The sequence below is a fragment of the Monodelphis domestica genome, chromosome 4 (assembly GCF_027887165.1).
Source record: "Monodelphis domestica isolate mMonDom1 chromosome 4, mMonDom1.pri, whole genome shotgun sequence".
NCBI lineage: Eukaryota > Metazoa > Chordata > Mammalia > Didelphimorphia > Didelphidae > Monodelphis > Monodelphis domestica.
Genome location: NC_077230.1, coordinates 447,961,483 through 448,033,571, shown reverse-complemented (window position 1 = coordinate 448,033,571; position 72,089 = coordinate 447,961,483). Strand labels below are relative to the sequence as shown.

Below are 72,089 nucleotides of genomic sequence, written 5' to 3'. Positions count from 1 at the left end.
ACATCCCTAGTGTCTTAGCATCTATTCTGAAAGGCAATTTTTTATACATAAGTTTGAAGAACATGATTACTTGATTCCAAACCATGCCTTTTAGGATTTATACAAATTAGGCTCTTCATGACTTTTAGCTTATAATCTTATGATTTTTGAAGTCTTCATGATGTCAGTTCTATTTTTGTTGTTTAAAGAGCTTTATCTCTATCTTTCTGGAGTTTGAAAATTATATACAGATTTTGTGCAGATGATTTTGTCTTTTTCCTGTTTTAAGTGTTACTTCTAATTCTTCTTAGCTATGAAGGATATTCTTCAATATAATCTTCAAGTTGAATTCTTCACAAATCGCCATTTTGGGTAGGTTGGAGAACACAATTCATTCTCAACAACAGATTTCCCTCTGCCTTTGTATAAATCCTAGTATACCTCATCAGGTTTTTGCCCCTCTTCGGCACCTGGCACCTCCTCCTTACCCTGGTCATCTTTGTATACATCATCCTAGACATCATCAGGCTTAGAAAGTAGGAATCAGTTTCCCCTGCTCCTCGCCTTGCCTAATAAGTGACTTCTACCAACAAGATTATTCAACCAATCCACATCCCTCTATTTTTATCACTGTCTTAGATTATTTCACAAGTTGTGATATTCTTGAGTTATAAAAGAAGTCTTCTCACAAGTGGGGTCCTTTAGTCTTGACCAGAAGTCCGGCTTTATTATAAGAATGGCCCTGCTGTGTAAACCTTAAAATTTCTTACACATATAAATGTTGGAAATTTCACCATTGGGAAATTTCATACTTGAAAAATTTCCTATTGAGAGTGGGAACTCTATTGGAATGTGAACCCCATTGGCATGGGAGGTTCCTCCTCCTCCCTTCATAAGATTACTTTAGGACAGAAACCTTTTGCTGAACAATGGAAAGGGCTTTGACCTATGCTTAAGCATAGAACAGGAAGTTCTTTGAGTCATGATTGATTTTAGAATGGATACAATGGAGATACTTGGAATGACAGAACAAGGTCTTGGGAATTGTAATCTCCACCCTACTCAGTCCTAACAGGATTTAGGAAGGGCTGTACCAAAAGATAAAGAATTAATTATTTGAGAATATGACCTTCAACAGACATGTGCAAAGCCACAGACCTCTGGGCGGTACTGGGTTAAGCTAGAGCCTCCATTGGCACAGGGAAAATGATGGACAGTAATTGGTAAATGTGAGAACTGAGGGGAGGGAACTTGGATGGTTTCCTTAAAGATAGAGGGGTCTGAGGACTGAGGGGTTTGTTGGAGAATTTTGGCTCTGAGTGGTTGGAGAAGTGCTCTGAGAAGCTTGCTCTGAAGGAAGCTGGAGGTGGAGGCCCTTGAGACTGTTTCTCCATTTTGGACACGTGAGTAATAGGGACTAATCTCCTTTCTTTGCCCCAGCTCTCTAAGGGCTTGGGCCTTTTGGCCCAGCCTAAACAGAAGGGGTATTTAAGCTCTATTCCCTTCTCTCCCCTTTCTCTCTCTCTCTCTCTCTCTCTCTCTAATTCCTTTCTTCCTCCTGTTTTAATTAAACTCTATAAAAGTTTGACGGCTGACTTGAGTTTTCATTTAGGAATTACATAGCTGAATTCCTTGGCGACCTTAAATGAATATATATATATATATATCAGTCTTTTAAAGTTATTTCCTTGTCACAGGAGCAATAAACCTATTTCTTTTTGGCTTGGAGACTTGGTTTCCCTTACTTGCATTCCTACAGTTTGAAATTATACAACACCTTACTGAATGAATGTGGGGAAAATTTTACACACAAATCACCTTTTTCTCACCATCAGAGAATTCATACTTAAGTTTTATCTTGACTATGAATTCTCTGATGATGAGAAAAAGATGACCTGGTGTGAAGTTTTCCCCACATTCACTCATTACATTCATAAGGTTTCTCTTCAGTATGAATTTTCTGATGTTGAGAGGATAAACTGTCACTGAAAGATTTTCCACAATCAATAAACTTATAAGACTTTGGCCCAAAACGAATTCTCTGATGTTTCATAAGGGAAGAGCTGCTACTAAAAGCTTTGCCACATCTACTACATTCATAGGGTTTCTCACCAGTATGAACTCTCAGGTGTAGAACCAGTAATGCATTCTGCCTGACGTTGTAACCACAATCATTACACTTAAAGGGTTTTTTTCCCCAGGATGAATTCTCTGATGATGAGAAAGAGAAGAACTATCACTAAAAGATTTTCCACAAGTACATTTATAAGATTTCTCTCCAGTGTGAATTCTCTGGTGTCGAGTAAAAGATGAACTGTCACTGAAAGATGTTCTACAATCATTGCATTTATTGGGCTTCTCTCCTGTATGAATACTCTGATGCTTAGTAAAAGAAGAGCTATCACCAAAGGCTTTGCCACGCCCACTCCATTCATAGGGTTTCTCACAAGTGTGCATCCTCTGATGTAGTATCAGAAGTGCATTCTGCCTGAACGCTTTGCCACATTCATTACACTTTTTCTCCAGTATGAATTCTCTGGTGGGGAGAAAGGGGTGACTGTGTGTGAATGCTGCACGACATTCAGAACATTTGTAGGGCTTCTCTGCAGTATGAATTCTCTGATGTTGAGCGAGAGACGAACTGTCAATGAAGAATGTTCCACACTCACTACATTTATAAGGTTTCTCTCCTGTATGGATTCTCTGATGTTTAGTAAGAGAAGAGCCATCATTGAAAGCTTTACCACATTCATTACATTCATAAGGTTTCTCTCCAGTATCAACTCTTTGATGTAGTTTAAGAAATGAAATTTACTTAAAACTTTCCCACACTCCTTGCATTTATAGTGTTTCCCTCCAGTACACATTCCCTGATGTTGAGTTAAGAACTTACTGTGTAGAAATGCTTCCTCAAATTTATTATGTTTGTAGGATTTCTCTCCAGTAGCTATTTTATTACATAGAGCTGAAGAGTAATTAAATTCTTTCTTACAAATATTTTTGTTACAACGTCTCTTTCTTGAGATTCTATGTTTTTAATTGCTTCTGAATACTGTTTAAAGTTATTCCCACATATATCATATTTATGAATACTCTTTCCTAGAGAAATGTCTCTTTCTATAACAATGCTTAACTTATGAAGGAAATTCTTCCCAAATATATCACATTCACAAATTCTTATTTTATAAGGTATGTTCTTGTGGCTGATTGTTATTTGCCTCAAATTCCTTTCATGGGTCTCCTGTGGCCTCGGGAATCTGCCATCACATTCCCAGTATGGTCCCAAATTGGAGTCCCATAAGTCATATTCTGCAAGTCTTCCCTGGGATAAGTCTTTCAAGGAAGTACCTTGCTTTGCAACTGAGTTCTTGGTCTCAAGTCTAGCCTCCCAATTTATGGGGAAACAAATCATTGGAGTAAAAGCCCATGTTCATATTGGAGATATTTTCTCCTCACTCAGATTAAAAATAACATTTCCTCACAAACATCTGGTGAAATATTTAGACTGAGTAACATCCACATTTACAGATATAGAAAAGCCAGGGTAGACAGGGATTATTAGAAGGAGAAAGACTAAGTAATAGAAGTTCAAGGAAGGGAGGAATAAAAATAATCTGTAATAGCAAAAAAAAAAATGGGGGGGGGGTGGACATAAGGAAGGTGAGGCTCCAATTGACTAGTAGAAGATGTAGAAGATGTAGAGTATGTGCATTACTAGAGAATGATCAGGACAGTTGAGGCAGGAGGCATACTCCTGTTTGTCAGTATATGAAAGAGGTTAGCTTAGATGAGAAAGAGAGTGTCCTTTCAGTAATAAAAAGTTTAAAGTAGGCAAAAGATAAAATACCATTACTAGAGAACTGCAAGGTTGTTTTATCACAAGTCTGAAAAAAAAAAAAGACAAATGGGTGGTCTGACCATATTCAAGAAAACCAAGGGCTCCAAGTCCTACCTTCAACACATAATGGTTGAGGGAATGGCAGGAAAGAAAATATGAGAAAGTCAGGCAGGTGATTTGATGACAATAGGTCTATGGGAACAAACTAATGTCTGAAAGTCTGAGGCCCCCTCTCCAGGACTAGTAGACTGAGTAAAACTACACACCTAATACTCCAAAGACTGAGGAACAGAGCTATTGACTACAATGAGTACCATCCACTTGTCTTCTCCCTTGCTTACTTGGCTATGTGTTTCTTGGTTCTTCTTTCTCTGCTGTCCATGATACTTCTTGTTCCAACAGGGAAATCACTTCTGCTTTGGACACCAGAAGCCTTGTTCATGAGTTTTTTAAAAAAGAAATGAAACAGAGTTGGAGAAAAGTATCAGTCTCACAATTTAATCCTAGCTAATCTTCATTAGGAGAAAGAAGGCATGATAGGAAAGCTCCAAGAGTGACAGAATTTCAAAATTTATTCTTATATTTCATTTTACAAAAAATTGGTAATTTACCAATAAGAAATTTCCAAATTATTCAAAGTTACAACATTCAAATTTTCTTCTTCCCTCCCCTTTCACAGAGCTGGCAGGCAAGCAAGCAATTCAATCTGGGTTATACACATATCATCACGTTTTCCTTTCCCAACTTAGGAAACACTCATGACCCTCTATTGGGGTTTTTGTAGATTGTTTAACTCTGGGAAGACCAAAGAAAAACCTGATCTTTGGTTTGGACTCTGAGTCTGTTAAGGTTCAGAGTCCTAACTTGATTCCTGTTGAGACTTAACCAGTAGACTTTGCTATTTTATAATTTGAAGGTGAAGTTGAGAAGTATAAGGATAATAGCAGTAGTTTTTGTTTAGATAATATAAATTTGGGTTAGTCAGATCAGGGAGGAGTAGTGTAGCCTGCAAAACACAGGAGAACTGGTTCCTCCTGGAATCTGGGAGTTTATTTGGGTGGATTTAGAATCTCTTAGAATTAGAAGTCCTTTATTTATCCTTATATAGTTCAATAAATATTTTATGTTTATAATAAGAGTCTCTTTAGCATCCTTGCACCTGGGCCTGATGGGAAGTTCACATTTGAGCTTCACTTCATCACTGAGGATACTTTTGATTAAATCTATCAAAAGCATTGGAACAGTTTTAAAAAGTTTTGAACCTATATAGAAACAGTTTTTCCAGCTAAATATTTTCTTTATTTTTAAACTGGCTTTCAAGTGGAAGTCTAACACCATTAAGGGAAACATTCCTTCCTTCTAGAGGGTCTAGATTCTCCTCTAATTAAACTCCTAAACAGAAAACAGACTCATATGCATATAAACCCTTGTGGCACATGCATACCCAAAGGCATAGAATTCTAGTCCATGGATTCTAAACCACAGAGGATCCCAGAATCAGAGGTGGAAGGGTTGTTCCCTTTAATTCTGACTCTTTACAACATCCCCAAAGGGGGGTAATTCACATTCCAGATGCTAACCTTCCCCAACAACTCCTTTTGGGCAGCTCTCATATTCAGGATGGTTTCTTTCCATGTCAGAAAGATCTTCCCTTCTCTCTTTTCTTGCCAAGGCACATTCCCATGAACCTTCTACTTTCCTGAGTTAGAGGGACAGCAAAGAGACTGAAAAAAATTTTTCAGAAATTTTCATTAATTAATTTAGAATATTTTTCCATGGTTACATGATTCACACTCTTTCCCTCCTTCCCTTCTACCTCCCTCCCATAGCCAACAAGCAATTCCACTGGGTTTTATATATAATGTGAAGAGTGAAATATTGAGGGAACTCATTTACTCATGAAGGGAAATCCAAAATCAGAGAACTTATGAGAGTATGTAGAAAATGACTCCTCAAAGGGGAGCAAGTTATCTGAGTTCAACCAAGAGACAGGCCTTCAGTATCATCCAGATGTATTAAAAATAGATGATCTGTGGAGCCTATTTCTAGTTGCGGTAAATGATATGCTCTGCTTCTGACGAGAGAGATACTGGGGAAAACTCAGGAAGCCCAGTTGTAATGGAGATAGAGGTACTTCTGAGAGATAGACAGATACTATTAGAGAGAGATATTCTAGGGTTGCCTATTGATCACTACTGATGTCTAATTGATTATTTTTCCTAAGCTCCTCCTCCTTCAATCCCTCCCTTCACCACCCTTTTCTGAAGCCTTTGGCTTCGCACCACCCCCCTGAGTGGACTATAGGATTTATGAGGAAAAACTCTTTTCTCTTCCTTTTTCAAGTAAGGGGGTTTATTGGGAACAACAGGATGGAGAACTGAGGTAAGATGAGGTGAGAGGGATAAGGTGTTCCCTAATCTCTAAGGAAGGTTACGAGGATTTTGGGAAATGTCAGTTCTGTCACAGCTGTGACACAAGTCTGTCAAGGAGATATGAAGGACAATTGACTTTCTTCTGTCTTCTTCTAATCAGCCCAGTATATAACAATCAATGACCAACATCAGCCACACCAAAGCCTCAGGCTAGGTCAGAAGCCAAGGCAGTCTCTCAGTTCATCCCCTGGCCATGCTCCACCTGACATTCCTGGAAACATTCTATTTAAAATGTTCTTTCTTGATTGACATCTGAGGTCCTTTACTCTCTGTCTTCCATGCATGGAATTATCTCTTCCTTCATGCCTCTTCCACATTGGGGAAAACTCCCAGAAATCTTTAGGGAAGCAAATGGAAAATGGGGATAGACTAAGAATCCATCTTCCCCTACCTGTCTTTAAGAGATCTCTCTTTCTCCTTCCTGCAGTCAGTTTCAAAGAGTCTATCACCATGAGTGCTTGTCTCCAAGAATGAATGAAAAACACTTCTTATCTGCAAAAGTCTTCTACTGATTCTGACTCTCAGGTGGGCACAACATTGGCTTTTCAACACCAATTAGTAGAGCCACATGAAGACAACCATAAGGACTCATGATAAGAAGGGCCCTCTGCCTCCAGAAAAGGAACTGATGGAGTCTGTATGCAGACTTACTTTTTTCCTTGCTCAGATTCCCTTCCACTCAGTGATGAGTATGGGGAACAGTTTGACAGTATTGCTTCTGTACACTCCATATCAGATTGCTTGCCCACTGTTACAGGGAAATTAGCAGGAATAAGAGATCCTGCAAGGCAGAAGAGCAAGGTTCCAGAACTCTGGAGAGTGACAGGCAGTTCCTTCTGAGAGGGACAGTTGAGCAGCCAGGAGTTGAGTTTCTGTCTAGTTCTTCTGGGAAGGATGTAGAGAGCTAGATATTCTCTCTCCTGTGGCTTTCCTGGTGATCCAGTCTGTTCTTGTGGGTCCCTGCTGCTGCTGAGACTGATTTCCAACAGAGATGCTCAAGACTCCAGAGGACAACTGTCAGTGAGACCTTCCTTTGAATCCTGTTCCTGCTACCTTCAATTCCTTCCCACGTTTATATATTAACTAAGGGGGTTTCATTTCACTAGATGAAGCAAGTAGATTTGTAGGTAGTGAAGTATTAAATGGTGGAGGTAACCACTTGACTTGGGTTTTAGATAGATCATCCCAAATCCCTTCCTTCCCTTATCTGAAAATGAACTATTGTCTTAGTTAGATTTATATACATTATTTCAGTAGAGTTATTTCACCACTCAGAGAAGGGAAGGGGAAGAAGGGAGAGATGCTGTGATTCTTCCACACTCTGCCCTTCTCAGAAGGCATACTGGCTGCACTTTCCTGTCCTTTTCCTGGTCTCTCTCTTTCTCGTTGCTAGTCTCCCTAGCAGGCTAACTCTCACTCTCCAAGGCTACAAAGCCCTCAGATCCAATCACACATGGCAGCTGAAGTAGCCAGAAACAGACATGCTCTAATCAGATTCTCCTCGAGCAGCAGGGATCCCCCACCAGCTCATCCACACCACTCACAAGACCCTGGTTCCACAAAGATCTGCTTCTCCTGTGTTTCACAGGCCACACTAATCCTCCCTGATATGACTAATCCAAATTTATACTATCTAAATAAAAACTACCACTATTATCCTGATAAATCTTAACTTTGCCTTCAAATTATAAAAAGGCAAAGGATAGCTGGTTGAGTCTCAACAAGAACCAAGTCAGGACTCTGAGCCTTAGCAGACTCAGAGTCCAAACCAAAGACCACATCTTTCTTTGGTCTTCTCAGAGTTAAACAATCTATAAAGACAGTAATTGATAGTCAATAGTACTGCACTCAGTCAAAGGACATCATTAAGTCCTGAGTCCCCCCTCACTCTGAAAAACAAAGAAGTCATTGTAATAACAAGACTGAAAGTTCCACACTTGCCTTTCTCCAAGTTACACAGAAGAGATTAGCAATCACAGTTTCTCAGCTTGCTTACCTCTATAATAGCAACCCTGGTAATGTTCATATGTGGAGTCATTTTCATAAACATTATCCTGTGGCAGAGTAGCACATCCAGCCCCCAGGAATGTTGCTGTGCTTAGGATTTTTCTCTCTATAAAAGTCTTTCTTTTAGTCACAATAAAGGAAGTCATAGCCCCAGTCATGGTGCCATGATTCTTCCCCCTGGTCCTCCTCAAAAGGCATGCTGGCTTTACCTTTCTGGTCCTTCTCCTTATCTCACTCTTTCTCTCTAGCTGCTAGTTTTCCTAGCTGGCTCACTCTCACTCTCCATGGCTACAACAGCCCTCAGATCCAATCACTCATCACCAGTCTCCCACACATGACTCCTATACAGAGGGGAAAACAATTTGACTCAAAAAAATTTTTAAAGGAAGTTAAAAAAAATGTACCAGGCTGGGCCCCAAATCTGCTACTTAGATGAAGAAATCAAAACCTTCTCAAGGTCTATGCCATCTCCCGAGGGAAGTAAATAAGCCCTGAATTAAGGGGAAATTCCACCACCTGGAGGTGATCAAGATGGGGCAGGGCAGAGCTGAGGCCTGGAATAAAGGCAGAACTCCCAGAGCTTCAGAACCTTGGGAGGAAAGAGGCCAGATAAGGAAGTGAGAGGTACCAGGCCTACACTTTCTGATGGAGACTTCCTCAGGCAGCCCTCAGCCTGGATGAGTCTTTTTAGGTGGGAGCTCTTGTTCTGTCCCACTGAACTGAACCTGAGGTTACTCTATTGAGCTTCAGGGCCTTCTGGGGTCTGTTCCTGCTGTGGGTGAGTCTGCCCCATTTTCTCCTCCTCCTCCTCAAGTCCTCCTTGCTTCAGTCTCTCACCCCAAGCTCTCAGAGGGGTCTCCTCCTGACTTAATGAGGACCAATGACCTAGAACAAGGTAGCTGAGGGTCACCCCTGATTGCAGAGGAAAGGAGGCCCTGGATTCCTCAGGGGCCTTAGTTCCCCAATGAAACCCTTATCTATGAAATCTCTGGTAGGTGCTACTCCCAGTTCTAGGTGATGGGCAATCAAAGGCCAAAGGCAAATAGAACCTTTCCTTTAGGAGTTTCCCATTTACCCTAAGGCAAACAGATAAGAATGTAGGGAATGGGAAGGGACCTCAATACTAAGAAGGGCCTGGGGAACCAGGAGATATTCCCTTGGGTATCCTGTTAATCCTATGTATAGCTTCCTTGGTATGTTTTTGTTTGAATGTTGTCTCCTGTGAGCTTCCTCAGGGAGGAGCCATTTTTTACCTCTTTCTTGGATGTCCAGCACTTAGCATAATTCACAGCTCATAATAAGCTCTCAAGACATGTCCACTGATCTATTTTTCATGTTTAGAGTGTTATCAAATCGGTTACAACTTGACATAGAAAATTTAGAAACTTCAGAAGCCGATTTAGAGATAATAGATAAATTAATGAATAAATAAAATATCGACAGCAAGTCTATTCTATGCTGGGCTGTACTGAGCACTTTATAATACTACCATCTCTTAAGATCCTCACAACAATCCTAAGAGGTAGGTTGCCACTTTACCATTGAGGAAACTGAGTCAGCAGAGGTAAAGTGACTTGGCCAGGGTCACCCAGCTAGGAAGAGTTTAAAGCCCAGATTTGAACTCAAATCTTTCTGACTTTGGGCCCTTGTGAACTCTTCCCTTCACCATCACTTCACTGCCACTAGATTAGGAGGGATCTTATCTGCAATTGGCAGATGAGTGCTGGGGGCCATCAGTCCACGAGACAGAGTCACGCGTGGTAGCTGGGAGACCACAGAGTAGTCCTTGGCGAGACGTGATTACCCACCCAACCCCCTTTTACATGACCTCTTTCATCAAGGCCCCTCACCTATGAATTCACATGTTTATTATTCCCCCTAGTCTCAAAAGAAAGAATAAAAGAACAGAGCACACGTGCCCTAATTCTTCAAAACATCACCAAAAGAGCAGACCCTCAAACCCAATCCCAAAGAGACTGTCATGGGTTACCTTTTACTTAGGGACATAATTCCCAGCAAAACCTCATCTACAGGCCAAGCCCAAAATTTTCTCATGAAGTCGGCACACAAATCAGTCATAGAGGCCCAAAGATAAGTACATGAAGCTTCAGTGTGACTCAGGAACTCCCTAGAAGCCACCAGTCTAAATCTGAATTGTGTTCCCAGACCCCACAGCCTCCATGATATGATTGTTGAGTTTTCTTCTAAGAACTGCTGATTAATTATTCCATTTTATTAAAATCAATACGTAATTTTCCTTGATTGTTAGCTCAAAACTTCTCACAGGGTGAGAAAATTACTTGACTCTCCTGTCCCAATCAGACCATGCCATTCTCCTACTCAAGAAATGCCAGTGACTCCCATTTGCTCGAGAATTCATGGGTCCAACTATGTGACCCTGAGCAGGTCACCTAATCACCACTGTCTACTCTTTCCTGCTCTTTTCCTTTGGAACAGATACACAGTACTGATTCTGAGAGGAAAGGGAAGGGTTTAAAAAACAAAGAATTCATGAGTCTTCCTCTGTTCAGCATTGATAGGCCTCTCTACCTCATTCCAACTTCCTTTTACACAGTGTTTATTCATTACAATCATTCAGTTCTCCATTTGATATTTCCCCTCATCTTCCTTCATCCTTGAACTCTTTTGGTAGTTCTTATGGCTTGGATTTCCGAATCTCTGATCACTCCTCATTACCCACTTCCTTCAATTCCTTCCTAGCTCTGTGTTGCCCATGGATCATGGCCACTTTTCCCTCCTAGTTCTGTTGACCTTCTCTGCCTTTTCCCCATGAGTTCAGGCTATGATTGAGAGAATTCAAGGACATTCCTCTTAGGGCTATTGTCACTGTGGGGTATGTGCCTGGTTTTTCTCAGCTACAAGGGTCCCGTTCCCCTAGAAGAGGCCACAAAGGAAATTTGTGTATTTCATTTCATCTCTTTCAGACTGGGAGTCCAGGTCTCAGAGCATGAAGGAAACTCCAAAATAAGGCATTCCTGAGGAAGAAGGAAGCAAAAATATTGGTCTTGCATTCTGCTTTTGGAGAAGTAGAAATTGATGAAAACAAATTCTGTGGAGAAATCAGATAAACCAGGAGTCACATTTGGGGCATTTCATCTTTACTCATTTCAGAAAAGTACCAACATGTATGCTGGAGAGAAATTCTACAAGTGCCCCCAATGTAGGAAAGCTTTTAATAAAAGCTCAAAACTCATTTTACATCAGAGAATTCATGTTGGAGAAAACCCTTATGAATGCAATGTCTGTGGGAAAGGTTTCCATCATAGGTCAAAACTTAACATACATCAGAGGGCACATACTAGAAAAAATCTTTATCAATGCAATGACTGTGGGAAAATGTTTATTAATGACTCAAAACTTATTTTACATCAGAGGATTCATATTGGTGAGAAACCTTTTAAATGTAATGATTGTGGGAAAGTCTTCAGTCATAGGTCAAAATTTATTATACACCAGAGAATTCATACTGGTGAGAAGCCTTTTAAATGTCATGATTGTGGGAAGTCCTTTAATCAGAATTCCCACCTCCTTCAACACCAGAGAATTCATACTGGTGAGAAGCCATTTAAATGTGATGATTGTGGGAAGGCCTTTAATCAGAATTCCAACCTCCATCAACACCAGAGAATTCATACTGGTGAGAAGCCATTTAAATGTAATGATTGTGGGAAGGCCTTTAATCAGATTTCCCACCTCCTTCAACACCAGAGAATTCATACTGGTGAGAAGCCATTTCAATGTCATGATTGTGGGAAGGCCTTTAATCAGAATTCCAACCTCCATCAACACCAGAGAATTCATACTGGTGAGAAGCCTTTTAAATGTAATGATTGTGAGAAGGCATTTAATCGGAGTTCCACCCTCCTTAAACACCAGAGAATTCATACTGGTGAGAAGCCATTTCAATGTCATGATTGTGGGAAGGCCTTTAATCAGAATTCCCACCTCCTTCAGCACCAGAGAATTCATACTGGTGAGAAGCCATTTCAATGTCATGATTGTGGGAAGGCCTTTAATCAGAATTCCCACCTCCTTCAACATCAGAGAATTCATACTGGTGAGAAGCCATTTCAATGTCATGATTGTGGGAAGGCCTTTAATCAGAGTTCTCACCTCCTTCAACACCAAAGAATTCATACTAATGAGAGGCCATTTAAATGTAATGATTGTGGAAAGGCCTTTAATCAGAGTTTCCACCTCCTTCAACACCAGAGAATTCATACTGCTGAGAAGTCATTTCAATGTCATGATTGTGGGAAAGTCTTCAGTCATAGGTCAAAATTTATTATACACCAGAGAATTCATACTGGTGAGAAGCCTTTTAAATGTCATGATTGTGGGAAGGCCTTTAATCAGAATTCCCACCTCCTTCAACACCAGAGAATTCATACTGGTGAGAAGCCATTTAAATGTGATGATTGTGGGAAGGCCTTTAATCAGAATTCCAACCTCCATCAACACCAGAGAATTCATACTGGTGAGAAGCCATTTAAATGTAATGATTGTGGGAAGGCCTTTAATCAGATTTCCCACCTCCTTCAACACCAGAGAATTCATACTGGTGAGAAGCCATTTCAATGTCATGATTGTGGGAAGGCCTTTAATCAGAATTCCAACCTCCATCAACACCAGAGAATTCATACTGGTGAGAAGCCTTTTAAATGTAATGATTGTGAGAAGGCCTTTAATCGGAGTTCCACCCTCCTTAAACACCAGAGAATTCATACTGGTGAGAAGCCATTTCAATGTCATGATTGTGGGAAGGCCTTTAATCAGAATTCCCACCTCCTTCAGCACCAGAGAATTCATACTGGTGAGAAGCCATTTCAATGTCATGATTGTGGGAAGGCCTTTAATCAGAATTCCCACCTCCTTCAACATCAGAGAATTCATACTGGTGAGAAGCCATTTCAATGTCATGATTGTGGGAAGGCCTTTAATTAGAGTTCTCACCTCCTGCAACACCAAAGAATTCATACTAATGAGAGGCCATTTAAATGTAATGATTGTGGAAAGGCCTTTAATCAGAGTTTCCACCTCCTTCAACACCAGAGAATTCATACTGCTGAGAAGCCATTTCAATGTCATGATTGTGGGAAAGTCTTCAGTCATAGGTCAAAACTTATTATACATCAGAGAATTCATACTGGTGAGAAGCCATTTAAATGTCATGATTGTGGGAAGGCCTTTAATCGGATTTCCAACCTCCTTAAACACCAGAGAATTCATACTAGTGAGAAGCCATTTAAATGTAATGATTTTGGAAAGGCCTTTAATCAGAGTTCAAATTTAATTGTCCATCAGAGAATTCATAATGGAAACCTTATTAAAAAATCATGAATGTGGTAAAGATTTCAATAAGAGAACAAACTTCCTGGTACATCAGAGAATTCACATTGGTGAGGAACCTTATAAATGTGAAGGCTGTGAGAAAGTACTCAGTTTTCAGTCATATTTTCTTGACCATCAGAGGGCCCGTATTAGTGAGAAACTTTAGTTATGTGATGAATATGCCAAAGGGCCCTGTAAGCATCTAGTACTCATTGATCATCTGATCATGTTAGATATAAACCTTTTCCGTACGCTTCTTCTGAGAATGTTTTGGTACAAAATACAAAATTTTCTACATTAGAAAACTCATTCTGAAAAAACAAAACAAAACATTAGGTCCACAAGTTTCATTTGGCTGTATGTTTATCATGAAATGTGTTTCTGTGTAGTAGCGCAATAATGAATTCAATTTTTTATTTCATTCTTTACCTCATTTTTGACAATCAAATTCAAACCATTTATATTCATTATTTTTATAAATATATTTTCTCCTCTCAGTTATTCCTAGTTTTACATGGGATTGATATTTTTCTTTACATATTTCAAGCAAGGTAATGTTTTCTAGTTTGAATGTCACTTCATCTAGATGTTAATATTGCATTTTCTGTCTTATAATAAAATATAATTTTTACAATATTTGCTTATTTTTAAACTAGGGATTTTGTGTATTATTTATCTTCAATGATTTTTAAAAATCATAAGTTTTTTGTTGCATGAGACATTCTACATGTCTTATTTTAATAAGAAATTCAAACTATTTCTAAAATTTTAGGAATTTCAGTTTATTTTGGATAATTTTCTTTTCATGATTTTTGTTAATTCCATCATTCATCTACAGCAAAGCCCTTTAATGGGTAAGGTAAACGGACAAGTTCAGTAGACTTTTATTTGAGGGGAGTCTAGCCCCTCTAGAGGTCAAAGGTTGTTCTCTGATCCATGGTAGGTATTAAATTTATTTGTGGTTGAGATGGAAATATTAATTAGGTGGTCGCCAGGGATTTAAATTCTAAATCCCAAAAAGTATTACTCAAGTAAATAGAATTTATGGTAGTTTATTTATAATAGAGGGAATATATATATATATGTATATGTATATATATATATGTATATGTATATATATATGTATATGTATATGTATGTATACAGAGAGAGAGAGGGAGAGATCTGGCTTCTTCTGATATCAGAATTTCTAAGCCCCAGCCAGGAGAAAAAAGTCTCAAAACGATGGGACTCTCTCAGAAGTTTAGACCTCTGAGAAAGGCATGGTCACTAAGTCAGCCTTTCACTCACCAATGGTGACCATCTAAAAGGAAAAGCAGTCTGAGGTCTCTGGCCTGAGTTCCTTCAGGGGTCCAGTTCCTCGGGTCCAACACCAAGTTAGAGAATCCTACATCCAACTCGAATCTTGAATCAAAATATCTTCTTCTGGCCTCTGATCTTCTTAAAGATCTTTTTCTCTTGTGTCACCTCTCCTAAATTTCACACAAATCACAGCAGATGCTACTCTCCAGGACTGCCCACTCTTTAGTTCATACCTTCTTTGGTTTGAGTAAACCTTTTTTAGTTATTTAACACCTTTTTTGGTTAGATCACTTTTTGTAGCTACTTAACACCTTTTGTATTTAAAATGGGTAGATCTACTTAAAATACTGAGTTACCACCTTTTTGTAAATTAAAGTCTAAAACTACATTGTGTATTACAATTCAATCTTCCCAATAAAGGAAGAGCTAAGTACCTTCATTGTTACAATCAGAGGATGTAAGGGGTAAATGTAGGGGTTTTGACTAATATATTATCCTTATAGTCACCAGGGATTCATTCAAATCCCAATAAAAATATTCAAGTCAGTTTGGGAATTGTATGTTAGTTTAATTAATATAGAGGGAAGGAATGAAGAAGAACAGAGAGGGGAAAGGGTATAAGATTTCTGTGGCCTAGCCTGAGCCAAGGGGAGTTCAGAGACCTTCCAGCCACAAGGCCTCCTCTGAGATGAGGGGCCTCCTAGGAGGATGACGTTTTTAGGAAAGGTAAAGGAAAAAAAGGAATCAGCCTAAACTCCAAGAGAGTTCAGGGAACACGCCTCACCTGACCCACAATATTAAGCTTCTCCCAGTTACTGTATCAAGGACACTCATCACCAAACCGGGACAATAGCTGCAGCCATGCCAAGATGCCCAGCACACTGCCACAAGCCACCTCTCCACCAAAAGAGAGCTGGCAAGAGGAAGTGGCGTGAATATATAGACTTTTTTTAATATCACTTCCTGCATCTCACATGTATCAATGGTAGCTTAAGCATGACTTAGGACAGCACAGGGGGTCTGATAGTTGTTTCTAATTTGTCACTTGATAGAACATGTTGGTCATTGGGCATCCTTCTCAACATTTGATCCATAAATACGGGTGTAGACAACCTTGTTTTGTTAGGATTTTAAAGATTTAATCAGGATTGCCAAAATCTAAAATTCACAGGGATTACAATTTAATCTTCACAATAAAAGAAGAGCTAAGTATCTTGATTGTAACAATCAGGGGAGAGCTAAATCCAATCTTCACAGAGGATTTTCCTGTGTGTCCTCAGAGAAGGACCCCTTTCATTCTAGCCAATAAAGCCAGCCTGGAGTGATGGCCAGGTGATCCTTCCTGAGCCTGATGTCCCAGAAAGTGCCCTCCTATTCCAGGCAGTCACACACAGAACATAGTCCTCTTGGGAAAGGGAGAAAGGACTGCAGAGAAGCCTGATTCTTTCCTCTCTGTCTGTCTGGCAGAGAGGAACGAGCTAAACTCTGAGCAGAGAGGCTGAAGGAGATGCTCCATTTCCCTCCTGTACTCAGGGGATGAGTAATGTAATATTTATAGGGAAAATGGGTTGAATATAAAGAACAGGGGATACTGAAGGTTTTGTAACAAGGAATGGAGGAGTTGAGGGGAGAGAGGAAATATGGCTGCTGGTGAGGGAAAAGGAGTGCGATGCCCGTTACTGAGAGGCTATTTTTGAAAAATGGGGTTCCCAAGAAATGGGCCACTTATGATAGCCTGAGGAGACATCTTCTCTATTGGATTGATGTGGAAGATATCCCAGAATAGGTAAAAACAGATCCTCCTGAGGAAAAGCCTCCCCCCAGACTTAGTTGCCCAGAAGGGGTCCAATAAGGACCATTGATACTTGAATGACTATCTTGAGATTCAGCTCCCTCTATGTCCCCTGAAATGATAGTCCTCTTATCTGACTGCGGTTATTTAAATAAAGATAAATTTTAATGACAATGTTGGATTGGGGAAGGTATCAGGGAAGAAGGAAGAGGGATTTCCCTAGATGAGGTTTGAGTCTCTCTCAGCTTTTGAGCTGAGGCCAGGTCTCACAGAGGGATGGAGGGTTTCTTTTATTCCTGTCTATGCTATTTTGTGCTAGTTTTCTTAAATTCAAAGTCTTAGCAGTAGACAGCAAGAGGAAGAAAAGTTCTGATCTTCAGAGGTGGTTGGGCCTGTCTCTTCGGGCTGATACCCCTAAATACTGGCCTTACAATCCAAACTGTTTCCACTGAGTCCTTTTGTCCGATGAATATGATCACAGGGATCCAGGTAGATCACACAGTTGGGAAATTCATGAATAGAGGCACTTCTATCTAGAAACAGGAAGAGAGTGCTTCTCATAAGACCAACTTCCACTTCCAGTTGCCCCTCTCTCCACCAACTGTCATTCTTGTCAATATCTTGTCTCTAACATTCCAACTACTGTTTGTTCCACCTGACAGGCAGAAAGTCCAAAACTTGCTTTAGTTTTCCTTTCCACTGTAATGGCCAGAGGCTAGGCTATCCCAGGGCTTGAGAAGAGCAGCCAAGTGGATGAAGATGAGAAGGAAGGTAGCTACAGAGCTGGAGAGGTCAGGAATGGGATGTAGGATGTTGGCAGAGGTCAGGAACTTGGTGAAGGGGTTAGAGGGCAACAGGAAGCTAAGGAAAGAGATAGATAGGGAATGGAGAGGAGGAAAGACCAGGCAGGGGGTAGAGAGAAAAGGGAATATTAAGAAGGATAAAGCAGAGAGGGGAGAAGAGAGATTAATGAGAGTAGCTGGCATTGACATGGGACTTTAAGGCTGGCAAAAGGCTTAAGAGGAGCAGCCTCATTGGATACTCAAATGACCTCTTGCATTATTTATAATGAATTCAGAAAATAAAGAAACTGAGGCTCAGAAATGTCATGGCCTGACTAGAATCACACAGCTACTCTTCTGGACTTAGTGTTTCTGTGAAGAAGCATCCAGTCAGAAGAAGGGGACACAGGGACAGAATTATTTACAATGTAAGTCCAGAAGGTCATTGAGTTTCCAGAGTAAATATGTTTCTGTGGCATATCTGGCAGAGGAAGGACAGGGGCCAGGAGTATAGCCTGGACTCCAACATGCTGCTGCCAATGGCCCTAAGAATTCCTACCAGCATGCAGGAAGACCACATGGATAAACTTCAACAGAGACAACTCTGCTTTAAATAAAACATAGCCAGTTCCTTTGACACTGGTTTGATGTCCTGCTCTCTTCCTTCTTTTGGAATTTGGCAACCCAGCAATGTTGAGTGCCAGGATTCTTGGCTGTGCTTGATTAATTTGGTGTTAAATATACTTTAATAACAATTCCAATACAACTGCTTCCTTTGGACTACTATGATTCTGTTTTATACATTAAAAAAATTGTATCCCTGCAAAGTAAAACCCCTCTGAGGTACCACATATTATTTCAGGAAAGCCTCTGTCACCCTTCCCATCACTCCCTTCTCCCTCTTCATGGCCTGTGAAGGGTCCTTGCCAAGGCTCTGGCTGATTCTTGCATGGCCGTTTGCCCTGTCTCCCCCTCACACACAATTCTGTGAAAGGGAATTCTTTATTCCCAGTATCTATTTTGAGTTAACACTCTAGTTAACACTAAGCCCTACTTAGATTGTGAAGAAAGGATTAACTCTCCTTTGTCTACATTTGAATTGAATCAACAAGACTGAACACAGGTAAGAAGCTAACAAGGTACTTGGAGAACTCACAAGTCACTTACTGAGAGAGCTCCACCCTTTTAACTCAGTACCAAACTTGTGAATATGATGATCAGAGTTTAAACCCTCAGAAACTCAATCAGCCAGGAATCTGTGAACCTTTGTGATGAGTATTCACCCCCCCAGAAGATGAGAAATGGTTCCTATGAGCACTTCCCCCTGAGCAGTGCTGGACAATTTGGAAACTGTGACTGGCCCCTGTGAAGAGAGATAGGGACAAAAATTCACTATAAAAGCCATGAATTCTTCAGTTTGAGTCAGTCTTGTGCAGATAGACTCCTGACTGGAGAGTGTTTTCAAGGCAGCTTCACTGGAGACTGTGCATTGGATCGAGGGCTTAGAGCTTGGCTTCAACTTGGACCCTGACTCCTAGACTACTTTGCGAGGGGAGTGAAAGGTTGACTACTTTCCTAGTTTCTGGAGAGACTAGCTTCCATCTTGGAGGAAGCTGTATGGTTACTGACTACAGGTCTTCCTGGTTGAGAGCTAATTAACTTCTGCCTGGATTAAGATAGGATGGATAACCTCTCTAATCCCCTCACATTTCTCTTCTTTATTGTTTCTTCTCTATTTGTAAATAAAGTTCTGACTCAAAGTATAATAAATATTGGTGAGCACATAATTTCATAAAAGTATTGTCCAACCATTAAATTCAACCTTTATAGTTCCAGATATAGAACTGTAAAAGAACATAGGAGGAATGCACCACATAAAAGGGAGCTGAGTTGCCTTTCTTCCTGAGAGTCTCCTTCAGGCCTTGTTATTTGTTTTCAGTTGTTTCCCATGATTTACAGAACTTCACCACCCTGGGCCACAGAACTGCAGGCCTAACCCTCTACTGCTGCTCTTGCTATGGGCGTGTGGCAGCCCCTGCAAGGGTCCAGAACACCAGATCACTCCATCAGAACTTGGGTCCTCAGCTGAGACCAAGCTGAAAACTTCTGTGCATGTACCCTCATTAAAGGGAGTCTCTGAATCTACCAGTGAACTTTGATCCAATATCGATCCTGACCACCATGTTGCTGTACCCTGGCCAGGGTACAGATCTCCTGTATGACAGAGCAGTCCAAGCCTAGAACTCCATCATACCACAAAGTTGAAGATTGTAATATTCTTCTCTAAGACTACACACACACATGTATACACACATATATGTTCCCTTTTCTTTCTCATATAGTATGTGGAGTCCGCGGTACATCTTTGCCACCTATCTACCTGCCACCAAACTCTTACCTTTGGCAGCAGTCACACACACACCAGTAAACTAAGCCTCAAACATGTCTGAGTGTTAGGTATATGTCTCCCCAAAGAATGTGAAGACTTCCTCAGCTGAATGGGCAGATGAGAACAATTTCTTACAACAGTCATGAAGGCAGTGGTTGAGGCAGGGCTGGGTTTTAGGGCTCTTAGAGTTTGGTTAGACATTTTAAAAAGCCAGGGTCTTCCACTTTGCAACCGAAATATTCTAAGTCTGGGAGCAGGAGGGCAAACAGCTCTCATTCCTAGCCACTTTTTCTTTAAGAGAAATGGGCTGTCTTAAGATCACACTCAACCATCTGAGCCTTTCCCACTAAATCCTGGCTACAAAAAGGCTGTCACCAATAGTGAATATTGAGGAAATCTATTTACTCAACCAAACCCAAACCACAAAATAGATGAATTGCAAAAATTAGAGTATGGAAAACATGGCTCCCCAACTGGGATCAAGCGATTTAAGTTCAACCAACAGTCAGGTTTTCCATATCATCCTGGGGAAAAGTCTCAGAAGTCTTTAGAGAAGCCAATGGAAATCAGTGGATATACTGAGGAGCTAGCTATCTCTACATATCTGTAAGAGATCTCTCTTTCTCCTTTCTGGTGACTTTTCATAAGAAAGAACAAAGAGGGAACAGCCAGGTGATTTAGTGGATTGAGAGCCAGGTTCAAATCTGGCCTCAGACATTTCTAAGCTGTGTGACCCTGGGCATGTCCTGACCCATCCCAGTTGGGCCCCTGGGCACCTCCTGACCCAGGCAGGCTGTCTCTGGTGTTCACCCTCTGCAGGAACTTCCTAGTCTTCACTGCTCAGCCTGATATGGCCTTCAAGGCTTGGTTCAAGCCCTGCCTTTTCCCTGCCACCTTCCCCAACCAGCCAACCACACCTTCTGCAAGACTCCCTCTCAGATGATCCCAGACTCTCCTGCTCATAGCTCCTGGCTGCCTGTCATCTCACTTCTTTCTGATGGCTAGTAGCAATTTGTTTCCTTCTTTGAAAACTTCCAATTGCTTAGAGATAGTATCATTATAGATGTTGATCATAAGGTTGTTTTGGTTTTCTTCATGCACTGCTTTTCCTTCATATAGAAACAAATTAATCTTTTTTCACAGTTTCATGTTATGTCTCATTAAGACTTTTCCCCATCATATGTGTAAAAGATTTAATATCATCCTTTATATTTTCGATGAGGATTTTCTAAAACTCTTTATGAATCCATTTGGACATTATGGCTCTGCTATGACATGATCATCTGCTTCCTTTTCTCACCAAACGGCTTTCCAGTTTTCCAACAGTTTATTTTTAATCAAAACCTTCTCCCATGTTTTGTGAGTTTGGGTCTATCCAACACCAGAATAATACCCAATATGGCAAGTGTCATAGTTCTATGTCATCATTATCTAGTCAGATTTCAGATCTTTTTCTATACTTTGTCAATATTTGCCAATTTTGTCTTACTGTTCTCACTTCCTTACATGTTTACATACTATCTTCTTACCATTTTATCTAGTTTAATGAAGCTTAAGTGCTATTTTGATTGGATAAAACTCTCTAGATTGATCCATTTGAGTACCATCATCATCTTTATCATGTGTATGCAGTATTCTTATCTTTTACTGCACCTGTGATTTAATGTGTACTGAGCTCCCGGTAAGGAATTTTCTTTACAGTTGAGGCAACTTCTTTGCAATTTTTAGTCTTAGAGCTTTGGAGGGACTGAGTTATTAAGTGATTTACCCAGGATCATTCAAATTTGTCAGAAGGAGAACTTGAACTCAGATCTGTAGGACTAGAAGACCAACTTTTTACCAATTTTGACATGCTGCCTAATGGTATTATTGAATATATTTTACATATTTAAATTTTAAAAATATTTTATGTCCCCAATTTTATGTAACAGCAATATTCAATGTTTCCTCAAAATTATAAGGTCCAAGTTGTCTCCCTTCTTCCCTTCCCTCTCCCCTCCACAGAGGGTGAGCAATTTGATCTGGGTTATACATACATGTATTGTCATGCAAATCATACTTCCCATATTGGTCACTGTTGTAAGAGAATAGTCATATAAAACCACATCCCCAAAATAAAAACACAAAGAAAGTGAAAAATAGAATGCTTTGATCTGTATTCCAACTCCCACAGTTCTTTCTCTGGAGGTGGATAGCATTCTTTATCATAAATCCTTCAGAATTGTCCTGGGTTATTACATGGCTGGGAATAGCTAAATCTCTCACAGTTAATCACCATGAGTTATTCTTGTTACTGTGTACAATATTCTGCTGGTTCAATTTATTTCACTCTACATCAGTTCACTTTGGTATAATTCTTCCTGAAGTCATGCTGCTCATCATTTCTGATAGCACAATAGTATTCCATTAACATCATACCCCACTGTCTGTTCAGCCATTCCCCAATTCATGGATATCCCATCAATTTTCACTTCTTTTCTATCATAAAGAGTTGTAAATATTTTTGTAGAAGTAGGTCCTTTTTGCTGGGGGCCATCAGTCCATGACGCCTTGACAGAATCACTCATGGTAGCTGGGGAGGCCACAGAGTGTTCTTGGAGAGATGTGACTGCCCACTCTATCCCTCTTGCATGACTTCTTCCATCAATGCCACTTACCTATGAATTGACATGATTATTATTCCCCCAGTCTCAAAAGAAATAATGCAAGAGCAAAGCACCTGTACCCCCATTCTCTTAAACACCACCAAAAGATCAGACCCTCAAACCCAATCCCAAAAGACTATCATGAGTTAACTTTAACTTAGGTACATAATTCCCAGCAAAACCGCAGCTACAGGCCAAGCCAAAAACTCTCCCACATACAGAAGCCTCTTCTCATGAAGGCAGCACACAAATCAGTCATAGAGGCCCAAGCGATAAGTACAAGTACATGAAGCTTCAGTATGCCTCAGTGACTCGATCACACAAATCAGTAACTCCCTAGAAGCCACCAGTCTGAATTTGGATTGTGTTCCCAGACCCCTCAGCCTCCATGATATGATTGTTGAATTGTCTTCTATGAACTGCTGATTAATTATTCTGTTTTATTAAAAGCAATCCATAATTTTCCTTGATTGCTTGTAAGCTCAAAACTTCTCACAAGGTAATGAGAAAATTAAGCCACCTGTGACAGAAATCATTGATCTTGTGTGCAACCTTTATTCTGTCTGTAATCACAATACAAGATTATAGAATGTTAATCAAGTGATTTGTTAAAAGTTGATGTATCGCTTTTCCAATTATCTCTCTTTGATTTTGTGTGTCTGCATGCCGAGAATATGGATATAAAATAATCCCAAGCCTGGAAATGTCGGAGCAGCTGAGATGCAAAGCAGTCTCATGGCCATAATGATTAAGCTGCCTTCTGTTTGTTATTTATTTTATTTTATTTATTTTGACTGATCCTTTGCCACCTGTCAGGAACCCTGGAGTTGCAAGTGGGGCTGGACCACGACCGCGGCACCTTTTCTCTCCCCTTATTTTATATCACTGGAACAGACCTAGTAATGGTATTAAGGGATCAAAGACTGCACAGTTTTATAGTGCATTGGGCATGTAATTGGGAAAAGAGCAAAAACAGCAGCAGCAACTAGAAATACTTCCAAATTATATCTACCAATTGTTATTCTCTTAATGTTATTTTCTAATTCCTTTAGCTAACATATTGAGAAGTATGATAACAATGGGAAGCTTGAATTTCCTATTGTCCTTACTAGGAACTCCTCTTTTCTTTTCCCCATTATAAGCAGTTCTTTTTGCATTTCTATAATCAATGTCGATTTAGAGCATTTTTTTTCCACATGACTTTAGATAGTTGTGATTTCTTCTTCTGAAAAGTGCTTATTCATATCCTTTGGCCATTTTTCAATTGGGGAATGACTTACAGTCTTACAAATTTGGCTTATTTCTCTATGTATTTCAGAAATGAGGCTTTTATCAGAGAATTTTGCTGTAATATTTTTTAGTTATGATTACTATGTATTTCCCTCCATCCAATTTTCCCTATTTATCCTTCTCTCTCCTTTCACCCTATCCCTACTCAAAAATATTTTGCTTCTGAACACCTCTTCCCCTAGTTCACACTTCCTTTAGAACCTCCTTCTATTTTCTTCCCTTCCTACTTTCATGTAGAGCAAGATTAAGATTTCTAAATCCAGCTAAGTATGGATATTATTCCCTCTTTGGGCCAATTCTCTTGAGAGTAACGTTCGAGCATTGCCCACTAACCCCAATCTTCCTCTCTACTTTATATATAGTAATAAAATATGGCACTAGTGGTTCAGAGTCAGTTTTCCCTGGCAGACTTTCGCTCCGGAAGGGCTGTGGTTAAGCTGGCTGCCCAGCAAACTTCCATATCCTAGAGCCAGGGTCTCCATGGCTTTGGAAAGAAAGGGAAGGTATAAGGGTGGTCATGACACAAATGTCTAGAGTGCCCTTGGGTCTGTTAGTACAAATTTGCTGCCAGGAGCATGTAATGCAGCTGGAATCAGTAAGCATCTGTTCCTGGTTGTCCCTAACCTTTTGGATGTCCCAATTATAAAGCCAGCTGTCACTGCTTTATGTCTTATATAAAATACTTTTGAGAGATTAAAGGGGTTGTAGAGAAAGAAAAGATCTGTTTGTCACGTTGTTCATATGACCATCTTTGCTTCTCCATAAAAGGCTCTCTATACTTGTTCTCTGTCCATGGTAGTTTGATCAGTCCCATGAGTTCAATTACTTTAATGTAGAAACATTGCACATAAAGATGCTTTTCTCCATAGCCCATCTCTTCTTCCAAATTTGCTGTTTCTCTTGAGCAACATTATCCTTTACCTTGATTAGAATTTCTTTTATCAGTTAAAATCTTACCTTATGCCAGAGTTCTTCCCTAGTTCCAATCAAAACCAGTGCCTCCACTTGCCCTCTATATCTTGGATGAGCATCATTGGAATGTGAGCTCCTTCCGTGAGGTGACTGTTTTTGTCTATAGAAGCCTAGTCCTTCACCAGTTCTGGTCACACTTACTAGTAATCATTGATGTGCTGACCATCCTAATAATATATGAAAATATAGTGGTGTCCCTACGTCACTATGCCACAAGGAAGCGTGTTGGTATTTTCTACATGACCTTCACTATTTCTCCAATTACTTTAACTTCTGTTTAATGTTCTCTTTATTTAAGATAGACAGATAGACAGACAGATATATAGATAGATGGACAGACAGACATAGATAGATAGACTGACAGACAGACAGAGAGAGAGAGAGAGAGAGAGAGAGAGAGAGAGAGAGATCCAAATAACAAATCTAACAGACATTTATTAGGCATCCTATGCAAGGCACTCAATTAGATACAAAGAGAAAAACAAGTCTCCACCATCAAGGAGCTTCCATACAAAATTCTATTTCCTCACCTGAATCTATCTATGAAAAGTCACCTCTAAGAAAGGCTGCACATTTCTATATTCACACTTATTACTGCCAAGGAATGAGAAATGTGTGGTTGACCTCCTATCCAGGGAAAAGTGGCTTTGCTCTTTCAAATACATCTTGAAAGCTTGAGGGGGTAAAAGCTGGGACAATCACTAATCCTAGAGCAAATGAAACAGCAAGAGGCATTCTCCTTGGACTCTATGGCTTTAAGGATAAACTTTTTAATAGACCTCATTGTTCATGACCAAAGTTCCTGTGTCTAGATGAAGAGAATGAATGAAAGAGCATTTATTAAGCACTTAGATGCTATGTGCTGGCAACACAAATAAAAATGTGGAATGTCTCTGATCTCAGAAATTCACATTCTAATCAGGGAGACACCACATCAAAAGTTTAAGCTACAAGTCCCATGTTCCTCAGGGTACAACAGTAAAACAAGATGGTACGGCACATTCTCTAATGTGATTTCCATGGATGAAACCACATTCATTTCTAATGTTAAATCATTTGACCATGTCAAGGACTCTGGTGGTGAGAACCTGCTTTTCTGAATCCTCAGTCGTGGTTGTTATAGTTGCAAAAGCAGTTTGCCAGGTGGCATCTCCCCAAGGATTGCTATCTTGGTTAACAGGGAACAAGGGCTAAGCTAGAAGTGGTGGTCTGCGTGGCAGTGCTATTTCCAGAAATCTACGGCTGGGAATCCTGGGCAATCTGCACTCTCACAGGAGTGAGGATGGTGATCCAAGAGGTGGTGGCATGACTCCCATGACATGTGATCTCCTGTCTTCTCTTCAGGGTGCTTTGCCACTTCCGCTAAATTGGCTTTCTTGCCCCATAGGTACCAATTGGTGGAGGTCACTGGCCCCCTTTGATTAGTTCTGCTACACTGGATGACAGCTATGGGGCTGGGCTAGAAGCAGAGTCTGTGGAGGCCTCCTAGTGCAAGGCTCTAGCTGCCTGATACTGATAAATGGGGTTGTTCCTTCATTGGTGGGGACTAAAGAATTGAAAGAACTGGGTCTCTATGCAATCTATTTATTTCACCATAAGATGAATAAACAATTGGGAAGAACTTTCAGTAATTCACTCAACATTCTTTTTAATACCTACAATCTTGTAAGCCCTCTCCTCACTTTGCATTACTCTGTGTTGATTCTTTAATATGCCTGCATGTTCCTCATGCTTTTTGCTCTATGGCATGACAGTTTCCATGGAATTGAAATACTGGTTTGCGTAACCATTTCCCAATCTGGGGTCCTTACACTATTTCCAGATGTGGGCTTTTAAAAAATACTGTATATAAGAGTTCTGGAAACAACTTTGTATATAGTTTTCTTTTCCCCCAAGGACATATTTTAGTCAGAATTTCCTCTTCAGAGAAGAAAGCTCTTACAACTATTCTCTATTGTCATATTGTACAAATTCTATCAAGAGCAGAAACATTTTTCTCCCCACAGTCCTGCCAATATTTGATTGGATTGTTTTTAAGTAACTCCTTTCAGTTGTTTGTGATTTGGGAGTAAAGAGCTTGGAGATGTTTGCAGAAGACTCATAGAAAGTTTAGTTCTTGTAGATTCTGCTCTTGGGATATTTTGGAAGTTTCTACAATCAGACCTTCCTCTGACATCATGAATTCAAGTTCTCCCACCCTCAAAAGCCTTTACCTTCTGTCTTAGTAGTCATTCTAATAAATGAGCAACAAGAACTAGAGATCTAGGGTTGTGACATGCCCACAGTCACATAGTGAAGAAGTGCCTAAACCCAGATTTGTCCCCAGGTCCTCCTGACTCTAGACCATCCCTGGTGTCTTAGCTTCTATTCTGAAAGGCAATTTTTTATGTATAAGTTTGAAGAACATGATTACTAGATTCCAAACCATGCCTTTTAGGATTTATACAAATTGGGCTCTTCATGATTTTTAGCTTATAATCTTATGATTTTTGAAGTCTTCATGATGTCAGTTCTATTTTTGTTGTTTAAAGAGCTTTATCTCTATCCTTCTGGAGTTTGAAAATTTTATACAGATTTTGTGCATACGATTTTGCGTCTTTTTCCTGTTTCAAGTGTTACTGCTAATTCTTCTTAGCTATGAAGGATATTCTTCAACATAATCTTCAAGTTGAATTCCTCACAAATGGCCATTTTGGGTAGGTTGGAGAACCCAATTCATTCTCAACAACAGATTTCCCTCTGCCTTTGTATAAATTCTAGTATACCTCATCAGGTTTTTGCCCCTCTTCAGCACCTGGCACCTCCTCCTTACCCTGGTCATCTTTGTATATATCATCCTAGACATCATCAGGCTTAGAAAGTAGGGATCAGTTTCCCCTGCTCCTCGCCTTGCCTATCAAGTGACTTCTACCAACAAGATTATTCAATCAATCCACATCCCTCTATTTTTATCACTGTCATAGATTATTTCACAAGTTGTGATATTCTTGAGTTATAAAAGAAGTCTTCTCACAAGTGGGGTCCTTTAGTCTTGACCAGAAATCCGGCTTTATTATAAGACTGGCACTGGTGTGTAAATCTTAAAATTTCTTAGACTTATAAATGTTGGAAATTTCACCATTCGGGAATTTCATACTTGAAAAATTTCCTATTGAGAGTGGGAACTCTATTGGAATGTGAACCCCATTCGCATGGGAGGTACTTCCTCCTTCCTTCTTAAGATTACTTTAGGACAGAAACCTTTTGCTGAACAATGGAAAGGGCTTTGACCTATGCTTAAGCATACAACAGGAATTTCTTTGAGTCATGATTGATTTTAGAATTGATACAATGGAGATACTTGGAATGACAGAACCAGTCTTGGAAATTGCAATCTCCATCCTACTCAGTCCTAACAGGATTTAGGAAGGGCTGCAGCATAGATCAAAATTTAATTATTCCAATCTCTACCCTACTCAGGGTAACAGGATTTAGGAAGGGCCTTAGCAAAAGATCAAGATTTAATTATTTGAGAATATGACCTTCAACAGACATGTGCAAAGCCACAGACCTCTGGGTGGTCCTGGGTTAAGCTAGAACCACCATTGGCACAGGGAAAATGATGGACAGTAATTGGTAGATGTGAGAACTGAGGGGAGGGAACTTGGATGGTTTCCTTAAAGATAGAGGGGTCTGAGGACTGAGGGGTTGGTTGGAGAGTTTTGGCTCTGAGTGGTTGGAGAGGTGCTCTGAGAAGCTTGCTCTGAAGGAATCTGGCGGTGGAGGCCCTTGAGACTGTTTCTCCATTTTGGTCACGTGAGTAATAGGGACTGATCTCCTTTCTTTGCCCCAGCTCTCTAAGGGCTTTGGCCTTTTGGCCCAGCCTAAAGAGAAGGGGATTTAAGCTCTATTCCCTTCTCTCCCCTTTCTCTCTCTCTCTCTCTTTCTCTCTCTCTCTAATTCCTTTCTTCCTCCTGTTTGAAATTAAACTCTATAAAAGGTTGACGGCTGACTTGAGTTTTCATTTAGGAATTACATAGCTGAATTCCTTGGCGACCTTAAATTAATATATATCAGTCTTTTAAAGTGATTTCCTTGTCACAGGTGCAATAAACCTATTTCTTTTTGGCTTGGAGACTTGGTTTCCCTTAGTTGCATTCCTACAGTTAGAAATTATACAACACTTTACTGAAAGAATGTGGGGAAAACTTCACACACAGGTCATCTTTTTCTCACCATCAGAGAATTCTTACTTAAGTTTTATCTTGACTATGAATTCTCTGATGATGAGAAAAAGATGACCTGTGTGTGAAGTTTTCCCCACATTCACTCATTACATTTATAAGGTTTCTCTTCAGTATGAATTTTCTGATGTTGAGAGGATAAACTGTCATTGAAAGATTTTCCACAATCAATAAACTTATAAGACTTTGGTCCTATACGAATTCTCTGATGTTTCATAAGGGAAGAGCTGCTACTAAAAGCTTTGCCACATATAATATAAATATAATATAAATGATAATATAAATTTGGGTTAGTCAGATCAGGGAGGAGTAGTGTAGCCTGCAAAACACAGGAGAACTGGTTCCTCCTGGAATCTGGGAGTTTATTTGGGTGGATTTAGAATCTCTTAGAATTAGAAGTCCTTTATTTATCCTTATATAGTTCAATAAACATTTTATGTTTATAATGAGAGTCTCTTTAGCATCATTGCACCTGGGCCTGACGGGAAGTTCACATTTGAGCTTCACTTCATCACTGAGGATACTTTTGATTAAATCTATCAAAAGCATTGGAACAGTTTTAAAAAGTTTTGAACCTATATAGAAACAGTTTTTCCAGCTAAATATTTTCTTTATTTTTACACTGGCTTTCAAGTGGAAGTCTAACACCATTAAGGGAAACAATCCTTCCTTCTAGAGGGTCGAGATTCTCCTCTAATTAAACTCCTAAACAGAAAACAGACTCATATGCACATATACCCTTGTGGCACATGCATACCCAAAGGCATAGAATTCTAGTCCAAGGATTCTAAACCACAGAGGATCCCAGAATCAGAGGTGGAAGGGACCTTCCCTCTAATTCTGACTCTTTACAACATCCCCAAAGGGGGGTAATTCACATTCCAGATGCTAACCTTCCCCAACAACTCCTTTTGGGCAGCTCTAATATTCAGGATGGTTTCTTTCCATGTCAGAAAGATCTTCCCTTCCCTCTTTTCTTGCCAAGGCACATTCCCATGAACCTTCTACTTTCCTGGGTTAGAGGGACACCAAAGAGACTGAAAAAATTTTTTCAGAAATTTTCATTAATTAATTTAGAATATTTTTCCATGGTTACATGATTCACACTCTTTCCCTCCTCTCCTTCTACCTCCCTCCCATAGCCAACAAGCAATTCCACTGGGTTTTATATATAATGTGAAGAGTGAAATATTGAGGGAACTCATTTACTCATGAAGGGAAATCCAAAATCAGAGAACTTATGAGAGTATGTAGAAAATGACTCCTCAAAGGGGAGCAAGTTATCTGAGTTCAACCAAGAGACAGGCCTTCAGTATCATCCAGGTGTATTAAAAATAGATGATCTGTGGAGCTATTTCTAGTTGCAGTAAATGATGTACTCTGCTTCTTACGAGAGAGATACTGGGGAAAACTCAGGAAGCCCAGTTGTAATGGAGATAGAGGTACTTCTGAGAGATAGACAGATACTATTAGAGAGAGATATTCTAGGGTTGCCTATTGATCACTACTGATGTCTAATTGATTATTTTTCCTAAGCTCCTCCTCCTTCAATCCCTCCCTTCACCACCTATTCTGAAGCCTTTGGCTTCGCACCACCCCCCTGAGTAGACTATAGGATTTATGAGGAAAAACTCTTTTCTCTTCCTTTTTCAATAAGGGGGTTCATTGGGAACAACAGGATGGAGAACTGAGGTAAGATGAGGTGAGAGGGATAAGGTGTTCACTAATCTATAAGGAAGGTTAGGAGGATTTTGGGAAATGTCAGTTCTGTCACAGCTGTGACACAAGTCTGTCAAGGAGATATGAAGGACAATTGATTTTCTTCTGTCTTCTTCTAATCAGCCCAGTATATAACAGTCAATGACCAACATCAGCCACACCAAAGCCTCAGCCTAGGTCACAAACCAAGCCAGTCTCCCCTTGGTCAGAAGCGAAAGCAGTCTCTCAGTTCATCCCCTGGCCATGCTCCACCTGACATTCCTGGGAACATTCTATTTGAAATGTTCTTTCTTGATTGACATCTGAGGTCCTTTACTCTCTGTCTTCCATGCATGAAATTATCTCTTCCTTCATGCCTCTTACACATTGGGGAAAACTCCCAGAAGTCTTTAGGGAAGCAAATGGAAAATGGGGATAGACTAAGAATCCAACGTCCCCTACCTGTCTTTAAGAGATCTCTCTTTCTCTGTCCTGCAGTCAGTTTCAAAGAGTCTATCACCATGAGTGCTTGTCTCCAAGAAGGAATGAAAAATACTTATCTGCAAAAGTCTTCTACTGATTCTGACTCTCAGGTGGGCACAACATTGGCTTTTCAACACCAATTAGTAGAGCCACATGAAGACAACCATAAGGACTCATGATAAGAAGGGCCCTCTGCCTCCAGAGAAGAAGCTGATGGAGTCTGGATGCAGACTTCCTTTTTTCCTTGCTCAGATTCCCTTCCACTCAGAGATGAGTATGGGGAACAGTTTGACAGTATTGCTTCTGTACACTCCATATCAGATTGCTTGCCCACTGTTACAGGGAAATTAGCAGGAACAAGAGATCCTGTAAGGCAGAAGAGCAAGGTTCCAGAACTCTGGAGAGTGACAGGCAGTTCCTTCTGAGAGGGACAGTTGAGCAGCCAGGAGTTGAGTTTCTGTCTAGTTCTTCTGGGAAGGATGTAGAGAGCTAGATATTCTCTCTCCTGTGGCTTTCCTGGTGATCCAGTCTGTTCTTGTGGGTCCCTGCTGCTGCTGAGACTGATTTCCAACAGAGATGCTCAAGACTCCAGAGGACAACTGTCAGTGAGACCTTCCTTTGAATCCTGTTCCTGCTACCTTCAATTCCTTCCCACGTTTATATATTAATTATGGGGGTTTCATTTCACTAGATGAAGCAAGTAGATTAGTAGGTAGTGAAGTATTAAATGGTGGAGGTAACCACTTGACTTGGGTTTTAGATAGTACATCCCAAATCCCTTCCTTCCCTTATCTGAAAATGAACTATTGTCTTAGTTAGATTTATATACATTATTTCAGTAGAGTTATTTCACCACTCAGAGAAGGGAAGGGGAAGAAGGGAGAGATGCTGTGATTCTTCCACACTCTGCCCTTCTCAGAAGGCATACTGGCTGCACTTTCCTGTCCTTTTCCTGGTCTCTCTCTCTCTCGTTGCTAGTCTCCCTAGCAGGCTAACTCTCACTCTCCAAGGCTACAATGGCCCTCAGATCCAATCACACATGGCAGCTGAAGTAGCCAGAAACAGACATGCTCCAATCAGATTCTCCTCGAGCAGCAGGGATCCCTCACCAGCTCATCCACGCCACTCACAAGACCCTGGTTCCACAAAGATCTGCTTCTCCTGTGTTTCACAGGCAACACTAATCCTCCCTGATGTGACTAATCCAAATTTATACTATCTAAATAAAAACTACCACTATTATCCTGATAAATCTTAACTTTGCCTTCAAATTATAAAAAGGCAAAGGATAGCTGGTTGAGTCTCAACAAGAACTAAGTCAGGACTCTGAGCCTTAGCAGACTCAGAGTCCAAACCAAAGACCAGATTTTTCTTTGGTCTTCTCAGAGTTAAACAATCTATAAAGGCAGTAATTGATAGTCAATAGTACTGCACTCAGTGAAAGGTCATCATTAAGTCCTGAGTCCCCCCTCACTCTGGAAAGCAAAGAAGTCATTGTAAAACCAAGACTGAAAGTACCACACTAGCCTTTCTCCAAGTTACACAGAAGAGATTAGCAATCACAGTTTCTCATCTTGCTTACCTCTATAATAGCAACCCTGGTAATGCTCATGTGTGGAGTCATTTTCATAAACATTATCCTGTGGGAGAGTAGCACATCCAGCCCCCCAGGAATGTTGCTGTGCTTAGGATTTTTCTCTCTATAAAAGTCTTTCTTTTAGTCACAATAAAGGAAGTCATAGCCCCAGTCATGGTGCCATGATTCTTTCCCCTGGTCCTTCTCAAAAGGCTTGCTGGCTTCACCTTTCTGGTCCTTCTCCTTATCTCACTCTTTCTCTCTAGCTGCTAGTTTTCCTAGCTGACTAACTCTCACTCTGCATGGCTACAACAGCCCTCAGATCCAATCACTCATCACCAGTCTACCACACATGACTCCCATAGAGAGGGGAAAACAATTTGACTCAAAAAAAAATTTTAAAGAAAGTTTAGAATCATTATTACATTTAATTAAGGGAAAAAATAGAATGTGATTTTAAAAAATGTACCAGGCTGGGCCCAAAATATGCTTCTTAGATAAAGAGATCAAAACCTTCTCAAGGTCTATGCCATCTGCTCAGGGAAGTAAATAAGCCCTAAATTAAGGGGAAATTCTACCACCTGGAGGTGATCAAGATGGGGCAGGGCAGAGCTGAGGCCTGGAATAAAGGCAGAACTCCCAGAGCTTCAGAACCTTGGGAGGATAGAGGCCAGATAAGGAAGTGAGAGGTACCAGGCCTACACTTTCTGATGGAGACTTCCTCAGGCAGCCCTCAGCCTGGATGAGTCTTTTTAGGTGGGAGCTCTTGTTCTGGTCCCACTGAACTGAACCTGAGGTTACTCTATTGAGCTTCAGGGCCTTCTGGGGTCTGTTCCTGCTGTGGGTGAGTCTGCCCCATTTTCTCCTCCTCCTCCTCAAGTCCTCCTTGCTTCAGTCCCTCACCCCAAGCTCTCAGAGGGGTCTCCTCCTGCCTTAATGAGGACCAATGACCTAGAACAAGGTAGCTGAGGGTCACCCCTGATTGCAGAGGAAAGGAGGCCCTGGATTCCTCAGGAGCCTTAGTTCCCCAATGAAACCCTTATCTATGAAACCTCTGGTAGGTGCTACTCCCAGTTCTAGGTGATGGGCAATCAAAGGCCAAAGGCAAATAGAACCTTTCCTTTAGGAGTTTCCCATTTACCCTAAGGCAAACAGATAAGAAAGTAGGGAATGGGAAGGGACCTCAATACTAAGAAGGGCCAGGGGAACCAGGAGATATTCCCTTGGGTATCCTGTTAATCCTATGTATAGCTTCCTTGGTATGTTTTTGTTTGAATGTTGTCTCCTGTGAGCTTCCTCAGGAAGGAGCCATTTTTTACCTCTTTCTTGGATGTCCAGCACTTAGCATAATACACAGCTCATAATAAGCTCTGAAGACATGTCCACTGATCTATTTTTCATGTTTAGAGTGTTATCAAATCGGTTACAACTTGACATAGAAAATTTAGAAACTTCAGAAGCAGATATAGAGATAATAGATAAATTAATGAATAAATAAAATATCGAGAGCAAGTCTATTCTATGCTGGGCTGTACTGAGCACTTTATAATACTACCATCTCTTAAGATCCTCACAACAATCCTAAGAGGTAGGTTGCCACTTTACCATTGAGGAAACTGAGTCAGCAGAGGTAATGTTTGGTAGTAGTTTGGGTAGGATGGTCATTTTTATTATATTGGCTCGTCCTATCCATGAGCAGTTAATGTTTTTCCATTTGTTCAAGTCTAGTTTTAGTTGTGTGGCGAGTGTTTTGTAGTTGTGTTCATATAGTTCCTGTGTTTGTCTTGGGAGATAGATTCCTAGGTATTTTATTTTGTCTAAGGTGATTTTGAATGGGATTTCTCTTTCTAGTTCTTGCTTCTGAGCTGTGTTGGAGATATATAGAAAAGCTGATGATTTATGTGGGTTTATTTTGTATCCTGCAACTTTGCTAAAGTTGTTGATTATTTCAATTAGCTTTTTGGTTGAATCTCTAGGATTCTTTAAGTAGACCATCATGTCATCCGCAAAGAGTGATAACTTGGTCTCCTCCTTGCCTATTTTGATGCCTTCAATTCCTTTATCTTCTCTAATTGCTACTGCTAGTGTTTCTAGTACAATGTCAAATAGTAGAGGTGATAATGGGCATCCTTGTTTCACTCCCGATCTTATTGGGAATGCATCTATTTTATCCCCATTGCAGATGATATTAGCTGATGGTTTTAGATATATACTGTTTATTATTTTTAGGAATGACCCTTCTATTCCTATGCTTTCTAGTGTTTTTAATAGGAATGGGTGTTGTATTTTATCAAAGGCTTTTTCTGCATCTATTGAGATAATCATGTGGTTCTTGCTAGTTTGCTTGTTGATGTGGTCAATTATGTGGATGGTTTTCCTAATGTTGAACCAGCCCTGCATCCCTGGTATGAATCCTACTTGATCATGGTGAATGATCCTTCTGATCACTTGCTGGAGTCTTTTTGCTAGTATCCTATTTAAGATTTTTGCATCTATATTCATTAGGGAGAAAATTAAAAGCATTTTTAATAGTGAGAATTTTTCTGCTTTTATATTTCTACAGTTTGTAGGATTTTTATATTTTGGTAAAGTAAGGTAATCTTTCTGATTAAGCATGTAAATTACATGATTTTATGATTTGTGTGGAAAAGACATTATTAAAATTAATAAGATGGAATTACAGATTTGAGGTTAGCAGTGTGGATAATCCTTATAGTGAATAAGCATATAGGGAGTAGATCAAGTCCCGTTAAAGAATGTGTTTATAGATCTCTCTTAAGTTTTCTCTTGCAGCAGCAAGGAAACTGACTGATACCAAAGGAGGAGCCTACCAGAGGACAGAAGTCTGCGAGAGAAGAGGCTGAAGACATCATCAGGACCCACCAGAAGTGAAAGACTTGAGACTTTGGGAATTGGGGTAGTGTTTTGATTGTTAGTCAGTTTTTGGCCAAAGGCAGACTGCCTGCCTTTCTGGCTCAATTGTCAATGTGCCGGTGGCATTGGGAACGCCCCCAAATGCCAATCACCAATATCTGTGTCCCTAGACTTTCCCACCAGTAGGGGATGGAGTCCAATCCCATATAGCATTACTCATTTGTCCATGTTTGGTCAGCGACGTTTGGTCTTGACCAAAAGGGGGGTGTGTCAACATGGAAATCTAGAGATCCCCAGTTTATTTAGTTTAAGTATAGAAACCCCAGGTTTTGACCTTGTCACAGGAGAGTTTCCCCTGAGGGAAGGTCCCTCTTCACCAGACAGTGAACTTCCTGGTAGTTTGGGTGGGAACAGCTAATCCCATCCAATATTAAGCATCCCTTTTGTCCCAATGGTTTCTTCCCCCTAGGCTAAAGTCCATGACCAAGGTGACCCAGCCCTAGGCTGAGTCTTTCCCTTTTGTGTCCATTGTAGGGCCCCAGCCCCTCACTATTATTCCTGTCCAGAACTCTTCATTTTCCTTTCTTACCATTGTAAAGTCAATCAACTGTCCCTCTAATCCTAAAGCCCCCAGGTCATCTAGAGTGGTATATAGGTTCTCTAAGTTCTTTTGTTCCTCGGAGTCCATCCTGAGTCGGTGGCACTCCCAGGGGCTGGTGACCAGAGCATCTTGACTCTGGTGCAGTCTTGGAAATCAGCTCTGTTGTCGTAGTAGCAGCGCTAACCCCTTTTCCCTTGATTAAAGAGTGATTTTGACTATTTAATAGTTCTGTGTTTTTTCTAGTTGACATTAATTACGCCACTGGGCGTAAGCCCAGTGGACTTACACGTCGGCTATGGGGGGTGGGGGGGAGGAAAAGAAAATGATCTTTAACGAATAATGCTTGGAAATGATCAAATAAAATATATTTAAAAAAAATTAAAAAAAAAGAAATTCAAACTATTTCTAAAATTTTAGGAATTTCAGTTTATTTTGGATAATTTTCTTTTCATGATTTTTGTTAATTCCATCATTCATCTACAGCAAAGCCCTTTAATGGGTAAGGTAAACGGACAAGTTCAGTAGACTTTTATATGAGGGGAGTCTAGCCCCTCTAGAGGTCAAAGGTTGTTCTCCGATCCATGGTAGGTATTAAATTTATTTGTGGTTGAGATGGAAATATTAATTAGGTGGTCGCCAGGGATTTAAATTCTAAATCCCAAAAAGTATTACTCAAGTAAATAGAATTTATGGTAGTTTATTTATAATAGAGGGAATATATATATATATGTATATGTATATGTATATATATATATATATGTATGTATATGTATTACGCCCAGTGGACTTACACGTCGGCTATGGGGGGTGGGGGGGAGGAAAAGAAAATGATCTTTAACGAATAATGCTTGGAAATGATCAAATAAAATATATTTAAAAAAATAAAAAAAAAAAGAAATTCAAACTATTTCTAAAATTTTAGGAATTTCAGTTTATTTTGGATAATTTTCTTTTCATGATTTTTGTTAATTCCATCATTCATCTACAGCAAAGCCCTTTAATGGGTAAGGTAAACGGACAAGTTCAGTAGACTTTTATTTGAGGGAAGTCTAGCCCCTCTAGAGGTCAAAGGTTGTTCTCCGATCCATGGTAGGTATTAAATTTATTTGTGGTTGAGATGGAAATATTAATTAGGTGGTCGCCAGGGATTTAAATTCTAAATCCCAAAAAGTATTACTCAAGTAAATAGAATTTATGGTAGTTTATTTATAATAGAGGGAATATATATATATATGTATATGTATATGTATATATATATATATGTATGTATATGTATATGTATGTATACAGAGAGAGAGAGAGGGAGAGAGAGATCTGGCTTCTTCTGATATCAGAATTTCTAAGCCCCAGCCAGGAGAAAAAAGTCTCAAAACGATGGGACTCTCTCAGAAGTTTAGACCTCTGAGAAAGGCACGGTCACTAAGTCAGCCTTTCACTCACCAATGGTGACCATCTAAAAGGAAAAGCAGTCTGAGGTCTCCTCCTGGTATTCATCCATGGACAGAAGGAACCATTCAAGTGCAACTTGTAAAGCAAATGGAGAGAATTGCAATATAGTAGGGGGGAAAACCCATCAAACCTGAGAGACTTTTTTCCCTTCTCTTGGATTCCAGTGCTCACAACATCATTTTTTCCTCCAACTCAATCGCCTTCTCATCTACGAGTCTGAAGCATCCATGGTGATACCGCCTCTAATGGGCTGGCCCCCCATTTCTTTAGCCTCTCCACATCCAAGTTAACATTGTCTTGGTGACTTAGCCATCCATAAAGTTGATTATATGCTTGATCTTAACATCACTCAAAACTATCTACCTCCATTATCTGGAAATCTATCATTTCCTTAAACACCCAATTCTTCCCATTTACTACTAGTCTGCATCTGCCCCTAGTAGTACAGATCCAAACTCATCTCTTCTTCCTCAGCCCTTTACAGACAATCCACCTAATGTGCAGATATTGTATGGATACCAACAGAGGACATATTCTGTTCAGCAATATTCCCTTATTCCTGCTACTGAACTTGTCCATTTACTGTCCCCATTATATGTTTTTGCTATAAATGAATAAATGAATGATGGGATTGACAAAAAGAATAAAAAGAAAATTATTGAAAATAAACTGAAATTCCTAAAATTTTAGAAATAGTTTGAATTTCTTATTAAAATAAGACATGTGGAATGTCTCAGTTAACAAACACACTTATGAGTTTTAAAAACCATTGAAGATAAACAATCCCTAGTTTTAAAATAAGCAATTATTCTAAAAATCACATTTTATTATACGTCAGAAATTAGAATATTAATATCAAGATGAAGTGACATTCAAACTAGAAAACATTACCTTGTTTGTAATATGTAAAGATAAATATCAATCCTATATAAAACTAGGAATAAATGAGAGGAGAAAATATATTAATAAAAATAATAAATATAAATGGTTTGTATTATCTGAGTGTCAAAAATGAGGTAAAGAATGAAATAAAAAATTGAATTCATTATTGGGCTATATAACAGAAACACATTTCATGATTATCATACAGCCAAATGAAACTTTTTTTTCAAATGAAAGTTTTTTTTCAGCACGAGTTTTCTAATGTAGAAAATTTTGTATTTCGTACCAAAACATTCTCACAAAAAGAGTAAGTAAAAGCTTTATATATAACATGATCAGATGATCAATGAGTACTAGATGCTTACAGAGCCCTTTGGCATATTCATCACATTACTAAAGTTTCTCACCAATATGGGCCCTCTGATGATCAAGAAAATATGACTGAAAACTGAGGACTTTCTCACAGCCTTCATATTTATAAGGTTCCTCACCAGTGTGAATTCTCTGATGTACCAGGAAGTTTGTTCTCTCATTAAAATCTTTACCACATTCATGATTTTTTAATAAGCTTTCCAGTATGAATTCTCTGATGGACAATTAAATTTGAACTCTGGTTAAAGGCCATCCCACAATCACTACATTTAAATGGCTTCTCACCAGTATGAATTCTCTGGTGTTTAAGGAGGGTGGAACTCCGAATAAAGGCCTTCCCACAATCATGACATTGAAATGGCTTCTCACCAGTATGAATTCTCTGGTGCTGAAGGAGGTTGGAATTCTGATTAAAGGCCTTCCCACAATCATTACATTTAAATGGCTTCTGACCAGTATGAATTCTCTGGTGTTTAAGGAGGATGGAACTCCGATTAAAGGCCTTCTCACAATCATTACATTTAAAAGGCTTCTCAACAGTATGAATTCTCTGGTGCCGAAGGAGGTGGGAATTCTGATTAAAGGCCTTCCCACAATCATTACATTTAAATGGCTTCTCACCAGTATGAATTCTCTGATGTTTAAGGAGGGTGGAACTCCGATTAAAGGCCTTCTCACAATCATTACATTTAAAAGGCTTCTCACCAGTATGAATTCTCTGATGTATAATAAGTTTTGACCTTTGACTGAAGGCCTTACCACAATCATTACATTTAAAAGGCTTGTCACCAGTATGAATTCTCTGGTGTTGAAGGAGGTGTGAACTCTGATTAAAGGCCTTCCCACAATCATTACATTTAAATGGCCTCTCACTAGTATGAATTCTTTGGTGAACAGAGAGGTTGGAATTCTGATTAAAGGCCTTCCCACAATCATGACATTCAAATGGCTTCTCACCAGTATGAATTCTCTGGTGTTGAAGGAGGTGGGAACTCTGATTAAAGGCCTTCCCACAATCATGACATTGAAATGGCTTCTCACCAGTATGAATTGTTTGGTGTTGAAGGAGGTGGGAACTCTGTTTAAAGGCCTTCCCACAATCATTACATTGAAATGGCCTCTCACTAGTATGAATTCTTTGGTGAACAGAGATGTTGGAATTCTGATTAAAAGCCTTCCCACAATCATTACATTTAAAAGGCTTCTCACCAGTATGAATTCTCTGGTGCCGAAGGAGGTGGGAATTCTGATTAAAGGCCTTCCCACAATCATTACATTTAAATGGCTTCTCACCAGTATGAATTCTCTGATGTTTAAGGAGGGTGGAACTCCGATTAAAGGCCTTCTCACAATCATTACATTTAAAAGGCTTCTCACCTGTATGAATTCTCTGATGTATAATAAGTTTTGACCTTTGACTGAAGGCCTTACCACAATCATTACATTTAAAAGGCTTGTCACCAGTATGAATTCTCTGGTGTTGAAGGAGGTGTGAACTCTGATTAAAGGCCTTCCCACAATCATTACATTTAAATGGCCTCTCACTAGTATGAATTCTTTGGTGAACAGAGAGGTTGGAATTCTGATTAAAGGCCTTCCCACAATCATGACATTCAAATGGCTTCTCACCAGTATGAATTCTCTGGTGTTGAAGGAGGTGGGAACTCTGATTAAAGGCCTTCCCACAATCATGACATTGAAATGGCTTCTCACCTGTATGAATTGTTTGGTGTTGAAGGAGGTGGGAACTCTGTTTAAAGGCCTTCCCACAATCATTACATTGAAATGGCCTCTCACTAGTATGAATTCTTTGGTGAACAGAGATGTTGGAATTCTGATTAAAAGCCTTCCCACAATCATGACATTTAAATGGCTTCTCACCAGTATGAATTCTCTGGTGTTGAAGGAGGTGGGAGCTCTGATTAAAGGCCTTCCCACAGTCATGACATTGAAATGGCTTCTCACCAGTATGAATTCTCTGGTGTTTAAAGAGGTGGGAACTCTGATTAAAGGCCTTCCCACAATCATCACATTTAAATGGCTTCTCACCAGTATGAATTCTCTGGTGTTGAAGGAGGTGGGAACTCCGATTAAAGGCCTTCCCACAATCATTACATTGAAATGGCCTCTCACTAGTATGAATTCTTTGGTGAACAGAGAGGTTGGAATTCTGATTAAAGGCCTTCCCACAATCATCACATTTAAATGGCTTCTCACCAGTATGAATTCTCTGGTGTTGAAGGAGGTGGGAATTCTGCTTAAAGGCCTTCCCACAATCATCACATTTAAATGGCTTCTCATCAGTATGAATTCTCTGGTGTTGAAGGAGGTGGGAACTCCGAATAAAGGCCTTCCCACAATCATGACATTTAAAAGGTTTCTCACCAGTATGAATTCTCTGGTGTATAATAAGTTTTGACCTATGACTGAAGACTTTCCCACAATCATTACATTTAAAAGGCTTCTCACCAGTATGTATCCTCTGATGTAAAATAAGTTTTGAGTCATTAATAAACATTTTCCCACAGTCATTGCATTGATAAGGATTTTTTCTAGTATGTGCCCTCCGATGTATGTTAACTTTTGACCTATGATGGAAACCTTTCCCACCGTCATTGCATTGACAAGGGTTTTCTCCAACATGAATTCTCTGATGTAAAATGAGTTTTGAGCTTTTATTAAAAGCTTTCCTACATTGGGGGCACTTGTAGAATTTCTCTCCAGTATACATGTTGGTACTTTTCTGAAATGAGTAAAGATGAAATGCCCCAAATGTGACTCCTGGTTTCTCTGATTTCTCCACAGAATTTGTTTTCATCAATTTCTACTTCTCCAAAAGCAGAATGCAAGACCAATCTTTTTGCTTCCTTCTTCCTCAGGAATGCCTTATATTGGAGTTTCCTTCTTGCTCTTAGACCTGGACTCCCAGTCTGAAAGAGATGAAATGAAATACACAAATTTCCTTTGTGGCCTCTTCTAGGGGAACGGGACCCTTGTAGCTGAGAAAAACCAGGCACATACCCCACAGTGACAATAGCCCTAAGAGGAATATCCTTGAGTTCTCTCAAACATAGCCTGAACTCATGGGGAAAAGGCAGAGAAGGTCAACAGAACTAGGAGGGAAAAGTGGCCATGATCCATTGGCAACAGAGCTAGGAAGGAATTGAAGGAGGTGGGTAATGAGGAGTGATCAGAGATTTGGGAATCCAAGCCATGAGAACTACCAAAAGGGTTCAAGGATGAAGGAAGATAAGGGGAAATATCAGAAGGACAACTGAATGATTGTAATGAATAAACACTGTGTAAAAGGAAGTTGGAATGAGGTAGAGAGGCCTATCAATGCTGAACAGAGGAAGGCTCATGAATTCTTTGTTTTTTAAACCCTTCCCTTCCCTCTCAGAATCAGTACTGTGTATCGGTTCCAAAGGAAAAGAGCAGGAAAGACTAGACAGTGGTGATTAGGTGACTTGCTCAGGGTCACATAGTTGGACCCATGAATTCCAGAGCAAATGGGAGTCACTGACTTTTCTTGAGTAGGAGAATGGCATGGTCTGATTGGGACAGGAGAGTCAAGTCAGACTCCACCATCAGTCATAGGAAGCAGCACTGTGGCCTAAAGAGAACCCTAGTTTAGGAGTCAGGAAATCTGGCTTCAACTATTAGACTACCTACTTAGTAGACACTGGGTCAACTGGTGTCATGGGCGAAGTCCAAGACTCCAGGGTATTCCGGAGTGATGAACGATCAGTCAAAATAAATAACAAACAGAAGAGAGCTTAATCATAACAGCCATGGGATTGCTTTGCATCTGACTGCTGCTCTGCTTTCTCCATGTCTAATCTTTATTTTTATACCCATTCTGTTGGCATGCAGATACCCAAAATCAAAGAGAGATAATTGGAAAAGTGATACATTAACTTTTTTTTTAACCCTTACCTTTCTTCTTGGATTCAATACTGTGTATTGGCTCCAAGGCAGAAGAGTGGTATGGGCTAGGCAATGGGGGTCAAGTGACTTGCCCAGGGTCACACAGCTGGGAAGGGTCTGAGCCCATATTTGAAGCTAGGACCTCCCATTTCTAGGCTCTCAATCCACTGAGCTACCCAGCTGCCCCAATACATTATCTTTTAACAAATGACTTGATTAACATTCTATATTCTTGTATTGGGATTACAGACAGAATAAAGGTTGCACACAAGATCAATGATTTTGTCACAGGTGGCTTAATTTTCTCACCCTGTGAGAAGTTTTGAGCTAACAATCAAGGAAAATTACGTCTTGCTATTAATAAAATGGAATAATTAATCAGCCGTTCTTAGAAGACAACTCAACAATCATATCATGGAGGCTGAGGGGTCTGGGAACACAATTCAGATTTAGACTGGTGGCTTCTAGGGAGTTCCTGAGTCACACAGAAGCTTCATGTACTTATCTTTGGGCCTCTTTGACTGATTTGGGTGCCGACTTCATGAGAAAGTTTTGGGCTTGGCCTGTAGATGAGGTTTTGTTGGGAATTATGTCCCTAAGTAAAAGGTAACCCATGACAGTCTCTTTGGGATTGGGTTTGAGGGTCTGACCTTTTGGTGATGTTTTGGAGAATTAGGGCACCTGTGCTTCGTTCTTTTATTATTTCTTTTGAGACTAGGGGGAATAATAAACATGTGAATTCATAGGTGAGGGGAATTGATGAAAGAGGTCATGTAAAAGGGGGTTGGGTGGGTAATCACGTCTCGCCATGGACCACTCTGTGGTCTCCCCAGCTACCACGCGTGACTCTGTCTCGTGGACTGATGGCCCCCAGCACTCATCTGCCAATTGCAGATAAGGTCCCTCCTAATCTAGTGGCAGTGAAGTGATGGTGAAGGGAAGAGTTCACAAGGGCCTAAAGTCAGAAAGATTTGAGTTCAGATCTGGGCTTCAGACTCTTCCTAGCTGGGTGACCCTGGCCAAGTCACTTTACCTCTGCTGACTCAGTTTCCTCACTGGTAAAGTGGCAACCTACCTCTTAGGATTGTTGTGAGGATCTTAAGAGATGGTAGTATTATAAAGTGCTCAGTACAGCCCAGCATAGAATAGACTTGCTGTCGATATTTTATTTATCCATTAATTTATCTATTATCTCTAAATCTGCTTCTGAAGTTTCTAAATTTTCTATGTCAAGTTGTAACCGATTTGATAACACTCTAAACATGAAAAATAGATCAGTGGACATGTCTTGAGAGCTTATTATGAGCTTTCTATCATGCTAAGTGCTGGACATCCAAGAAAGAGGTAAAAAATGGCTCCTCTCTGAGGAAGCTCACAGGAGACAACATTCAAACAAAAACATACCAAGGAAGCTATACACAGGATTAACAGGACATCCAAGGGAATATCTCCTGGTTCCCCTGGCCCTTCTTAGTATTGAGGTCCCTTCCCATTCCCTACATTCTTATCTGTTTGCCTTAGGGTAAATGGGAAACTCCTAAAGGAAAGGTTCTATTTGCCTTTGGCCTTTGATTGCCCATCACCTCCAACTGGGAGTAGCACCTACCACAGGTTTCATAGATAAGGGTTTCTTTGGGGAACTAAGGCCCCTGAGGAATCCAGGGCCTCCTTTCCTCTGCAATCAGGGGTGACCCTCAGCTACCTTGTTCTAGGTCATTGGTCCTCATTAAGTCAGGAGGAGACCCCTCTGAGAGCTTGGGGTGAGGGACTGAAGCAAGGAGGACTTGAGGAGGAGGAGGAAAAAATGGGGCAGACTCACCCACAGCAGGAACAGACCCCAGAAGGCCCTGAAGCTCAATAGAGTAACCTCAGGTTCAGTTCAGTGGGACCAGAACAAGAGCTCCCACCTAAAAAGACTCATCCAGGCTGAGGGCTGCCTGAGGAAGTCTCCATCAGAAAGTGTAGGCCTGGTACCTCTCACTTCCTTATCTGGCCTCTATCCTCCCAAGGTTCTGAAGCTCTGGGAGTTCTGCCTTTATTCCAGGCCTCAGCTCTGCCCTGCCCCATCTTGATCACCTCCAGGTGGTAGAATTTCCCCTTAATTTAGGGCTTATTTACTTCCCTGAGCAGATGGCATAGACCTTGAGAAGGTTTTGATTTCTTTATCTAAGAAGCATATTTTGGGCCCAGCCTGGTACATTTTTAAAAATCACATTCTATTTCTTCCCTTAATGAAATGTAAATATGATTTTTAACCACCTTTAAAATTTTTTTGAGTCAAATTGTTTTCCCCACTCTATGGGGGTCATGTGTGGGAGACTGGTGATGAGTGATTGGATCTGAGGGCTGTTGTAGCCATGCAGAGTGAGAGTGAGCCAGCTAGGAAAACTAGCAGCTAGAGAGAAAGAGTGAGATAAGGAGAAGGACCAGAAAGGTGAAGCCAGCATGCCTTTTGAGAAGGACCAGGGGGAAGAATCATGGCACCATGACTGGGGCTATGACTTCCTTTATTGTGACTAAAAGAAAGACTTTTATAGAGAGAAAAATCCTAAGCACAACAACATTCCTGGGGGCTGGATGTGCTACTCTCCCACAGGATAATGTTTATGAAAATGACTCCACACATGAGCATTACCAGGGTTGCTATTACAGAGGTAAGCAAGCTGAGAAACTGTGATTGCTAATCTCTTCTGTGTAACTTGGAGAAAGGCAAGTGTGGTACTTTCAGTCTTGGTATTACAGTGACTTCTTTGCTTTCCAGAGTGAGGGGGGACTCAGGACTTCATGATGTCCTTTGACTGAGTGCAGTACTATTGACTATCAATTACTGTCTTTATAGATTTTTTAACTCTGAGAAGACCAAAGAAAGATCTAGTCTTTGGTTTGGACTCTGAGTCTGCTAAGGCTCAGAGTCGTGACTTGGTTCTTGTTGAGACTCAACCAGCTATCGTTTCCTTTTTTATAATTTGAAGGCAAAGTTAAGATTTATCAGGATAATAGTGGTAGTTTTTATTTAGATAGTATAAATTTGGGTTAGTCAGATCAGGGAGGATTAGTGTGGCCTGTGAAACACAGGAGAAGCAGATCTTTGTGGAACCAGGGTCTTGTGAGTGGTGTGGATGAGCTGGTGAGGGATCCCTGCTGCTGGAGGAGAATCTGATTGGAGCATGTCTGTTTCTGGCTACTTCAACTGCCATGTGTGATTGGATCTGAGGGCCATTGTAGCCTTGGAGAGTGAGAGTTAGCCTGCTAGGGAGACCAGCAACGAGAAAGAGAGAGACCAGGAAAAGGACAGGAAAGTGCAGCCAGTATGCCTTCTGAGAAGGGCAGAGTGTGGAAGAATCACAGCATCTCTCCCTTCTTCCCCTTCCCTTCTCTGAGTGGTGAAATAACTCTACTGAAATAATGTATATAAATCTAACTAAGACAATAGTTCATTTTCAGATAAGGGAAGGAAGGGATTTGGGATGATCTATCTAAAACCCAAGTCAAGTGGTTACCTCCACAATTTAATACTTCACTACCTACTAATCTACTTGCTTCATCTAGTGAAATGAAACCCCCTTAATTAATATATAAACGTGGGAAGGAATTGAAGGTAGCAGGAACAGGATTCAAAGGAAGGTCTCACTGACAGTTGTCCTCTGGAGTCTTGAGCATCTCTGTTGGAAATCAGTCTCAGCAGTAGCAGGGACCCACAAGAACAGACTGGATCACCAGGAATGCCACAGGAGAGAGAATATCTAGCTCTCTACATCCTTCCCAGAAGAACTAGACAGAAACTCAACTCCTGGCTGCTCAACTGTCCCTCTCAGAAGGAACTGCCTGTCACTCTCCAGAGTTCTGGAACCTTGCTCTACTGCCTTGCAGGATCTCTTATTCCTGCTAATTTCCCTGTAACAGTGGGCAAGCAATGTGATATGGAGTGTACAGAAGGAATACGGTCAAACTGTTCCCCATACTCATCACTCATCAGAAAAAAGGAAGTCTGCATCCAGACTCCATCAGTTCCTTCTCTGGAGGCAGAGGGCCCTTCTTATCATGAGTCCTTTGGTTGTCTTGCATGTGGCTCTACTAATTGGTTTTGAAAAGCCAATGTTGTGCCCACCTGAGAGTCAGAATCAGTAGAAGACTTTTGCAGATAAGAAGTGTTTTTCATTACTTCTTGGAGACAAGCACTCATGGTGATAGACTCTTTGAAACTGACTGCAGGAAAGAGAAAGAGAGATCTCTTAAAGACAGGTAGGGGAAGTTGGATTCTTAGTCTATCCCCATTTTCCATTTGCTTCCCTAAAGACTTCTGGGAGTTTTCCCCAATGTGGAAGAGGCATGAAGGAAAAGATAATTCCATGCATGGGAGACAGAGAGTAAAGGACCTCAGATGTCAATCAAGAAAGAACATTTCAAATAGAATGTTCCCAGGAATGTCAGGTGGAGCATGGCCAGGGGATGAACTGAGAGACTGCCTTGGCTTCTGACCTAGGCTGAGGCTTTGGTGTGGCTGATGTTGGTCATTGATCGTTATATACTGGGCTGATTAGAAGAGGACAGAAGAAAATCAATTGTCCTTCATATCTCCTTGACAGACTTGTGTCACAGCTGTGACAGAACTGACATTTCCCAAAATCCTCCTAACCTTCCTTAGAGATTAGGGAACACCTTATCCCTCTCACCTCATCTTACCTCAGTTCTCCATCCTGTTGTTCCAAATAACTCCCCTTATTGAAAAAGGAAGAGAAAAGAGTTTTTCCTCATAAATCCTATAGTCCACTCAGGGGGGTGGTGCGAAGCCAAAGGCTTCAGAATAGGGTGGTGACAGGAGGGATTGAGGGAGGAGGGGCTTAGGAAAAATAATCTATTAGACATCAGTAGTGATCAATAGGCAACCCTAGAATATCTTTCTCTAATTGTATCTCTCTATCTCTCAGAAATACATCTATCTCCATTACAACTGGGCTTCCTGAGTTTTTCCCAGTATCTCTCGTAAGAAGCAGAGTACATCATTTACTGCAACTAGAAATAGCTCCACAGATCATCTATTTTTAATACACCTGGATGATACTGAAGTCCTGTCTCTTGGTTGAACTCAGATAACTTGCTCCCCTTTGAGGAGTCATTTTCTACATACTCTGCATAAGTTCTCTGATTTTGGATTTCCCTTCATGAGTAAATGAGTTCCTTCAATATTTCACTCCTCACATTATATATAAAACCCAGTGGAATTGCTTGTTGGCTATGGGAGGGAGGTAGAAGGAGAGGAGGGAAAGAGTGTGAATCATGTAACCATGGAATAATATTCTAAATTAATTAATGAAAATTTCTGAAAAAATTTTTTCAGTCTCTTTGCTGTCCCTCTAACCCAGGAAAGTAGAAGGTTCATGGGAATGTGCCTTGGCAAGAAAAGATGGAAGGGAAGATCTTTCTGACATGGAAAGAAACCATCCTGAATATGAGAGCTGCCCAAAAGGAGTTGTTGGGGAAGGTTAGCATCTGGAATGTTAATTACCCCCCTTTGGTGATGTTGTAAAGAGTCAGAATTAGAGGGAAGATCCCTTCCACCTCTGATTCTTGGATCCTCTGTGGTTTAGAATCCTTGGACTAGAATTCTATGCCTTTGGGTATGCATGTGCCACAAGGGTATATGTGCATATGAGTCTGTTTTCTGTTTAGGAGTTTAATTAGAGGAGAATCTCGACCCTCTAGAAGGAAGGATTGTTTCCCTTAATGGTGTTAGACTTCCACTTGAAAGCCAGTGTAAAAATAAAGAAAATATTTAGCTGGAAAAACTGTTTCTATATAGGTTCAAAACTTTTTAAAACTGTTCCAATATTATCCTCAGTGATCAAGTGAAGCTCAAATGTGAACTTCCCATCAGACCTAGGTGCAAGGATGCTAAAGAGACTCTTATTATAAACATAAAATATTTATTGAACTATATAAGGATAAATAAAGGACTTCTAATTCTAAGAGATTCTAAATCCACCCAAATAAACTCCCAGATTCCAGGAGGAACCAGTTCTCCTGTGTTTTGCAGGCTACACTACTCCTCCCTGATCTGACTAACCCAAATTTATATTATCTAAACAAAAACTACTGCTATTATCCTCATATTTCTCAACTTCACCTTCAAATTATATAATAGCAAAGTCTACTGGTTAAGTCTCAACTAGAATCAAGTTAGGACTCTGAACCTTAACAGCCTCAGAGTCCAAACCAAAGATCACGTTTTTCTTTGGTCTTCCCAGAGTTAAACACTCTACAAAAACCCCAATAGAGGGTCATGAGTGTTTCCTAAGTTGGGAAAGGAAAACGTGATGATATGTGTATAACCCAGATGGAATTGCTTGCTTGCCTGCCAGCTCTGTGAAGGGGGAGGGAAGAAGAAAATTTGAATCTTGTAACTTTGAATGATTTGGAAATTTCTTATTGGTAAATTACCAATTTTTTGTAAAATGAAATATAAGAATAAATTTTAAAAATCTGTCACTCTTGGAGCTTTCCTATCATGCCTTCTTTCTCCTAATGAAGATTAGCTAGGATTAAATTGTGAGACTGATACTTTTCTCCAACTCTGTTTCATTTCTTTTTTAAAAAACTCATGAACAAGGCTTCTGGTGTCCAAAGCAGAAGTGATTTCCCTGTTGGAACAAGAAGCATCATGGACAGAAGAGAAAGAAGTACCAAGAAACACATATCCAAGTAAGCAAGAGAGAAGACAAGTGGATGGTACTTATTGTAGTCAATAGCTCTGTTCCTCAGTCTTTGGAGTATTAGGTGTGTAGTTTTACTCAGTCTACTAGTCCTGGAGAGGGGGCCTCAGACTTTCAGACATTAGTTTGTTCCCATAGACCTATTGTCATCAAATCACCCGCCTGACTTTCTCGTCTTTTCTTTCCTGCCATTCCCTCAACCATTATGTGTTGAAGGTAGGACTTGGAGCCCTTGGTTTTCTTGAATATGGTCAGACCACCCATTTGTCTTTTTTTTTTTTCAGACTTGTGATAATACAATCTTGCAGTTCTCTAGTAATGGTATCTTATCTTTTGCCTGCTTTAAATTTTTTATTACTGAAAGGACACTCTCTTTCTCATCTAAGCTAACCTCTTTCATATACTGACAAACAGGAGTATGCATCCTGCCTCAACTGTTCTGCTCCTTCTCCAATAATCCACATACTCTACATCTTCTACATCTTCTAAATAGTCAATTGGAGCCTCACCTTCCTTATGTCCACCCCCCCTTTTTTTTTGCTATTACAGATTATTTTTATTCCTCCCTTCCTTGAACTTCTATTACTTAGTCTTTCTCCTTCTAATAATCCCTGTCTCCCCTGGCTTTTCTATATCTGTAAATGTGGATGTTACTCAGTCTAAATATTTCACCTGATGTTTGTGAGGAAATGTTATTTTTAATCTGAGTGAGGAGAAAATATCTCCAATATGAACATGGGCTTTTACTCCAATGATTTGTTTCCCCATAAATTGGGAGGCTAGACTTGAGACCAAGAACTCAGTTGAAAAGCAAGGTACTTCTTTGAAAGACTTATCCCAGGGAAGACTTGCAGAATATGACTTATGGGACTCCAATTTGGGACCATACTGGGAATGTGATGGCAGATTCCAGAGGCCACAGGAGACCCATGAAAGGAATTTTAGGCAAATAACAATCAGCCACAAGAACATACCTTATAAAATAAGAATTTGTGAATGTGATATATTTGGGAAAAATTTCCTTCATAAGTCAAGCATTGTTATAGAAAGAGACATTTCTCTAGGAAAGAGTATTCATAAATATGATATACGTGGGAATAACTTTAAACAGTATTCAGAAGCAATTAAAAACATAGAATCTCAAGAAAGAGACGTTGTAACAAAAATGTTTGTAAGAGAGAATTTAATTACTCTTCAGCTCTATGTAATAAAATAGCTACTGGAGAGAAATCCTACAAACATAATGAATTTGAGGAAGCATTCCTACACAGTAAGTTCTTAACTCAACATCAGGGAATGTGTACTGGAGGGAAACACTATAAATGCAAGGAGTGTGGGAAAGTTTTAAGTAAATTTCATCTCTTAAACTACATCAAAGAGTTGATACTGGAGAGAAAACTTATGAATGCAATGAATGTGGTAAAGGTTTCAATGATGGCTCTTCTCTTACTAAACATCAGAGAATCCGTACAGGAGAGAAACCTTATACATTTAGTGACTGTGGAACATCTTTCATTGACAGTTCATCTCTCGCTCAACATCAGAGAATTCATACTGGAGAGAAGCCCTACAAATGTTCTGAATGTGGTGCAGCATTCACACACAGTCATCCCTTTCTCCCTACCAGAGGATTCATACTGGAGAAAAAGTGTAATGAATGTGGCAAAGCGTTCAGGCAGCATGCACTTCTGATACTACATCAGAGGATGCACACTGGTGAGAAACCCTATGAATGGAGTGGGCGTGGCAAAGCCTTTGGTGATAGCTCTTCTTTTACTAAGCATCAGAGTATTCATACAGGAGAGAAGCCCAATAAATCCAATGATTGTAGAAAATCTTTCAGTGACAGTTCATCTTTTACTCGACATTAGAGAATTCACACTGGAGAGAAACCTTATAAATGTACTTGTGGAAAATCTTTTAGTGATAGTTCTTCTCTTTCTCATCATCAGAGAATTCATCCTGGAGAAAAAACCGTTTAAGTGTAATGAATGTGGTTACACCTTCAGGCAGAATGCATTACTGGTTCTACACCTGAGAGTTCATACTGGTGAGAAACCCTATGAATGTAGTAGATGTGGCAAAGCTTTTAGTAGGAGCTCTTCCCTTATGAAACATCAGAGAATTCGTATAGGACCAAAGTCTTATAAGTTTATTGATTGTGGAAAATCTTTCAATGACAGTTTATCCTCTCAACATCAGAAAATTCATACTGAAGAGAAACCTTATAAATGTAATGAGTAAATGTGGGGAAAACTTCACACACATCTCATCTTTTTCTCATCATCAGAGAATTCATAGTCAAGATAAAACTTAAGTATGAATTCTCTGATGGTGAGAAAAAGGTGACCTGTGTATGAAGTTTTCCCCACATTCATTCAGTAAGGTGTTGTATAATTTCTAACTGTAGGAATGCAACTAAGGGAAACTAAGTCTCCAAGCCAAAAAGAAATAGGTTTATTGCACCTGTGACAAGGAAATCACTTTAAAAGACTGATATATATTAATTTAAGGTCGCCAAGGAATTCAGCTATGTAATTCCTAAATGAAAAGTCAAGTCAGCCATCAACCTTTTATAGAGTTTAATTACAAACAGGAGGAAGAAAGGAATGAGAGAGAGAGAGAGAGAGAGAGAGAGAGAAAGAGAGAGAGAGAGAGAGAGAGAGAGAGAGAGAGAGAAAGGGGAGAGAAGGGAATAGGGCTTAAATACCCCTTCTGTTTAGGCTGGGTCAAAAGGCCCAAGCCCTTAGATAGCTGGGGCAAAGAAAGGAGATCAGTCCCTATTACTCACGTGACCAAAATGGAGAAACAGTCTCAAGGGCCTCCACCTCCAGCTTCCTTCAGAGCAAGCTTTTCAGAGCACCTCTCCAACCACTCAGAGCCAAAACTCTCCAACCAACCCCTCAGTCCTCAGACCCCTCTATCTTTAAGGAAACCATCCAAGTTCCCTCCTCTCAGTTCTCACATCTACCAATCACTGTCCATCATTTTCCCTGTGCCCATGGTGGTTCTAGCTTAACCCAGGACTGCCCAGAGGTCTGTGGCTTTGCACATGTCTGTTGAAGGTCATATTCTCAAATAATTAAATCTTGATCTTTTGCTACAGCCCTTCCTAAATCCTGTTACCCTGAGTAGGGTACAGATAGGAATAATTAAATTTTGATCTATGCTGCAGCCCTTCCTAAATCCTGTTAGGACTGAGTAGGGTGGAGATTGCAATTTCCAAGACCTGGTTCTGTCATTCCAAGTATCTCCATTGTATCAATTCTAAAATCAATCATGACTCAAAGAACTTCCTGTTCTATGCTTAAGCATAGGTCAAAGCCCTTTCCATTGTTCAGCAAAAGGTTTCTGTCCTAAAGTAATCTTAAGAAGGGAGGAGGAGGAACCTCCCATGCCAATGGGGTTCACATTCCAATAGAGTTCCCACTCTCAATAGGAAATTTTTCAAGTATGAAATTTCCCAATGGTGAAATTTCCAACATTTATAAGTGTACGAAATTTTAAGGTTTACACAGCTGTGCCAGTCTTATAATAAAGCCGGACTTCTGGTCAAGACTAAAGGACCCCACTTGTGAGAAGACTTCTTTTATAACTCAAGAATATCACACCTTGTGAAATAATCTAAGACATTGATAAAAATAGAGGGATGTGGATTGGTTGAATAATCTTGTTGGTAGAAGTCACTTGATAGGCAAGGCGAGGAGCAGCGGAAACTGATCCCTACTTTCTAAGCCTGATGATGTCTAGGATGATATATACAAAGATGACCAGGGTAAGGAGGAGGTGCCAGGTGCTGAAGAGGGGCAAAAACCTGATGAGGTATACTAGGATTTATACAAAGGCAGAGGGAAATCTGTTGTTGAGAATGAATTGGGTTCTCCAACCTACCCAAAATGGCCATTTGTTAAGAATTCAACTTGAAGATTATGTTGAAGAATATCCTTCATAGCTAAGAAGAATTAGCGGTAACACTTAAAACAGGAAAAAGACACAAAATCGTATGCACAAAATCTGTATATAATTTTCAACCTCCAGAAGGATAGAGATAAAGCTCTTTAAACAACAAAAGTAGAACTGATATCATGAAGACTTCAAAAATCATAAGATTATAAGCTAAAAGTCATGAAGTGCCTAATTTGTATAAATCCTAAAAGGCATGTTTTGGAATCTAGTAATCATGTTCTTCAAACTTATGCATAAAAAATTGCCTTTCAGAATAGAAGCTAAGACATCAGGGATGGTCTAGAGTCAGGAGGACCTGGGTACAAATCTGGGTTTAGGCACTTCTTAACTATGTGACTGTGGCATGTGACAACCCTATATATCTAGTTCTTGTTGCTCATTTATTAGAATGACTACTAAGACAGAAGGTAAAGGCTTTTGAGGGTGGGAGGACTTGAATTGAGGATGTCAGTGGAAGGTCTGATTGTAGAAACTTCCAAAATATCCCAAGAGCAGAATCTATAAGAACGAAACTTTCTCTGAGTATTCTGCAAAGATCTCCAAGCTCTTTACTCCCAAATCACAAACAACTGAAAGGAGTTACTTAAAAACAATCCAATCAAATATTGGCAGGACTGTGGGGAGAAAAATATTTCTGCTCTTGATAGAATTTGTACAATCTGACAATAGAGAATAGTTGTAAGAGCTTTCTTCTCTGAAGAGGTAATTCTGACTAAAATATGTCCTTGGGCGAAAAGAAAACTATATACAAAGTTGTTTCCAGAACTCTTATATAGAGTATTTTTTTTAATAGCCCACATCTGGAAATAGTGTAAGGACCCCAGATTGGGAAATGGTTACGCAAACCTGTACTTCAATTCAATGGAAACTGTCATGCCATAGAGCAAAAACCATGAGGAGCATGCAGGCATATTAAAGAATCAACACAGAGTAATGCAAAGTGAGGAGAGGGCTTACAAGATTGTAGGTATTAAAAAGAATGTTGAGTGAATTACTGAAAGTTCTTCGCAATTGTTTATTCATCTAATGGTGAAATAAATAGATTGCATAGAGACCCAGTTCTTTCAATTCTTTAGTCCCCATCAATGAAGGAACAACCCCATTTATCAGTATCAGGCAGCTAGAGCCCTAGCACTAGGAGGCCTCCACAGACTCTGCTTCTAGCCCAGCCCCATAGCTGTCATCCAGTGTAGCAGAACTAATCAAAGGGGGCCAGTGACCTTCACCAATTGATACCTATGGGGCAAGAAAGCCAATTTAGCGGAAGTGGCAAATCACCCTGAAGAGAAGACAGGAGATCACATGTCAGAGGAGTCATGCCACCACCACTTGGATCACCATCCTCACTCCTGTGAGAATGCATATTGCCCAGGATTCCAGGCCCTAGATTTCTGGAAATAGCACTGCCACGCAGACCACCACTTCTAGCTTAGCCCTTGTTCCCTGTTAACCAAGATAGCAATCCTTGGGGAGATGCCACCTGGCAAACTGCGTTTGCAACTATAACAACCACTACTGAGGATTCAGAAAAGCAGGTTCTCACCACCAGAGTCCTTGACATGGTCAAATGATTTAACATTAGAAATGAATGTGGTTTCATCCATGGAAATCACATTAGAGAATGTGCCGTATCATCTTGTTTTACTGTTGTACCCTGAGGAACATGGGACTTGTAGCTCAAACTTTTGATATGGTGTTTCCCTGATTTGAATGTGAATTTCTGAGATCAGAGACATTCCACTTTTTTATTTGTGTTGCCAGCACATAGCATCTAAGTGCTTAATAAATGCTCTTTCATTCATTCTCCTCATCTAGACACAGGAACTTTGGTCATGAACAATGAGGTCTATTAAAAAGTTTATCCTTAAATCCATAGAGACCAAGGAGAATGCCTCTTGCTGTTTCATTTGCTCTAGGATTAATGATTGTCCCAGCTTTTACCCCCTCAAGCTTTCAAGATGTATTTGAAAGAGCGAAGCCACTTTTCCTGGGATTAGAGGGCAAACACATTTCTCATTACTTGGCAGTAGTAAGTGTGAATATAGAAATGTGCAGCCTTTCCTAGAGGTGACTTTTCATAGATAGATTCAGGTGAGGAAATAGAATTTTGTATGGAACCTCCTTGATGGTGGAGACTTGTTTTTCTGTTTGTATCTAATTGAGTGCCTTGCATAGGATGCCTAATAAATGTCTGTTAGATTTGTTAGTTGGATCTCTCTCTCTCTCTCTCTCTCTCTCTCTCTCTCTCTCTGTCTATCTATATCTGTCTGTGTATCTATCTATGTCTGTCTGTCCATCTATCTATATATCTGTCTGTCTATCTGTCTATCTTAAATAAAGAGAACATTAAACAGAAGTTAAAGTAATTGGAGAAATAGTGAAGGTCATGTAGAAAATACCAACATGCTTCCTTGTGGCATAGAGATGTAGGGACACCACTATATTTTCATATATTATTAGGATGGTCAGCACATCAACAATTATTAGTAGGTGTGCCCAGAACTGGTGAAGGACTAGGCTTCTAAAGACTAGAACAGTCACCTCACGGAAGGAGCTCACATTCCAATGATGCTCATCCAAGATATAGAGGGCAAGTGGAGGCACTGGTTTAGATTGGAACTAGGGAAGAACTCTGGCATAAGGTAAGATTTTAACTGATAAAAGAAATTCTAATCAAGGTAAAGGATAATGTTGCTCAAGAGAAACAGCAAATTTGGAAGAAGAGATGGGCTATGGAGAAAAGCATCTTTATGTGCAATGTTTCTACATTAAAGATAATTGAACTCATGGGTCTGATCAAACTACCATGGACAGAGAACAAGTATAGAGAGCCTTTTATGAAGAAGCAAAGATGGTCATATGAACAACGTGACAAACAGATCTTTTCTTTCTCTACAACCCCTTTAATCTCTCAAAAGTATTTTATATAAGACATAAAGCAGTGACAGCTGGCTTTATAATTGGGACATCGAAAAGGTTAGGGACAACCAGGAACAGATGCTTACTGATTCCAGCTCCATTACATGCTTCTGGCAGCAAGTTTGTACTAACAGACCCAAGGGCACTCTAGAGATGTGTGTCATGACCACCCTTATACCTTCCCTTTCTTTCCAAAGCCATGGAGACCCTCGCTCTAGGATATGGAAGTTTGCTGGGCAGCCAGCTTGACCACAACCCTTCCGGAGCGAAAGCCTGCCAGGCAAAACTGACTCTGAACCACTAGTGCCATATTTTATTACTATATATAAAGTAGACAGGAAGATTGGGGTTAGTGGGCGATGCTCGAACGTTACTCTCAAGAGAATTGGCCCAAAGAGGGAATAATATGCATACTTAGCTGGATTTAGAAATCTTAATCTTGCTCTACATGAAAGTAGGAAGGGAAGAAAATAGAAGGAGGTTCTAAAGGAAGTGTGAACTAGGGGACGAGGTGTTCAGAAGCAAAATATTTTTGAGTAGGGATAGGGTGAAAGGAGAGAGAAGGATAAATAGGGAAAATTGGATGGAGGGAAATACACAGTAATCATAACTAAGAAATATTACAGCAAAATTCTCTGATAAAAGCCTCATTTCTGAAATACATAGAGAAATAAGCCAAATATGTCAGACTGTAAGTCATTCCCCAATTGAAAAATGGCCAAAGGATATGAATAAGCACTTTTCAGAAGAAGAAATCACAACTATCTAAAGTCATGTGGAAAAAAAAAATTCTCTAAATCGACATTGATTATAGAAATGCAAAAAGAACTGCTTATAATGGGGAAAAGAAAAGAGGAGTTCTTAGTAAGGACAATAGGAAATTCAAGCTTCCCATTGTTATCATACTTCTCAATATGTTAGCTAAAGGAATTAGAAAATAACATTAAGAGAATAACTATTGCTAGATATAATTTGAAAGTATTTCTAGTTGCTGCTACTGTGTTTGCTCTTTTCCCAATTACATGCCCAATGCACTATAAAACTGTGCAGTCTTTGATCCCTTAATACCATTACTAGGTCTGTTCCAGTGATATAAAAAAAGGGGAGATTAAAGGTGCCCCAGTCATGGTCCAGCCCCACTCGCAACTCCATGGTTCCCGACAGGTGGCGAACAATCAGTCAAAATAAATAAAATAAAATAAATAACAAACTGAAGACAGCTTAATCATTAAGGCCATGGGACTGCTTTGCATCTCTGAGCTTCTTCGACATTCCCAAGCCTGGGATTATTTTATATCCATATTCTCGGCATGCAGACACACAAAATCAAAGAGAGATAATTGGAAAAGTGATAAATCAACTTTTAACAAATCACTTGATTAACATTCTATATTCTTGTATTGTGATTACAGACAGAATAAAGTTTGCACACAAGATAAATGATTTCTGTCACAGGTGGCTTAATTTTCTCATTACCTTGTGAGAAGTTTTGAGCTTACAATCAATCAAGGAAAATTATGTATTGCTTTTAATAAAATGGAATCATTAATCAGCAGTTCATAGAAGACAATTCACCAATCATATCATGGAGGCTGAGGGGTCTGGGAACACAATTCAAATTTAGACTGGTGGCTTCTAGGGAGTTACAGATTTGTGGGATCAAGTCACTGAGGCATTCTGAAGCTTGATGTACTTGTACTTATCGCTTGGGCCTCTATGACTGATTTGTGTGCTGCCTTCATGAGAAGAGGCTTCTGTATGTGGGAGAGTTTTTGGCTTGGCCTGTAGCTGCGGTTTTGCTGGGAATTATGTACCTAAGTAAAAGGTAACCCATGATAGTCCCTTTGGGATTGGGTTTGAGGGTCTGATCTTTTGGTGATGTTTAGGAGAATTAGGGTTCAGGTGCTTTGCTCTTGCATTATTTCTTTTGAGACTGGGGGAATAATAATCATGTCAATTCATAGGTAAGGGGCATTGATGGAAGAAGTCATGCAAGGGGGATAGAGTGGGCAGTCACATCTCTCCAAGGACACTCTGTGGCCTCCCCAGCTACCATGAGTGATTCTGTCAAGGCGTCATGGACTGATGGCCCCCAGCAAAGAGGACCTACTTGTACAAAAATATTTACAACTCTTTATGATAGAAAAGAAGTGAAAATTGATGGGATATCCATCAATTGGGGAATGGCTGAACAGACAGTGGGGTATGATGTTAATGGAATACTATTGTGCTATAAGAAATGATGAGCAGCATGACTTCAGAAAGAATTATACCAAAATGAACTGATGTAGACTGAAATAAATTGAACCAGCAGAATATTGTACACAGTAACAACAATAACTCATGGTGATTAACTGTGAGAGATTTAGCTATTCCCAGCTATGTAATAACCCAGGACAATGCTGAAGGACTTATGATAAAGAATGCTATCCACCTCCAGAGAAAGAACCGTGGGAGTTGGAATACAGATCAAAGCATTCTATTTTTCACTTTCTTTGTGATTTTATTTTGGGGATGTGGTTTTATATGACTATTCTCTTACAACAGTGACCAATATGGGAAGTATGATTTGCATGACAATACATGTATGTATAACCCAGATCAAATTGCTCACCCTCTGGGGAGGGGAGAGGGAAGGGAAGAAGGGAGACAGTTTGGACCTTATAATTTTGAGGAAACATTGAATATTGCTGTTACATATAATTGGGGACATAAAATATTTTTAAAATTTAAATATGTAAAATATATTCAATAATACCATTAGGCAGCATGTAAAAATTGGTAAAAAGTTGGTCTTAAAGTCCTAAAGATCTGAGTTCAAGTTCTACTTCTGACAAATTTGAATGATCCTGGGTAAATCACTTAATAACTCAGTCCCTCCAAAGCTCTAACACTAAAAATTGGAAAGAAGGTGCCTCAAAGGTAAAGAAAATTCCTTACCAGGAGCTCAGTACACATTAAATCACAGGTGCAGTAAAAGATAAAAATACTGCATACACATGATAAAGATGATGATGGTACTCAAATGGATCAATCTAGAGAGTTTTATCCAATCAAAATAGCACTTAAGCTTCATTAAACTAGATAAAAATGTAAGAAGATAGTATGTAAACATGTAAGGAAGTGAGAACAGCAAGGCAAAATTGGCAAATATTGACAAAGTATAGAAAAAGATCTGAAATCTGACTAGATAATGATGAGATAGAACTATGACACTTGCCATATTGGGTATTATTCTGGTGTTGGATAGACCCAAACTCACAAAATGCGGGAGAAGGTTTTGATTAAAAATAAACTGTTGGAAAACTGGAAAGCAGTTTGGTGAGAAAAGGAAGCAGATGATCATGTCATAGCAGAGCCATAATGTCCAAATGGATTCATAAAGAGTTTTAGAAAATGCTCATCAAAAATATAAAAGATGATATTAAATCTTTTACACATATGATGGGGAAAAGTCTTAATGAGACATAACATGAAACTGTGAAAAAAGATTAATTTGTTTCTATAAGAAGGAAAAGCAGTGCATGAAGAAATCCAAAACAACCTTATGATCAACATCTATAATGATACTATCTCTAAGCAATTGGAAGTTTTCAAAGAAGGAAACAAATTGCTACTAGCCATCAGAAAGAAGTGAGACGACAGGCAGCGAGGAGCTGACATGAAAGAATCATGTCACCATGACTGGGGCTATGACTTCCTTTATTGTGACTTAAAGAAAGACTTTTATAGAGAGAAAAATCCTAAGCATAACAACATTGGGTGGCTGGATGTGCTACTCTCCCACAGGATAATGTTTATGAAAATGACTCCACACATGAACATTACCAGGGTTGCTATTATAGAGGTAAGCAAGCTGAGAAACTGTGATTGCTAATCTCTTCTGTGTAACTTGGAGAAAGGCAAGTGTGGTACTTTCAGTCTTGGTATTACAGTGACTTCTTTGCTTTCCAGAGTGAGGGGGGACTCAGGACTTCATGATGACCCTAGACTGAGTGCAGTACTATTGACTATCAATTACTGCCTTTATAGATTGTTTAACTCTGAGAAGACCAAAGAAAAATCTGGTCTTTGGTTTGGACTCTGAGTCTGCTAAGGCTCAGAGTCGTGACTTGGTTCTTGTTGAGACTCAACCAGCTATCCTTTGCTTTTTTATAATTTGAAGGCAAAGATAAGATTTATCAGGATAATAGTGGTAGTTTTTATTTAGATAGTATAAATTTGGGTTAGTCAGATCAGGGAGCATTAATATAGTCTGTGAAACACAGGAGAAGCAGATCTTTGTGGAACCAGGGTGTTTCATTTGGGTGGAGTTGGAATCCCTTAGAGTTAGAAATCCTTTTATTCTTAAATATTTCAACATATATTTTATTTTTGATAACCAGAGTCTCTTTAGCATCCTTGTGCCTGGCCCTGAAATGTTCATTTATGAGTTTCACTTCACTGATATAAACTGAGGATACTTTGTGAGCACAGGAAGCAGAGTATCTGAAATCAGTTTTAATCAATAATCAAGTCCATTGCCTACATTAGATTTACTGTCCCCCTTTTGTTTTTACAGTCATGAAAATGCCTCGTAGCAGCATTTAGAATGTTCTCATCAATGATTAAATACTCCGTATGAATATGAAATCATTTGGGGGGTATTTAATCATCTTTCACTTTATGACTTTAAGTAAAAATATCCCAGTGGTGTGATTTCCATAAACCCTTTTTTCAGAAATCTTATACATTACAGTTGAGATAAAAACGTGTTCTTATTAGCATTCTGATTTCATTCATATATAATCCATAACCTCAAACAACTTTCTTGTTTGGGGCTCTACTTATTCTGATCAGAGTTCTCTTAGGCTCAATCCTGGTTTTTTTGTTTGTGCACACCAGATAAGACAACACCAGAGGACAACAACAGGGTTCAACATAGACCAGGTTTAACACAGAGTGATCATGTTCTAAAATCATTGTTGTTCTGGGATTAACTGCTGCTCAGACCCTTCTTGGCAGTGAGTTGTTGAAAAGTCCTCGAGTGTCTCTTGGCTAAAGCTGTTTCTTTCCATCTCTCCAGGTCTTTCAATCTCTACTCTGGCTGCACTTGTGCTCTCTTACATTGGGTTGTATCCTCAGGCCTTGTCAAAGTTCTTTTTACATCCATCCTGGCTTTTGTGTCGAATTGATTCTGTTTCTGGTTCCTGCAATCTTTTTGGAAATGAAATATACTGGGCTGTCTCTTTGGAAAGGAACCTACGGTGCTCCGGAATGGTTTGGTGTTTGGCTTGGTGGGGCTGTGATCCGTTGGTTCCACTTTTCACCTGCTCACTTGTGTCTTTTGTGTCCCTAAAGAATTGCTCTTGGCCAGGAGTCTTGTGAGTGGCGTGGATGAGCTGGTGGGGGATCCCTGCTGCTCGAGGAGAATCTGATTGGAGCATGTCTGTTTCTGGCTACTTCAGCTGCCATGTGTGATTGGATCTGAGGGCCATTGTAGCCTTGGAGAGTGAGAGTTAGCCTGCTAGGGAGACTAGCAACGAGAAAGAGAGAGACCAGGAAAAGGACAGGAAAGAGCAGCCAGTATGCCTTCTGAGAAGGGCAGAGTGTGGAAGAATCACAGCATCTCTCCCTTCTTCCCCTTCCGTTTTCTGAGTGGTGAAATAACTCTACTGAAATAATGTATATAAATCTAACTAAGACAATAGTTCATTTTCAGATAAGGGAAGGAAGGGATTTGGGATGATCTATCTAAAACCCAAGTCAAGTGGTTACCTCCACCATTTAATACTTCACTACCTACAAATCTACTTGCTTCATCTAGTGAAATGAAACCCCCTTAGTTAATATATAAAAGTGGGAAGGAATTGAAGGTAGGAGGAACAGGATTCAAAGGAAGGTCTCACCATCACTTCACTGCTACTAGATTAGGAGGGTCATTATCTGCAATTAGCAGATGAGGAAATAAGAGAAGTCAGTGATTGACCCAGTGTCTACTAAGTAGTTAGTCTAATAGTTGAAGCCAGATTTCCTGACTCCTAAACTAGGGTTCTCTTTAGGCCACAGTGCTGCTTCCTATGACTGATGGTGGAGTCTGACTTGACTCTCCTGTCCCAATCAGACCATGCCATTCTCCTACTCAAGAAATGCCAGTGACTCCCATTTGCTCTGGAATTCATGGGTCCAACTATGTGACCCTGAGCAAGTCACCTAATCACCACTGTCTACTCTTTCCTGCTCTTTTCCTTTGGAACCGATACACAGTACTGATTCTGAGAGGGAAGGGAAGGGTTTAAAAAACAAAGAATTCATGAGCCTTCCTCTGTTCAGCATTGATAGGCCTCTCTACCTCATTCCAACTTCCTTTTACACAGTGTTTATTCATTACAATCATTCAGTTCTCCTTCTGATATTTCCCCTCATCGTCCTTCATCCTTGAACTCTTTTGGTAGTTCTCATGGCTTGGATTCCCGAGTCTCTGATCACTCCTCATTACGCACCTCCTTCAATTCCTTCCTAGCTCTGTTGACCATGGATCATGGCCACTTTTCCCTCCTAGTTCTGTTGACCTTCTCTGCCTTTTCCCCATGAGTTCAGGCTATGTTTGAGAGAACTCAAGGACATTCCTCTTAGGGCTATTGTCACTGTGGGGTATGTGCCTGGTTTTTCTCAGCTACAAGGGTCCCGTTCCCCTAAAAGAGGCCACAAAGGAAATTTGTGTATTTCATTTCATCTCTTTCAGACTGGGAGTCCAGGTCTAAAAACAAGAAGGAAACTCCAAAATAAGGCATTCCTGAGGAAGAAGGAAGCAAAAAGATTGGTCTTGCATTCTGCTTTTGGAGAAGTAGAAATTGATGAAAACAAATTCTGTGGAGAAATCAGAGAAACCAGGAGTCACATTTGGGGCATTTCATCTTTACTCATTTCAGAAAAGTACCAACATGTATACTGGAGAGAAATTCTACAAGTGCCCCCAATGTAGGAAAGCTTTTAATAAAAGCTCAAAACTCATTTTACATCAGAGAATTCATGTTGGAGAAAACCCTTGTCAATGCAATGACGGTGGGAAAGGTTTCCATCATAGGTCAAAACTTAACATACATCGGAGGGCACATACTAGAAAAAATCTATACCAATGCAATGACTGTGGGAAAATGTTTATTAATGACTCGAAACTCATTTTACATCAGAGGATTCATATTGGTGAGAAGCCTTTTAAATGTAATGATTGTGGGAAAGTCTTCAGTCACAGGTCAAAACTCATTATACACCAGAGAATTCATACTGGTGAGAAGCCATTTCAATGTCATGATTGTGGGAAGGCCTTTAATCGGAATTCCAACCTTGTTCAACACCAGAGAATTCATACTGGTGAGAAGCCATTTCAATGTCATGATTGTGGGAAGGCCTTTAATCTGAATTCCCACCTCCTTCAGCACCAGAGAATTCATACTGGTGAGAAGCCATTTAAATGTAATGATTGTGGGAAGGCCTTTAATTGGATTTCCAACCTCCATAAACACCAGAGAATTCATACTGGTGAGAAGCCATTTAAATGTAATGATTGTGGGAAGACCTTTAATCAGAATTCCAACCTCTCTGTTCACCAAAGAATTCATACTAGTGAGAGGCCATTTCAATGTAATGATTGTGGGAAGGTCTTTATTCAGAGTTACACCCTCCTTCAACACCAGAGAATTCATACTGGTGAGAAGCCATTTCAATGTCATGATTGTGGGAAGGCCTTTAATCAGAGTTCCCACCTCCTTCAACACCAGAGAATTCATACGGGTGAGAAGCCATTTCAATGTCATGATTGTGAGAAGGCCTTTAATCAGAGTTCCCACCTCCTTCAACACCAGAGAATTCATACTGGTGAGAAGCCATTTCAATGTCATGATTGTGGGAAGGCCTTTAATCAGAGTTCCTACCTCTTTCAACACCAGAGAATTCATACTGGTGAGAAGCCATTTCAATGTCATGGTACTGGGAAGGCCTTTAATCAGAATTCCAACAACTATGTTCACCAAAGAATTCATAATAGTGAGAGGCTATTTAAATGTAATGATTGTGGGAAGGCCTTTAAACAGAGTTCCCACCTCCTTCAACACCAGAGAATTCATACTGGTGAGAAGCCATTTAAATGTAATGATTGTGGGAAGGCCTTTAATCAGAATTCCAACCTCTCTGTTCACCAAAGAATTCATACTGGTGAGAAGCCATTTCAATGTCATGGTACTGGGAAGGCCTTTAATCAGAATTCCAACAACTATGTTCACCAAAGAATTCATAATAGTGAGAGGCTATTTAAATGTAATGATTGTGGGAAGGCCTTTAATCAGAGTTCCCACCTCCTTCAACACCAGAGAATTCATACTGGTGAGAAGCCATTTAAATGTGATGATTGTGGGAAGGCCTTTAATCAGAATTCCCACCTCCTTCGGCACCAGAGAATTCATACTGGTGAGAAGCCTTTTAAATGTAATGATTGTGAGAAGGCCTTTAATCGGAGTTCCACCCTCCTTAAACACCAGAGAATTCATACTGGTGAGAAGCCATTTAAATGTAATGATTGTGGGAAGGCCTTTAATCAGAGTTCAAATTTAATTGTCCATCAGAGAATTCATACTGGAAAGCTTATTAAAAAATCATGAATGTGGTAAAGATTACAATAAGAGAACATACTTCCTGGTACATCAGAGAATTCACACTGGTGAGGAACCTTATAAATGTGAAGGGTGTGAGAAAGTCCTCAGTTTCCAGTCATATTTTTTTGACCATCAGAGGGCCCATATTGGTGAGAAACTTTAGTAATGTGATGAATATTCCAAAGGGCTCTGTAAGCATCTAGTACTCATTGATCATCTGATCATGTTAGATATAAACCTTTTCTGTACGCTTCCTCTGAGAATGTTTTGGTACGAAATACAAAATTTTTTACATTAGAAAACTCGTGCTGAAAAAAAACTTTCATTTGAAAAAAAAGTTTCATTTGGCTGTATGATAATCATGAAATGTGTTTCTGTTATGTAGCCCAATAATGAATTCAATTTTTTATTTCATTCTTTACCTCATTTTTGACACTCAGATAATACAAACCATTTATATTTATCATTTTTATTAATATATTTTCTCCTCTCATTTATTCCTAGCTTAATATAGGATTGATATTTATCTTTACATATTACAAACAAGGCAATGTTTTCTAGTTTGAATGTCACTTCACCATGATATTAATATTCTAATTTCTGACGTATAATAAAATGTGATTTTTAGAATAATTGCTTATTTTAAAACTAGGGATTGTTCATCTTCAATGCTTTTTTAAACTCATAAGTGTTTTTGTTAATTGAGACATTCCACATGTCTTATTTTAAAACGAAATTCAAACTATTTCTAAAATTTTAGGAATTTCAGTTTATTTTCAATAATTTTCTTTTCATTTTTTTGTCAATCCCATCATTCATTTATTCATTTATAGGAAAAACATATAATGGGGACAGTAAATGGACAAGTTCAGTAGCAGGAATAAGGGAACATTGCTGAACAGAATATGTCCTCTGTTGGTATATCCATACAATATCTGCACATTAGGTGGATTGTCTGTAAAGGGCTGAGGAAGAAGAGATGAGTTTGGATCTGTACTACTAGGGGCAGATGCAGACTAGTAGTAAATGGGAAGAATTGGGTGTTTAAGGAAATGATAGATTTCCAGATAATGGAGGTAGATAGTTTTGAGTGATGTTAAGATCAAGCATATAATCAACTTTATGGATGGCTAAGTCACCAAGACAATGTTAACTTGGATGTGGAGAGGCTAAAGAAATGGGCGGCCAGCCTACTAGAGGGGTTATCACCATGGATGCTTCAGACTCGTAGATGAGAAGGGGATTGAGTTGGAGGAAAAAATGATGTTGTGAGCACTGGAATCCAAGAGAAGGGAAAGAAGTCTCTCAGTTTTGATGGGTTTCCTCCCCTACTATATTGCAATTCTCTCCATTTGCTTTACAAGTTGCACTTGAATGGTTCCTGCTGTCCATGGATGAATACCAGTAGTGAGGAGGTGACAGTTTTGTAAAAAGTTTTCCAAATGATTTTAATTCCAGGTTTCCAAGCAGGCTTCACAGTGTCTTTTGGAGTGGGAGAACTTGGCAATATTCCAGAGAGATTTTTCCATTTTGTCCCAGAAGATGCATTTAGACAAATCGTGTTGACTTCCTCATCTTACAAGGGCAGCCTTCATACACCTTACAGCTAATTTGGGGAGGAGGCAGAGAACTTTTCCCAGTAGGGGCCCTACTCTCCCCACATTCTTTGTTGTCCCTATAATCCATGAAAGTGAAAGATTCATAAGACCTGGCAAGAGAAGATGGGAAGGGCGGATTTCCTCCATTGATGAAAACCATATAACATGAGAGCTGCCCACAGACGGTAGAAGTGGATTGGTGGGATAGGGTAGAGGGAAATTGTTTCTTCACAGGTTAGTAACAGAGAAGTAACTGACCCCTCTTTGAGGATGTTGCACAGGGTCGGGAGAAGATAACTTCCAGCTCCAACTCTAGGATTCTCTGTGGTTCAGGATCTTTGGGCTAGATTCAGTCCTGAGGAGTACAACTGTTTCTGAGCTATGTGGCTGGCTGTGCATATCAATCCAATTCCTGTCCAAGAGTTTCATTTGAGGGTAGTCTAGCCCCTCTAGAGGCCAAAGGTTGTTCTCCCATCCATGGAAGGTGTTAAATTTATTTGTGGTTGTGACTGAAACATATTAATTAGGCCTTTGCCAGGGAATTAAATTCTAAATCTCAAGATGAATTACTAAAGTAAATGGAATTTATGATTTATTTATTTACAATTAGGGGAAGATTATATAGAGAGAGACAGAGACAGAGAGACATCAGGATTGGGCTTATTCTGATATCAGTTAGAATTTCTAAGCCCCAGGGGGGTGGGGGATGGGGTCTCAAGATGATGCCTTTCTTAAGAGATTTAGATCTCTTCTTCAGACTTTCACTCACCAAAGGAAAAGCAGTCTGAGGTCTGCTGCAGGAGTTCCTCCAGGGGTCCAGTTCCTCTAGTCCAACTCTGTGTTGGATAGAGGAGTCAGAGGATCCTCCATCCAACTCTAATTTTGAATCAAAATATCTTCTTCTGGCCTCTGATCTTCTTAAAGATCTTTTTCTCCTGCCACGTCCAATCACAGCAGATGCTCCTCTCCAGGACTGCCCAGTCTTTAGTTCACACTGTCTTTAGTTATATTATCTATTTTTGGTTATTTTAACACCTTTTTTAAATTAGTTCACCTTTTGTAGTTACTTAACACCTTTTGTAGTTAAAATGGGTAGATTGACTTAAAATACTGAATCACCACCTTTTTGTAGATTAACATCTAAAAGTAGATTGTGAATTACAATTCAATCTTCCCAAGAAAGGAAGACCCAAGTGCCTTCATTGTTAGAATCAGGGGATGTAAAGGGGTCAATTTAGGGGTTTTGACTAATATATCATCCTTATGGTCACCAGAGATGAATTCAAATCCCAATAAAAATATTCAAGTCAGTTAGGGAATTTTTTATGTTGGTTTAATTAATATAGAGGGAAGGAATTAAGAAGAGAGAGGGAAAAGGGTATAAGATTTCTCCAGCCAAGCCTGAGCCAAGCTCTTCAGAGATCTTGCAATCAGGAGGCCTCCTCCCAAGATGAGGGACCTCCTAGGAGGAAAAAAAGGAATCAGCCTAAACTCCAAGAGAGCTCAGGAAACAGGCCTCACCTGACCCACAATATTAAGCTTCTCCCAGTTACTGTATCAAGGACACTTGTCACCAAACCGGGACAATAGCTGCAGCCATGCCAAGATGCCCAGCACACTACCACAAGCCACCTCTCCACCAAAAGACAGCTGGCAAGAGGAAGTGCCGTGAATATATAGACTTTTTTTAATATCACTTCCTGCATCTCACATGTACCAATGGTAGCTTAAGCTTGACTTAGGACAGCCTAGGGCATCTGTCAGTTGTTTCCGATTTGTCACTTGATGGCACATATCAAAGAAGGCGTGTAGACATTCCCATTTTGTTAGGATTTCCCAGAAAGTGCCCGCCTACTCCAGGCAGTCACACACAGCAGAATGTGGGCCTCTTGGCAAAGGGAGAAAGGACTGCAGAGAAGGACCAGAGATTCTTCCCTCTCTGACTGTCCGGCACAAGCTGAAGGGCCCTTTTCCCTCCTATACTATTAAGGTTTTGGGCCTGAGTAATGTAATATTTATAGAGGAAATGGGTGGGATATGAAGAACAGGAGATACTGAAGGTTTTGGAACAGGGAATGGAGGAGTTGAGGGGAGAGAAGAAATATGGCTGCTGATGAGGGAATAGGAGATACGCCCTGCTGAGGCTATTTTTGAAAATGATAGCCTGAGGGGACATCTTCTCTATTTGGATTGATGTGGCAGATACCCCAGAGCAGGAAGGCATGGGACACTCCTGAGGGACAAGGCTTCCTCCAGTCTTAGTTGCCCAGCAGGGGTCAAGGATTATTGATTGTTGAATAAGTGTCCTGAGATTCAGCTCCCTCTATGTCCCCTGAAATGACAGTCCTCTTATCTGACTGCAAAGATAAATTTTAATAACAATGTTGGATTGGGGAAGGTATCAGGGAAGAAGATGGATTTCCCTAGATGAGGTTTGACTCTCTCTCAGCTTTTGAGCTTAGGCCAGGTCTCACAGAGGGATGGAGGGTTTCTTTTATTCCTGTCTATGCTATTCTGTGCTAGTTTTCTTAAATTCAAAGTCTTAGCAGTCGACAGCAAGAGGAAGAAAAGTTCTGATCTTCAGAGGTGGTTGGGCCTGTCTCTTCGGGCTGATGCCCCTAAATACTGGCCTTACAATCCAAACTGTTTCCACTGAGTCCTTTTGTCCGATGAATATGATCACAGGCATCCAGGTAGAGCACACAGTTGGGAAATACGTGAATGGAGGCACTTCTATCTAGAAACAGGAAGAGAGTGCTCCTCACAGGACCAACATCCACTTCCAGCTGCCCCTCCCCCCACCACCTGTCATTCTTGTCAATATCTTGTCTCAAATATTCCAACTAATGTTTGTTCCACCTGACTGGCAGAAAGTCCAAAACTTGCTTTAGTTTTCCTTTCCACTGTAATGGCCAGAGGCTAGGCTACCCCAGGGCTTGAGAAGAGCAGCCAAGTGGATGAAGATGAGAAGGAAGGTACTGTGAAAAATAGACTCGAATACAGGACTACAATCCCCATGAGCCTTTGCTCCACTTCCCCAGAATGCCTTGTAATCTCACCTGGGCCGAGATCGAGAAGATATTTAAGCAAAGGCTTTTGAAGGCTCAGGGGGTCTTTTGGACTTCCGGTTTTGGAGCAGAGGCTTCTCTTCCATGATGTGAGGTTATTTTGTCTAGGCCTCTGGCCTAGGCACATGTTTCTTACTTGTATATTCTTAATCTTTAACCTTTAATAAACCTCTAAAAAATATAATACTCCTTGCAGAGAGAAACTAATTTCTACCTGCCTCAGTCTCCCCATCTCCCCTAAATTTTAATCTTTACAGTAGCTACAGAGCTGGAGAGATCAGGAATGGGATGTAGGATGTTGGCAGAGGTCAGGAACTTGGTGAAGGGGTTAGAGGGCAACAGGAAGCTAAGGAAAGAGATAGGGAATGGAGAGGAGGAAAGACCAGGCAGGGGGTAGAGAGAAAAGGGAATATTAAGAAGGATAAAGCAGAGAGGGGAGAAGAGAGATTAATGAGAGTAGCTGGCATTGACATGGGACTTTAAGGCTGGCAAAAGGCTTTAGAGGATCAGCCTCATTTGATACTTAAATGACCTCTTGAATTATTTATGATGAATTCAGAAAATAAAGAAACTGAGGCTCAGAAATATCATGGCCTGACTAGAATCACACAGCTTCTCTTCTGGACTTAGTGCTTCTGTGAAGAAGCATCCAGTCAGAGGAAGAGGACACAGGGACAGAATTATTTACAATGTAAGTCCAGAAGGTCAGTGAGTTTCCAGAGTAAATATGTTTCTGTGGCATATCTGGCAGAGGAAGGATAGGGGCCAGGAGTATAGCCTGGACTCCAACATGCTGCTGCTAATGGCCCTAAGAATTCCTACCAGCATGGAGGGAGACCATATGGATAACCTTCACCAGAGGCAACTCTGCTTTAAATAAAACATAGCCAGTTCCTTTGACACTGGTTTGATGTCCTGCTCTCTTCCTTCTTTTGGAATTTGGCAACCCAGCAATGTTGAGTGCCAGTATTCTTGGCTGTGCTTGATTAATTTGGTTTTAAAATATACTTTAATAACAATTCCAATACAACTGCTTCCTTTGGACTACTATGATTATGTTTTATACATTAAAAAAAAATTGTATCCCTGCAAAGTAAAACCCCTCTGAGGTACCACATATTATTTCTGTCACCCTTCCCATCACTCCCTTCTCCCTCTTCATGGCCTGTGAAGGGTCCTTGCCAAGGCTCTGGCTGATTCTTGCCTGGCCCTTTGCCCTGTCTCCCCCTCACACACAATTCTGTGAAAGGGAATTCTTTATTCCCAGTATCTATTTTGAGTTAACACTCTAGTTAACACTAACCCCTACTTAGATTTTGAAGACAGGATTAACTCTCCTTTGTCTACATTTGAATTGAATCAACAAGATTGAACACAGGTAAAAAGCTATCAAGGTACTTAGAGAACTCACAAGTCACTTACTGAGAGAGCTCCACCCTTTTAACTCAGTCCCAAACTTGTGAATATGATGATCAGAGTTTAACCCTCAGAAACTCAATCAGCCAGGAATCTGTGAACCTTTGTGATGAGTATTCACCCCCCCGCCCCAGAAGATGAGAAATGGTTCCTATGAGCACTGCCCCCTGAGCAGTGCTGGACAATTTAGAAACTGTGACTGGCCCCTGTGAAGAGAGATAGAGACAAAAATTCAATATAAAAGCCATGAATTCTTCAGTTTGAGTCAGTCTTGTGGAGATAGAATCCTGACTGGAAAGAGTTTTCAAGGGAGCTTCACTGGAGACTGTGCATTGGATCCAGGGCTTAGAGCTTGGCTTCAACTTGGATCCTGACACCAAGACTTCTTTGCGAGGGGAGTGAAAGGTTGACTCCATTCCTAGTTTCTGGAGAGACTAGCTTCCATCTTGGAGGAAGCTGTATGGTTACTGACTACAGGCCTTCCTGGTTGAGAGCTAATTAACTTCTGCCTGGATTAAGATAGGATGGATAACCTCTCTAATCCCCTCACATTTCTCTTCTTTATTGTTTCTTCTCTATTTGTAAATAAAGTTCTGACTCAAAGTATAATAAATATTGGTGAACACATAATTTCATAAAAGTATTGTCCAACCATTAAATTCAACCTTTATAGTTCCAGATATAGAACTGTAAAAGTACATAGGAGGAATGCACCATATAAAAGGGAGCTGAGTTGCCTTTCTTCCTGAGAGTCTCCTTCAGGCCTTGTTATTTGTTTTCAGTTGTTTCCCATGATTTACAGAACTTCACCACCCTGGGCCACAGAACTGCAGGCCTAACCCTCTACTGCTGCTCTTGCTATGGGCGTGTGGCAGCCCCTGCAAGGGTCCAGAACACCAGATCACTCCATCAGAACT

At 40.0% G+C, this 72,089-nt stretch overlaps 1 protein-coding gene and 1 pseudogene across 1 annotated transcript; one reads left to right on the top strand and one right to left on the bottom strand.

The window, feature by feature from the left end:
- Nucleotides 1-11,253: 11,253 nt before the first annotated feature.
- LOC130458908 (zinc finger protein 850-like) lies at nucleotides 11,254-14,209 on the top strand (annotated as a pseudogene).
- Nucleotides 14,210-38,890: 24,681 nt separating this feature from the next.
- On the bottom strand, nucleotides 38,891-57,612 carry LOC100619872 (zinc finger protein 91-like). Its single transcript, XM_056826306.1, has 2 exons — nucleotides 57,529-57,612; nucleotides 38,891-41,588 (listed from the first exon to the last, which is right to left on the bottom strand). Exons 1-2 carry the CDS (start codon nucleotides 57,610-57,612, stop codon nucleotides 39,117-39,119), a joined length of 2,556 nt encoding a protein of 851 aa, XP_056682284.1. The 3' UTR covers nucleotides 38,891-39,116.
- Between the last annotated feature and the right edge of the window lie 14,477 nt (nucleotides 57,613-72,089).

Coding starts and splice junctions, on each gene's coding strand:
- LOC100619872 (XM_056826306.1), bottom strand. CDS start 57,612: ATGGAGTTGCGAGTGGGGCTGGACCATGACTGGGGCACCTTTAATCTC. Junction 41,589..57,528: donor CTGGAACAGACCTAGTAATG/GTATTAAGGGAT, acceptor ATTTTACATCAG/AGAATTCATGTTGGAGAAAA.